The sequence below is a fragment of the Sinohyriopsis cumingii genome, chromosome 13 (assembly GCF_028554795.1).
Source record: "Sinohyriopsis cumingii isolate HCF-2022 chromosome 13, ASM2855479v2, whole genome shotgun sequence".
Taxonomy (NCBI): Eukaryota; Metazoa; Mollusca; class Bivalvia; order Unionida; family Unionidae; genus Sinohyriopsis; species Sinohyriopsis cumingii.
In genome coordinates, this window is record NC_142973.1 from 48147308 (window position 1) to 48219396 (window position 72089).

General features: G+C 36.3%; 1 protein-coding gene and 1 non-coding gene across 2 annotated transcripts; one reads left to right on the forward strand and one right to left on the reverse strand.

Annotated features, from left to right (window-relative positions):
* Window positions 1-2304: 2304 nt before the first annotated feature.
* On the reverse strand, window positions 2305-30342 carry LOC149785504 (transmembrane protein 53-like). Its single transcript, XM_089931200.1, has 3 exons — window positions 30229-30342; window positions 16676-16906; window positions 2305-5930 (listed from the first exon to the last, which is right to left on the reverse strand). Exons 1-3 carry the CDS (start codon window positions 30268-30270, stop codon window positions 5280-5282), a joined length of 924 nt encoding a protein of 307 aa, XP_089787326.1. The 5' UTR covers window positions 30271-30342; the 3' UTR covers window positions 2305-5279.
* Window positions 30343-31299: 957 nt separating this feature from the next.
* Trnap-cgg (transfer RNA proline (anticodon CGG)) lies at window positions 31300-31372 on the forward strand. The gene has a single exon. It is a non-coding gene; the product is annotated as a tRNA-Pro (tRNA).
* Window positions 31373-72089: the final 40717 nt, after the last annotated feature.

The window sequence follows — 72089 nt, forward strand, 5'->3', positions numbered from 1 at the left end:
TGGACCTAAATTGATCATGTTGTCCCTTCAAGTTTTCATTCACAACCCTTGTTCTTCTACAATGTTAAGCATCTTTTTGTTTCACAAACACTCATATGTTGACAGAGAGACACACACATTTGCGCTTCCAGATTTTGATCTAGATTTAAACCCATAATTATATCGGTTCTTCTGTAAGACGCCCACCCAACCCTCTCTCTCCGTTTTTCAAATGCACACTCACTGAGATACAAACTTACGTAAGGTGGTAATCAAAGACGGGAGCAAAATTATCATCAGCACATTAACTTTTGTGTCTAGATTTCTTTAATTAAAAAATCCATTTGTCCCAAATATATTGACCTGGGGGCGGGGGGGGGGTAAAATGTCATCAGTGTGTTCATCATAATAAGATTGTTTCCTTACATTTTTATCAAAAGAGATGAATGAAACTGGACCTAACGTACAGAACTGTAATATATTTAAAATCTAGCACACGCCAGACAATTCTGCCTAACATGGATTAGACAAAAACAAGGCGGGGTGGGGGAGATTTATTTGACTTCATACACCGGTCAAAAAAGGCATAGGTGGCACAAGATCCACCGAACCCGTTTTCTTAGTCTTTCCACAGTCTTTTCAAAGACAGAATTGCTTGTCAACTTGAAGTCTTATTCAAACTCTGATTTCGTCTTGGATGGTAGGTCTGTATTTAGCTGTTTGTATGGCACCATCCACGTGCTTTGGTCAAATACTGTTAACCGGTGGAACTTGATGACGCGCATACTAATATGATTTAGAGCTGGAGGTTTCCGTATTGGACCACATAGTGGTTGTTTTGTTGGCGGTGGGGGGTGGGGGTGGGGGTAGAATTTGTCTGCTTAGGCTGGGAACTAGCTTCATGCTTCCAGTGAACATATCGTCCTGTTGATTAACCAGATCACGTCCATGGTCGCTAAGCAAATCCTTTGAAACGCTTATGGTTTCAGGAGCCAGCTGTGTGCGCCATGAAGCTTCTCGGAATACTTGATCTTGACTTCAAGTATGTAACCCTTTGGTGCATCCGCCACAAATGATTCAATTGCGGAAAATGTGACCCACTTAAACCATCAATTGGTAGACTGCTTCACGACCCTGTTGTAGTGGTCCTTTGTACCGATATAGGTTATCCATCTGTTTTACGCTTGCTGGCACAGTCGGATGTGCACTTGTAAATGTATGTGTGCATGTACATATACATAAGCATGCCTACGTGTATGCATGGGTAAGTATACGTACATTTGTATGTGTGTGTAATAAGTTGCAAAAATTGTTTTTTTCACAATGTACAGTTTATGTGGTTTACATCATACGATATTAATGTACACCCCATTTATTTTGTAATATATCCATATGCACACTAAAACCTAGAATGACTACTCTTTACACATACTATCACCTAACATACGTAAGCATCTCAAACAGCACATCAGTCTTGAGGTATAGATAAGTTAAATGTCTTTTGCAAACTCTGTACTTTGCAATGGTCTTTTACGTTTATTCCGGCATGCTGAGTTGACTATAGAAACCACAAATAAGAGAAAGTTGTGTTTCTTCGAATCGCTCCCTGCTGCTCATTATTCGTATGGGTAGACGCCATTGCGAAGCAGAATATCACTGTAGTACGTATATTACTGGCTTCATTAAAATATCTTCTGTGGTTCAAAAGTTAAATTCAACGATACAAGTCATTTATATTTCCCACTGCTGCGACATTAAAATATTTGAAGTGATTAAAATGATATTCTCTGGAGAAGAATGTAAATCGCATAATTACATTTCTCTAGCCACGTCCTTGAACTTGGGGCTAGGAGCGTAAATATGGTATATGACACCGTCTATTCATAATAAATATGGAAAAAACATACAAAGATACAAATTATTTAATAAGTTTCTCTTACCGTAACATTAATGTTGTGTCAGGAAGCTAAACGCCGTCTATAAATGATATATCATTGGCTGATATTTCATTATAATATCTGTATTGGTTCAAACGTTTTACTACACACTATTCAAATTTCCCTTGCCGTCGCCTTGAGGTTGAGGCAAATGTTAGCTATCGTTACATATTATAGAAAAGTTTAATGAAATTATATTAAGCCGTTACAGAGTTATGGGTCAGACAAAGAACTTTTAAATGTTTGATTATGAATTTATGAGTTAAAACTTTGTGGACACAACAGGGCAGACACGGTCAACTGTACTGATTTTTATTTGGAAAAGTGCATGATATAGTTACATCTATCGTTCCATTTTAAAAACAAAACGTCATAATATTGCATTGAATGCACATCTAAGACATAAGATGCATTAGGAGTAAATATATGAAGAGCCCCTAAACCAAACTTATATACATGAGAATACCAAGAACAAACACGGTTTTTATTATAATTTTAGAAAATATGATTTTTATTATAATTTTAGACAAATATGATTTTTATTATAATTTTAAACCAATATGATTCCTTTACCCAAACCTTGCATATTACAACACTGTTCATTAATCAGTGCAACATTGTCCTGATTGATAACGCAGCTCTGTTCTTACCATCTTTATTCAAGATATTTAAAATCAACTTCTCTGAGAATGCACTAAATCTAGGAAAAACAAATATTTAATTGTATTTCCAAACATTATTGGTCGGGAACGCTGCCACCTAATCTCATTTTAAAATATTGTACAATAATTTTCAAATCAAAGCAATAAGAATGGGGAGTAATAAATCAATTGTTCCAACACAATGTTCGATACAAACTGATGTATACGGAATCACAGTCTTAGCAATGTCATGGCTCCCGATTAAGGAACATGTCATAAGTTTAGAATTGAGAGTTGGGATTTTTCTATATACATTTTTGCATAACTGTATTAACCAGATAGAGTATTCCGTCTTGTACTATGAGGTATTTGGCCAGGCATATGCAAAGATCTCTAGTACTATGACGTATTTGGCCAGGCATATGTAAAGATCTCCAGTACTACGAGGTACTTGGCCAGGCATATGTAAAGATCTCTAGTACTATGACGTATTTGGCCAGGCATATGCAAAGATCTAAGCAAAACTATTTCTCAAAATGATAGTTATACGGTTGAAACTTGAAACAGATAAGTAGGAACTAAAAGGCAAAAAATAAAATCAAAACATGGAAACAACCCCACCCCATGCCCGAAAAAATAAAATAGAACCAAATCCTGCATGAGGGGTTTGTGGGCTTTATATCGGTGAGTAATTAACCAATGTGGTACTGCGTTTTGAACTGTGAGTGTGTATAATCTGGTGCGTCCACCAAAATCACTTAAAATATCAGCATTTTATAAACATGATGTTGCAGATAACATTCGTTTTGTTAGTGGATAGCTCTTTAAAGTGGACATAATGGTGAAATGTTTAGAATTCGAACATTTTGTTCTTCTCCCCCATGAACTTCAAAACTTCAAGACTATTTATTTCCAAGAGAGGAAGTTTTGATTCACGAGGTCTGAAGCAGCCACTACTGCAATGTGTGTCCAACCTACACATTTTGTTTAATAAATCTTTTTCTTCTATTTTTAGTTGCGGTGAAGATATTGGATGGCAGATTGTCAACAATTGTATGAAATTGTATAAATCAGAAAGGCCTTGAATGCAAGACGTTTTATGTCAAATTAGGTAAAATTCTTCTTTGAAGAGCGTATTAAAGGGTTTTATATGTTTTTGTAATAGCAGCCAAAGCTAGTGGTAGACTACATTTTGAGCTAATTAAAAAGCCCTTCTTTCCAGAATGCTTCTCTCGAATTGGTTAAAATTCAGCTAAGTAGTTCATGGAAATTCGTTTGTTTTCTTAATAAAAAAATTCTATATTTAGTAATAGTACTCACATTTTAGTACGGATTGACATCATTTGTCAACTATAAAAGGCCTCGTGTTAAGGTGCTTTTAAATTTGGTTCAATTCTTTTGAGCGGTTTTTAATAAGTTATTTAAAGTTGCTGTTTTTTTTTTCTTCTTCTTATTGCTTTATTTACTGTTAGTGACGATAGCCATATTCGATGGGAGATCAGCATCATCTATCCAGACTTAAAGGCTTTCTTGCCATAATGGTTTCTGTCAAATTCTCTTAAAACAGTACTTGAGATTCTTCTATTATATGTAATGTCAGTCATATTGGATGGCGGATTAGTATCAATTGTAACAATTTAGAAGTCCCTTAAATCACGTTGACTTCTGTTGAATTTTGTAAAATTCAGTTTATATATTATTGGGAAGAAGTTGTTGCAAGGTTTATTTTCTCTATTTTTATTTACACTGTCTTTATCCGAAGGCGGATAAACAGCATTGTTACAAAATTAATAGACCTGTATGACTTTATGCTTTCATTCAGAATTTCTCTAATTCTGCAAAGCAGTTTCTTAAATTCATTTAAAGATTTTTCTACTTTAATTGGCATTTATATGTTAATGCAGATGATATCATTTGAAAAATGTTGAAAGCCGTCGATGCTCTGATGCTTTGTGTCAAATTTGGTCAAATTTTGTTCAGCGGACTTTGAGAAGTTGTTTAAATGTTTTTCAGTTTTAGCATTTTTGGCAATAACTAATGGGAGAACGGCAGCGTTTGTATAAAACCTGAGAGGCCTTTATGAACTGGTTTGTTGTCTGGGAGAATAAACTGAAAATAAAAATTGTTAACTGATGCATAACGGCCGATAAATGACGCACGAAAAGAAGTACAGCCAAGCTACTCGTAAGCTCACTTGGACTTACGGACAGGGATCTAAAAACTCGCATCGTCAGCTACATTGAAATTTACCTTCCAATTCATGGTCTCAGGATTAATACTAAACTGACCCTCCCCATCTGTAGTATGGATATGAAGCTTAATGAAAATTAGTCCCAGGAATTTCAATTTATCAATTTTCAGTTCCGATGCCCTTCACCTTGACCTAGCATCCCCAAAATCAATCTGCCTCCGCCTTCACGCTTTAAATTACACACGAGATTTTAAGAAAATTGCGGAAATCACTACGAATACTGATGACAAACAGGCAGGTGGATATGTCAATTGTTATATCCCTTACACCTTTTTGGGGGGTGGGGGCAAGGAGTAAAAGCTGTACAAAGATCTGGTCGATCTTGTGTCAATTAATCAACGTAATGTTTACTTTCGTTTCATATAAATCAGTCTCCAAACTTTGCTTGTAAAACTCGGCAGGAGAACAACCATGGTGGAGGATATCCTTATCTGAATTCGACGTACTCTGAAAATGCTGGCTTAGCTCTGTCTATATGTTCATGGTCCTTTCAACCTTGTCACGATCGTCTTCTCTTGTATATTCTTCAAGTCCAATATCCTCTACGAATTTTAGAATCGTTTCAACGTAGCCTTCGGGATGTTTATGGAATATACCAACGTGTTTGGAATCCTCAAAGTGCTTAGTTACACTATGAATATTGCGCATGCGCCATTGCTTACCAGTGGTCTCAAGAACTTCTGGGTCACATACTGGGTCACTGAGGGAATACACCATCAGAGATGGAAGTTTCAGTTCATTGTCTTTAAATGCGTCCGAGGATCGTTTGTAATGACAAGATATTGATTTTTCAAAGACTCGAAAATATCCTTCAAGAAAGTTTCTCACAGAAGCTCGAATCATGCGATTTGTTGTCAACGCTGATGAAAATCCTTTTGGAATACCATCAAAATCAATGACGCTGTCAAATATTTGACCTCGAAGACCCTTTCGTATTGCATCATAACGATCCGGCGCGTTCTTCAGCTTGACCAGCATCTCTCCGTACACGTAACCCCCAACTGAAAGCCCGTGAACCATGATTGGTCTGCGAGGAGTTTTCGGGTCCTGTTCCAAATGGTCAAGGATATTCTGCACCACCTTCTGAATCTGGGTCGGTATCAGGATCTGATAAGGTTTTACCTGCAATTAGATGCAAATCTTTATAATTACATGTAATTTAGACAAATATTATCTCATTATTTTTCAACACACGTGCATATATGCCAACCTTCAGTCAGCTTGTGTGTGTGTGTGTGTGTGTGTGTGTTGGTGAGGGGATGGGGGAGGGACTCAAAAAGTGTGTTTGGTGGCCCCTAGAGATAGGTGTTGTAATGAGATGGAGCATATGATAGAAATCATCTTGTATATTGGAAAGAATTAAAGATATGAAAAGAAGCTCTATTCCTTGTTACGCATGTTATACTGGATGTGTTACTACTCTGGCCAGTCTGGATCAGCATCAATAAAGTACATGTAGCTATGCAGCTATTCCACATTGACGAGCACACCTGAAGATTTTGTAAATCATTAGTAGCTATATAGTTGCCGTTTCTAACACACTTAACCTGTGCTATCCATTTTCTTTTGAAACACATGGACATTGACTTTCACTATAACATTTGACCTCAACACCTAACTTTTGACCGTCATTCTAGACCCGTGATCCTCAAATATCTATTAAAAATTCTGGACCTTCCTATTGTTACATAAATACATGGGCCATTGGCCTTCCCAATTTTACAACTTCTGAACTACTTAACCTCCAACAGATTCTGGACCACTTAACCCCTGATTCTATGACAACGGTATGTACACTTTTAATGAAACAAAACAGTGCAATTTATGCCACGGCCTTAAAAAATAGTTGGCTTAACAAGAAAACGTACAAACAATTTTAGTTAACCTCTGGACCACTGGCATGTGTATTTTTTTATAACAAACAAAAAATCGGGTTACCAGCGTTCAATTTGTTTTATGAGAAACTGGGTCACTGATCGTCAAATTAATTATTATAAGAAAATATTGTATAACAGGGCCAACTGGGTCGCTCATCTTTCTAACCTCCTCAAATCTATCCGCAAGCAGAAGGGGAAAGCCAAACGGGGGTGCTTATGACCGCTGCAAGTTTTGAATTTAGAGAAGAAGTGTGTTGGAGTGCACCGCGTCTAAGTGAATGTTGCAGAAGGCTGCCAGGACGTTAGCCATGGCGTGAGGAGAAGTCCTATCCACGACCTTAACGATATGGCACACCATATCCCAGGCGTGATCGCTTTCGGTTTCCTCAGTCACGTGAAATATTGTCAAGGACGCTGATTAGTAAGGGAGTTGATTTAATGTTCCTCGCTACCTTGATGGTGACATTTAAGACTTGTCAATCCACCTAATAACAAAGTGGGACAGTCGTGCCAAAATCGGAAGTATCTTTGTTGTCACGTTTGTTCAACCACAGTTCGTAAGTCGTGTATAAACTAAGTAGGGTTTCTGGTAACTGTTTAACAGTAACAGTAAAATAGCTGTTTTTCGTCCAAAATCAAAAAACAGTAAACAGCTGTTTTTTTTTCTAACTGTTTTACTGTTTCTAACGGACATTGAGACATTGGATTTTGACGCTCTCAAAACTCTTCTGAAGGCAATGGAACCTGTGAAACTTGCTGTTGAGAATCTAAGTCGAGAAGACGCGACGTTGATGAGTGCTGATACAATTTTAGAATTCATGTTCAACATGCTCTCTAACCTGAATAATGACATTAGTACCAAGCTCATGGAAAATTTGAAGTGTCGCGTTGAAGAGCGATTGAACAATGATGTCATGAACCTCCTGCGCAGTCTCAAAGATCCATCTGTCGCCCCGTCAAAAACTACGCTAAATTTCGCAGGAAATCTAGCGTCTCGTCTATTTGAAGTCAACGATGTAGAAGATGTCGTCGAACAGTCGTCAAATGATGCTGAAAGTGTGAACTTGTCTCTTCAAGATGAATTGAATTTGTTGCTTCAAAAAGATGGATCATCAATTGCAGTCGGCGGGCAAGACAGTTTCAAATGGCTCAAGTCCGAATTCACGTTCTTCAGGAACTCTGGCCAGCGTACTGAAAATCTCCAGAAAATGTACAACGCAATTCTATCCATTAAACCGACATCAACGGACGTTGAAAATGTTTTTTCGGTCTGTACGAATTTCTGTACAAAATCAAGATCGCGTCTCTCAGACAAGTCGCCTAATGCACTTGTATTCTTGAAATATTATTATAAGAAGTAAAAATGTATTGATTTAGAACTTATCACGAAAGATATATAATAAAACGGTGTTCATCACAAAAATAAGCTATTGACTGTAAAATTAGTGAAAATATGAAAAAAAACAGTAAAAACAGCTGTTAACAGCTGTTTTTTGAAAATTGAAAACAGTAAACAGCTGTTTTTCAAAAATGACTGTTTTTCAGAAAACCTAAAACTAAGGTATTATTATTACAAGCCATGTCTGATGTCTGAACATGCCGCAAGCTAGAGTTAGTCTCTTTCGCAAGGTTACCGTGACCAGAGAGACGATACGACACTTGGATCTGCACAGGCTTTAGATCGAGTGACTTCCCACCTATGTGTTACAAAGATCAGAGGAACCAGCGTGGACCGGATGTGTTCTAAATCCGTCCCCACATGGACAGACAGCGAGAAGGACATTGTCCCTTAAGTTTGATTAGATCGAATCAAAGATACATCCAATCGGAATTGACATGGAGGGTGTGGTAACAATTTTGATCCGAATTATAACTTCTAACTAGAAAGCGAAAATTTAATTCTCCTGGGAAGATTGCTGAGCAAATAGGATTACTCCGAGAAAGCCACTCGTAATTTGGCGGGAAAACTTAGAGTGGAGGCTCGAAGGAAAGACAAAGCTTCGTAAAGGTCAGCAAGTTATTTGCTCGATTTTTCCAGAATATTACGGCATTGTAATTTTAATTATGTATAGTATGTATACTTAATTAATAGGATCGTTTAGTACGCAGAATTACCTTTGTAGTGTTTAATTTACATATGTATTTGAGAAATGAGATTGAATATTATGTGGAGAATTATGTAGATTGTTAGCTTGTGGTCAGAATTAATTTTGTCATTCGCTAATAGGTTACTTCGTAGTAAACTAGTAAACCTTCCGAGGCGGACGCTCTAACAACTAGACCATAGTACGAAAGACGCTGGATGGTAACATTTTGAAAGATATTAAAACAAGAAAAGAGACTGATACGAATTAAGATTTAAAGATGAAGTTTGTTAATCTTACATCGAACAGACAGCAGAAACGGAGCACGAACCACTCCTTAACATATAGGAAGACGAATTAATCTCTACATAATGGAGAAATGAATATATGGTCAGACTGTCAAAGAAAGGAAACTTGGCTCTATGTAACATTGGCGAGGATTTATGCTGCTCAAAGTCCTCACGAAAATCATTTGGAAAGACTGAAGAATTCCCTCGAAGCCAAACTAAGAAAAGAATAAGCAGGCTTCTGCAGAGACAACTCCTACCACATCGCTACACTGCGCATTATATTTGAACAATTTCTGGAATGGCAAACACTCATCTATGTGTAATTTGTGAACGTTGAGAGGCCCAAGATAGTTTGGACAGAGCAGTAATCAGGAAGCGGATGCATCATAATGGAATCCCAGGGAAGTTTATATCTCTAATTCAGCAGTTATACCACAGTTCTACCTACCAAGTGAGCCAAAATGGGAAGCTCTCAGAATCCTTCCAAGTCCAAAATGAAGTCAGAGAGGGATGCCTCGTCCGGGCAATGATCTTTTTGATGGTATAGACTGGAAAATTAAGGCGACCACCTAGAAGATGTGAAATGGAATACAGTGGAATTTCACTTAACAGCTACAAGACCAAGACTTTGGGATGAAATGTGCCTCCTATCCTACTAAAACAAGAACATGCAGGCCAATACCAGCTGCCTGACAAAAGAAGCAGAAAAGAATGGATTTCACATCTACGCAGGGAAAAAATGACAACAATAAATACCACAGCAAAATACAACACGATGGGCTAAACGTAGAGGAAATTTAAGAATGTATCCACCTAGGGAGTAATGTCTCGACCGATAAAGGAAACGATCAACACATTAAGAACAGAACTGGCAAGGTCAGACACACATTTAAGACCCTGAAAGAAGTACGGCCATCATAATCCCTCTCTAAAAAACCACGTATGTCTTGCTCGACGGCTTGGAGACCTGGAGAGTAACAAGGACATCCTCAATCAAACAGCAGTCCTTTGTGAACATCTGCCTCCTACGCCTCCACATCATCCAATGAACAGAGAGGATCCATAACAATGACCTGTGGATAACAACCGGCCAACTACGTATTCACCAAGAAATCTCCAAAAGGAAATGGGGTGGATCTGACATACACCTCCAAAGTAGATCACTAGACAGGCCCTAAAACAAAACACCTAGAGGCAAGAGAAAGATAGAGCAAGTTAGACCTGGCATAAGTAGGTCGAGGAAGTTTGGTAGGATTGCTACCAAACCTCCAAGGCCGATCTGAAAAGGTCATCTCTGGACTGGGTGCGCTGGCGAGGCATACCCAATGCCCTATGCTCCCACGGGGGCGTGGAGGCACAAGAACAAAAGGAATATGAAAATAAATCAGGTGACAGATTAGAAACTAAATTAAACAGAGGAATAGGTGGTATCTTCTTATGAATTCAAAAGTACAAGTGGTGATATTACTCAAAGTTTAGATGACAACAATTATAAAATCAAAAAAAAAAAAAAACGTTATCCGATCAAGAACAAAGAAAAATCATGTTTGTGAATTAGATTCACCAGTAACTAACTTAAACACTTAAATGGAAGTACAGACTAATACAAACTGTTGATACTAAAATAAAAGATTATAAAAATTTGAGGATGAACTGCCTGGAAGTATATTTTTTGATTTTCGTTATATACTGCTAAATATATTGTTATACTTCATATAACAAAACAATCATTTCCTTGTTTTAAATATGTAGAAGGTAAAATATAATTAAACAGTTAATCACATAATCTTTGGTTTCACAAAATTACAAACAGTAGCTAGTACACATGGCTTTGTCTAGCCTCCATCACATTTTGCTGAATAACACGTTATAGAAATCTTAGAACAATATTATGCTACTAAAATCAAACAAGTCAGGTTTATAGTCCATTTTTGAAAACTTAAACATGGAACCAAAGATGATTCGTATGTAGCAAATGTAAACGAAGATCTACGAAAATCGTATGTTCGATCAGCAATTGACAGTGGCGTACAGCTTTTTCTGTGATGAGCGACAAAAAAAATTACTCGTATTAATATTAGTTATTTTTTACTGATCATCTCTGTTTCGGTCGACTTAAGAAGCACACATCATAATAGCTTGCATGGAAGAAGACGTCGAGAGGGAAAAGTTTAACACGGAATACACCTACATATAAGTAGAGAAGGAAATGTAGATGCACACAATGTGTATATTTATTTGTTTCCGATGCACGTGTGATATTCATAATAGCAGAGTCCAAGCTGATACATAAAGGTACCTGAAATAATGTCCTATGATATCATGTGGTGTTACTAATTGTGAAAAGGAAACGTTTGCACTAGTTTCAAATAAAACAGAACAAGAAAATGTCATTATATACCAAACCGTTATGTACAATAATACTTACAACAGAAAATAACTTTCTAGAGAAAAATATCTTATTTTAATAAATATATTGCTAGAATGAGTGTTTAGTGCATACCAATGACTCTTGTTAGCTAACGGTGTGATGTCACTATCACTTTTGCTATCGATTGAATCGCAAAACTCTGTAGTTTGTTCAATATCACTGTGTTCCTGTTTCCTGTTATAGTTAGAAAGGTTATAACGTGTGGCCTATACTGATTATCCATAGGCAGGTTTATAGTTGACTCTAATTGGTACAAATAGCTATCGTCTTTATTTTGTATATTAAGGCAGCTTTTTCTTAGTATATCGTATCTAGTTTGGTAAATGTACGAATTTCATCTGAAAAAGTGTAAATCTGTCTAAATGTAAAGTTTCAAGTTTGTATCTACATTTATTTCCTTTCCAAATTTCGTTTGTCGTTGATCAACAGTTTCTTGAACCTTACTTCAAATCATAATTTGTATTTTTTTCTGTAATACCGATTTACAAAGAGTACACTAATCTGTTGCTATTACATGTTTCATAAATTAACCTGGACTATTAATGAGCGTAAATCTATTTTCTGCATATATTATTTTCCATAAGTTTGGTTTAACAACTTTAAGAAGTAGTCATATTAATCAAATACTATTGACGACTTTCTACTCTTTCTCGTGCAAATCTATATTCATGTAAACGTTTATTAATTGAGTCCTTATCTTATGTGATAATTTGTTTTATTTATTTTCATTCACAATTCGTTTTATTTATCTTCGAGACTGAAGACGAATTAAAGGAGGCTGTAATTCACTTCCGACCGATTTTAGCACATTTCATGGAGAATGCTTTTTGTACCTTTCATATAGTATTATTTAAGTATTATTTTATTTTTTAAAAGAATTCTTAAATATTTTGGATTAAAAGTATTGGACTAGTAATTACCTTGTATAAAATTAGCGAGAAATCAAATTGTATAAAATTAGCGAGAAATCAAATTGTATAAAATTAGCGAGAAATCAAATTGTATAAAATTAGCGAGAAATCAAATTGTATAAAATTAGCGAGAAATCAAATTGTATAAAATTAGCGAGAAATCAAATTGTATCATTCAACATCGATATGTTTTGTTAAAGTTTTTCCACATTCACATGTAGTTTTTGTCAAGTACATTTCTCTGATTTTTGTCACTGGCTCCTCTTTAAATTATATTTTGTTTCCACCATCTTTACATTGTTGTGATACAAACTTTTCTACATGTTTAAGTTTCTCAGCTTGATGGCGTCATTCTGATTTTTGTATAGAGGTAAGACCTTTCAATTTCTGTACTACATGGTCTCCCAAACTTACCTGTCTGATATGTAAAATATTCAACGCGAGATTAAGAATATGGCCTTTATTTTAAAAAATGGTATTTATATTTTCTTTTCCCATATTTTTTCCACCAGCTATATATTTTGGAGTTCAAAATAGTTTTAATATAACCAAACAAATTTATCCATACCTTAGTTGTTGTTGTGGGGTTTAACGCCATTTTTCAGCACACGATAGGCTATACATGGCGGCCAGTATTAATGGTGGAGGAAGAACCCGGGGAAAACCCCGGAAAGAACCACCGACCCACGAGAAGCTACTGGCAAGCTTTCTCACATACCCACATAAGCCGAATCCTAGACTCGAACCCACGCAGACAGAGGTGAGATGGCAGTGATCCGTAACGGAGAGCGCTTTAGACCACTCGGCCACTCGGGGCCCCTATCCATACCTTAGAGCTGAGCTATATTGTTCCTTGTTTATGCCAATTGGTGACATGTTTTGTGATCTATGCTATGAATTGTCATATTCGTGATGTAAGGCGCTGCGCTATATCAACCAGATTTCTGGTTTCATTTGCAGTAAATACTTTCACATTCTTTCGTAAGAATTCGAATCAACTTTTCCACTACCGATGTGTTTTGGTCTGAGTATGTGTAAAGAATTTGTCTCCAATAATTCATAATCGGTAAATCTTTAAGTATACATATAATGACAGGAAAGAATATTTGTTAAATTTCAAAAAGTAAGTAGATGAAACAAATGAAACATCAAGCAAAACAAAATACTTGACTCATCAATATATATATATATATATGTATGTCCTTCACCCACGAAAACTCGTCCAAAAAATAAAAATAAAATCCCGAAAACACTAATTTATTTATAAACGAATACAACTTCCACTACTTTATACACCACATTATTTATTTTTTCTGCCAAAAATCACAAAACAAAATATTTTTCGATTCTTGATCAAAAATAAATGACGGCGCAAAGCTATACCGTCATAAATTAAATAGATTGCAGAGAAATGCAAACTAAACAGTGTGCTGTGAGATGCTGTAAATATTTCTTTAATTTAACATAAAAGCAATAAGCTGTGTTATCTTGAGATAATATAATTGTAAAGGCAAGTTTGAGTGGAATAAACATATGGTCGGAGCAAATTGTTGATCAATCATAGATAAGAAAGATATGCTTTAACGTCTCAGAAAGGATTCCGATTTACAGATTTCGCATTCAATGTCACTTGCATCGAGATAAAAGCCACTGACCTCGATAGCAAAATAATTCAAAATATGCTGAAGATGTACCCTTAAATAATGTATTTGATATAGGCAATACACAACTCTGTATTCAGCGAAATTTACAGTTCAACTCGAAGACCACGTAATCTTTACAAGGTCAGTTTAGAGCAATTAAAGAAAAAAATAAGAACACAATTTATGAAAAGCAAGTTACATTTACACCAGCACATGATGAATTAGTGTATCATATAACTGTTACTTAGTCAGGAATGGAAACATTAGGTATCAATCTTAAATAATTTTCACAGTTTGAATTTTTTCTACAATGAATTTCTCCAATGATGGTTTGTTTCTGTCGGCTTGTTGGCAATACAGAAAGACAACTTATTAAGCGTGTTCTCTGGAATACATCTTTACTATGATCATGAAAGTACAGTTGCTTACACGAATATTAATTGTGGAACAAATTAAACAATGAAAAGCAAAATAAAATACACTATTTGAAAACGATTAATTGAACGATCGATTGATACATTACAGCATTCGAGAAATTTTAATTTCATTCAGACATGTCTGTTACGCATGTGAATGAGAAGTGACCTCTAGAAATTCCTGATATTCAAGCAGACAAAGAATGCAGCAATAGATACAAATTGGTCTTGGCGTGATCGTGAAATAAGGAATAATAAGAATCGTTACACAGTTGGTAACTAGCAAAAAGCATTTTTTTTTCTTAATAACTGTCGGGAGCAAAATACATAGACAGCAGTATGAAGCAGCCTGAACATTGAGTTTTCAAAGATCAGATGATTTGGGAAGACTTTGCACACCATCTGGATGACATGAAGACCAGTATAACGCTCACAGTACGAGGACGTTTAGTTGATGTGTCCAAGCGCAGGAATAGCTAAATTTCATGCATTTTAAATAGCGCACCAGAATAGCAATTTGATGATCTGCCTATGTCGTCTACATGCATTTAACCTAGGTCACAATGTATCTGTGCAAACAGTATATCGTGACATTAGACAAAAAGATGGGTACAAAAAATATAAAATATTTATTGTAATAATTCTTGGGGATTTTTGTGCTCACTTTTTTAAAACTGCACTTTGAACCTTTTTTGGTTGTGATTCCGATTTGTATATATGATAGCGAAGACCAATGAGTAACGAAAAGTTTGAAATATTCAATGTCCCAAATAATAATTTTCCGGTTCTCTTGATCTGATTTTAACTTGTTTTTCAGGTCCTCCTATGTTTAAGGTCCTCATTAATTTGTCCTAACTCATCGTGTTCGATCCGTAATAAAATAAAAAGAACATGTTCTATATTGACTATGTCCAGTAGTTTTTGCAGCAAAGTGCTCAACGTGTCTCTCTGCAATTTTAATTGTTTTTATTTTGCTCTTGGACTTTCGCCAGGCTTTTTCCTACAACATATTTGATCTCCAGCTGTTGTATTTTTTTCCTGTTATAGAAGCAAAGGCTTTACAGACCTCAGTCATTGAACGTGTTTAACTTCTCGGGATGCTTGTTCTTCATAAGCATTAACAACGCCAATATGTTTTAAGATGTGTGTTGGTAATACTTCCATAGTTTGATCATTTACTGTTCTGTCAATATTTTATTTTTAAATTATGCACATTAAAAAAGTAATAGTCTGGTCAAAGAAGTCGGGATATTTGCTTTTTGCAATATATTTCAGGAGTGGATGGTATTTTTTAAATTAAACTTTTCTGGAGTAGAGAACATTTTATATATTTATCTCTTAGAAAATAATTTTTGATGGTGGAAAGTAGTTTATATATTTTTATTTTTTAACGAGTTATCTAGTGATTTCTTAAAGAGATCATATTTGCTTTAAACGAGCAAATAACGAATGGCTGTCATCGAGTGAGTGAAACACTTGAAATTTTACTCGTTTTTCACTCCAAGCTAGCAGATTTTTATTTTTAATTTTGTGCCCAAATGTACTGGCTAGCATGTTATGTAACCGATTTATAGCAGATTTATTACTCTATCCTTTGTGATAATGTCAGCGGTTTGCCTCTTATGCCCTTCGGTGTTTCGTGTATATTCGCACAGAAAATCAGTAGTAACAATTCTTATTAATTCAAGGCAAAACAGCACAATCAAAACATCTTTTAAGAAAAATACGTATATCATTGGATTTGAACTTAATTCTTCTGTTTTACTCGGCGGTCATACTTACCAAATGACTAATACGTATTGCTTACAACGATATCGCCGTGGCAGAGAAAATATTTATCGTTTTCACTCGAATGATTCGTCACAAGTATTTCACTTGCAAATTCCAGTAATTCAAGGCCTGGCATAAAATAAAATTACATACTAACATATAATTATTTCAGTAGTAAGGTTTCAACATCATTATCAGTTGGTGTCATTATATTTCAGACTATATACATAATGTTAGTGTGAGCATTTGGAATTATTCATTTTTGTTTTCTTTGTTGACGTAGGCAACAAGTGGCGGCAAATGTCCTCATCACTGCATTAAATATAATTTTCACACTGTCAATACGATTCACCCCCCCCCCCCTCCATGTCTTCTTTGGTACGTCGCTAAATGGATAAATAAATACATACACGCAAAGAACATCCAAAATCACAATTCAACTCACCTGAATGGTAATTACATCAAAGCCCTTGCTGATGTACATGCTGCCATATTTGTTCAGATGTCGTTTTTTGGCTAACATCCATCCGAAAAGAAGTAACAATGGCCTCTCTTTTGTTGCTACGCTTGTGTGTGCTCCATCCTTTTGCAACAACTGAAGGTTAGTGTTTATTTGTTGGACCTTGAACCCAGGACCAGTGGAGATGCATCGTATGAAACTGCCGACTCTCCAGCCCTGAAAAGAATATTTTATAGCATGACTACTGTCTTTGTGTGACCGAGATTTCTCAAAATTGTCGACATTCGAATACAATTCATAAATATTTATCAATTCTTATGACGGACCGACATTCAACAACAAGCCAGAGCATTTTTAAATACAAACCATCATGGATGATAACCAAAAGTCAATATGTCCCGTTCCTGTTTAGTAGCTCAGAGTAATGTGATATCGTAAATGTTTGTATATTAAAGCGGATATGGTCTACTGCATCGTAGATAAAAAAAAACTGGGGCCTAATTGTAGTACAAGTTTCTTGGTAATATAGGTGATAGGCCCATATAATGGGGACTGCAAATTAAAGTGATTTTCATCTTCTATTTGATCTTTGATCACATAACATACATATACGTTGAATCGGGGTCAAGCGTAGGGGGTGGTGCCATTATGAACAGAACAACAGAACAAACCTTTTATTAATCAAAGTAAATCTCAGGCTACACATAGGTGGTATATGAAAAAAACCACAAGCGCTATAAAATAAGGCAACTCCACTAGGATATAGATATACAGATCACATAGGTAAAAATTTACAATCATATCAATACTAAACATTCGGACGTAATGTGAGATCAGCTGGGTACATAAACTAAACATTGTTTTAGTAGAGTACAATGACTCTCCTGAGTCTATAAAGATTGTAAGAGGGACAAAATATTATATCGTTGTGAAGTAGGGAAAAATTTACGCTTCCGCAAATAGTACAAAGTTTATGATATTGTTTTCATTATTACAGTAACAAATTTGACAAGATCGTGGAGAAGTTTGCCACTATTGGTGGCAAATAGCGTGTGTAACTTTCCAAAAGAAGGTTTGCGGTAATATAATGTATTTAGAACCTACCATTTTCTTTGTGAAATTTAGTTTGATCAGCGTTGTATTTAATAGACAACAAAACCTTCAATTTTTAGAACAAGTAACAACTTAAGTCTTTAAATTCAGCACACATGCCTATTAGATTATCGCCAATTGCAAATCTATATTGTATCACTTTTTCATGAACCAAAAGTCAAGATCTTTGTCTTGGTGGCTGTTATACTAAATTTTCATAGCGCTGAGTATTCGTAAAACACATTTAAATTATGTTGGAAAGAGTTTTCGTCAGTATCAAAATTTAACAGTGTCATCGGCGTACAGCAGTATAAAACTTCTAACGAAGAAAAGCATATAGTAATCAGAAAAATTTAAATGCACACTAGTACACTCATTTTCTAACACATTTTTCTAAGCCGTTTAGATACATTATACCATTTTTGTTCAATCTGGATGTTAAGAATGGTGATACATTAATTAATATATAGATTTGTACACAGGATAAGGTAATAAATCAACATACTACTAGTACAATGAAGATTGAACACAATACTTACGGATAAAAGAATCAAAGGGGATCGAATTGGAAGAAAATGTTTTAATTTTGAGGACGATAATAAGGATCCTGTGGGACATTCTAAAATTTTAAAACTAAAACCTGTCGGCACTGTCAATTCTTTCACACGCAGATTGTAAAATGTTTTGCAGAATAGATTGATAAAGTTAATGATCACAGCAGACATTGTGGTTAGAGAAGCAATAGCCTATGGTCTAGCACTTGCAGGAAGCACCTTTTTGTTTTCTTTTATTGGATCTGGATGGATCCAAATAAGAGAGTTCAGCAGGATAAAGAAGAACTTAAGAAAAACTGCAGTTCAATTTGCACAGAGCTTAAACACTTGACTACGTATCTGCAACTCTTTACTTCAGCTATTTTAACAGGATTGATATAGTTTCCTTACGTTGCGTTTCGTTGCACATGGCCGTTTATATCGGCGTCTATCGTTGCCAGTATTTCAAAGACATTTACGGACATTTCAGATTCAATTCAGTTTGATTGGATTTGATTTCCTCAATATCCCCCAAAATGTCACATTGAGTAAGACATATATGCAGCTTATTTTAATCGTATATGTACGTGATTACTTGATGTACTTAACATAGAGTTCAGAGCGTAGAAGTAACGCCTGCAAATTGTATTTTTCACATGGATAGAAACTCTTTAAATTTTAATCCATTCAGGCAAATCTGCTTGTAAGCTTCCGCTGATCGCTTAATACCCATATGTGCAAATATTAAACATCCGTCTTGATGTTTGGCTTTCTGTCCGTTGAAATCTTGCATGTATAGTATCTGTATGGAATTTAAAAAAATGCTAAGTGATGGTATCCATTTCGTCTCTGTTAAATATATTTTAAGGCTTTGTATTTTTTATAAATTGGTATATACAACTTCCTCTCGCTACTGAATGGGTATATGGACGAGTGTAAGTTTCAAATATAAGTGTACTTTCCCTGAGCAATATCGTCCAATTTTTCTACTAACGATCTTTTGAACGTATTATTAGGTATAAGAAAAAAAATGATACAAGTCTTGATTAATACCAGCTAATTAATATATATATATATATATATATATATATATATATATATATATATATATATATATATATATATATATATATATATATATATATATATATATATATAGACACACACACACACACACACATAAATGTGTCTCCTCCAGTATCAAGTATTTCTGTATCATTTCGTCTTTATACAAATTATTAACTACATCCAGCTTTGGTACATGATCTACTGAATCGGTAATACGATTATTAATACGGTTTTAAGTCATTCTTAACTATTCCCCGTAACGTTCAAACATTTTTGTTCCAGTTTGTATCAACATTTAAAAGTAAGAACTCACCGTGATCTCGTAAAGATATCGCAAGTGTGATCCTTACGAACTTCGACATTTCTTTCAATGATCTGATTATTAATTACCTGTCAAACTTCCTATTTAACGCTGATATTCAATCAGAGAATAGTACCATTAAGTAATTTCATGTAATGGCCATAAATATTGTATGAAAAAGTCACGTTAAAATACATTTTTAAAATGCAAAATCTTTAGAACGTAGAACTGTTAGTCTTGATCTTGTTGATTTGGTACAGGTTTAAAAAGTCACAATGTATCAGATTCAGTAATTATATGTATAGATCTGACTACTGAATCCAAACATCTGACAGCTCTAGCTTGTGATTTGCTCCGGATAAATTGCCATTCGGTGCGATTCTAACTTGCGTTTAGTTTCGAACATTCAAGGACAATACTTTCTGACACGCAACTTTATGGTAGCATTTCCTGTTTGACTTTATTCATGTGGATGTCAAAGATCTCAAAACTGTTAGATATAAAAACAGTTGTTTCATTCCTGCCCGTACGTAATAGAAGACATCATTTTGTTTCGTTCATCAGAAAAGTTGTGAATCAAGAGTAGAATCTATTCGCAATACTGACATGAGTATATCACAATTCCTGTTGTCAAATGGATTGTTGAAACAGATTTTCTTTCAAGAGATTTGTGTTGTAATATAACATTACATTTATTAGTCTCTAAAGAGTACCAATTGTGTCCGGTAAAATACTATGCATATGCTGTCAGATAGTATATTGTAAAGTGGCTAAAAGAAACTTGAGTGATTAGATTTACAACTTTTACAACAAACATGGTTGATAATGGAACAATTGCCTTTCAAACGTATGTTTCCGGTAAAAGCAACAAAATAATCTAATATTGAGTGGTAAATGGTGCAGACGTTTTGAATTTCAACCAAAATCACATTATTGGTCCAGCTAAAACCGTTAAAATAGCTCTTGTGATTAATAATATGTTCATAACGTATTATGGTGTTCTTAAGTTATTATCATTTTTATGGTATCTAATGAATTGCTTTATTCAGGTCTTATTTTCTCATCTGATTAAAGAAAGAAACAACTTATTTTTTTGGATTATTTAAACAAGGTACTATTACGGATATCTGTATTATATATTAAGTTATAATATAGTTTCTTTTAAGTTTTTTGGGTTTATCACGCTTATATTTTAATCCATTCATGTCGAAGTGTCCAGTATCATTTGTTAGTGATTTAGATTAGGCTACTCCTATTAAGATTCTAAGAGACACAGGAGCGTCTCAGTCTTTTGTTAGTAAGTATTTCGTCCTGTTATGAGAAATCTTCTAGCGAAAGTGTTCTAATAAAGGGAGTAGAATTTCGATATGTTAATATCCCTTTCTATGCTGTTAATTTGTCATTATAATTAGTTTCGGGACCAAAGACAGTAGGAGCTGTGATTTCTTTGCCTATTCTGGGCGTTCATTTGTTACTAGCTAATGACCTAACTTGTAATAAATTAGCGGTTAATCCACTTGTAACTGACAAGTCTTATTCCGATCGAAGAGTTGTTCCTATTTGTAGAAATCTCTATTTGTTTTTTATCTAGCTTGATCAGTTACAGCTCTGGCAAAGAATGCTCTTGAGAAAAATGTTGTTGAACATGATGCTATTCCTTCAGAGGACACCATTTTGGGCCAGGGTTTTAATGAGATTACTTTTGCTCCTAGTTTGGATCAATCAAGAAGTATTGGCCACAGTGATACTCTTTAGACTACGCATTTTCTTAAATCTAATCAGGGTGATAAAAGACAGTCACTAGTTTTCTTAAAGGAAGAAGACCCAGAGATGTCCTGCTTGCGTCTGAGGGCTATTTGTGAAACTGATGCCACACAAGAAGGAACTTGTTACATCTTAAAGAATGGGGTCCTTATGAGGAAATGGATGCCCCTGAGATACCCGCTGGTGACGAGTGGTCAGTAAGGTATCAAATTGTTGTTCCTATATCGTATCGACAGGACATTCTTAGTCTAGCCCACGAAACTCCGTTGTCTGTTAATTTAGGAGTCAATAAGACTTATCACAGATCTTAAAGCATTTTTATTAGCCGAAAATTAAAAGTGGTGTTTTTAAATTTTGTAGATCTTGTCATACTTGTCAAATGGCAAGAAAACCCATTCAGAACATACCTACAACTCGTGTCACATATTTCAGCGTTTGACGAACCATTAAGTGTAATAATGGTAGATTGTAACGGCCCTTTGCCTTAGACCTAGTTAGGCAGCCAATACTAGTGGATCGTTGTGTGTGCGCTCACAGGTTGTCTAGAAGCTATTCCTTTGAGGAATATTAAAACCGGGACCTTAGGAGAAGCTTTCGCAAAGTTTTTATTTAAACAGTCTGTCCCTCAGAGAGATACGGGATAAGAAACTGACAAATTAGTCCATTTGTGTTTGTTTCCTTTCAGGGAATCTGTTCGAGATTCTCTTCAGAGTATGTATTTTGGTCCCTACAAAGTAAGGTAGAAAGTGAATGACTTAAAATACAGTATCCTGGTGGGTGGGAAGACAAGAATAGTTTTGTCATTGTAATGTATTAGAAGCATATTGATACGACTCTCAGGTCATAAACTAAGTAATAGAGAGAAGCAAAACCAACAAGGTTTGTAAAATGGTATTGTCCAGAACTTTGAATAATTCAAAATAGTTCCAAATTGTTATTATAATCCAATGAGCACTTTCCATTTCCAATGAATGGTCCAAACAAAGGTTTTTCCTCTCAAATAATATCTAAGTACAACATAAAATACGTTGGCAGACATAATGTTACAACAGGAACACAAGATATAAGCATGATTCCAAAATAGGAATCCGATTACTCAGTTCTCTCCTTGTATAAAACTTCAATAATCTATCACGACTATTTCTCGCAATATAACCCAGAAACTTTACAACTTAATCTATTATTTCAAATACCTATTCACATGACCTAAGTCATCTAATTGGAATTAACTTAATTCTTATATGATAAAACCTGACCGATCTGTCCAATGGGGAAAAGGTCGAAGTTCGTAAACATGTTTATTAATAATTCTATTATTAGTAACTGCTGAGACGTAAGTAAACATACATTTATACATTCTATACATTTTTACGTTTTTAACTGTCTTTAAAAAAAAAACCTTATAGACGTCGGCCAAATCCAGCTATAGAGAATCACTACAGTTTACAGTCATGTATAAATATTACAAAAACTTAGACAACATCATGTACCAGGAGTTACAAAAAATATAGATATAAACAAAAATGTACATTATTCATTTAATTTAATAGTACATATCCCATACACACAGAAAGTAATGACTATCTTCACACATGTCTCTATATTTAAAAGCTAGTTAGGCCATTTGAATTCAACATAGGTATCAGATTGGAAAGCTTGTATTCTGTGGACAGCACATGCTGGCAACTGGACTCGGACTTATTTGTCCAAGAAACCCCAACACCATTGCGCGAATTACCAATATTCCACGTACCGACTCCTCCTGAAAATTGATAAAAAAGACTTGAAAAATTTAAACATCAAGAAAATACAATTATGCATATGTAATAAAATGAACTTTCTCGTAACTATCTTTCATGTGTTGATATCTGTATTGGTACGTACTGGTCTAGACATACTGTCGGGAACCAATGATGGCCAGTGATACATTGCAGTGCTTCATTAAAGCCTGTGATTTTATCATATAGTTTAGCAATGTCAAGGCAGCATTGAGATTCCTTTACTGTGTGCATTGCTTGACACTGAGCACCCAGGCACTTTTCTAAAAAAAAAATACCCATACAAGTTTTTTGAAGCATGTCTTGCAAATGTAGAAAGTGTTTATTAGGAATTAGTTACTTAGTACTCCCTAAAATATTGTGAACTGGAAGTCTGAGTTTCATCAGGTGTGAGATATTCAAACAGTTATTATGGGGTGATAATATTTAACAATTATGCATATTTGTATACGGAAATTTGAAATCATGCAAGAATTTTATCTAAGCACGTTTCTGTTCTATATTATAAATGTGAAAATGAAATGATATGACGGTAAAAAAAAATCATAAATGTAACTATGAGAGAAATAAGTATCCGTATTTCAGAAACAAACCAGGTCCAACTTACAATTTGGTATTGTTCAGTCTGTTGCCAGTATCTCGCACAGTTTCTTCCATCTCTTCTTCTAATGCCGACTCTTGACTTGTGTATAGATCATGGCGGTAAGGTTCAACTACTTTTTCACTCTCTCTTCTTGTCCTTCATCAAAAGAGGAAGAATAATCCAATTCTTGTTCATGTTCCCTCTGCCACAACGAGAAGCCTTGTTGCAAGCCAACCTGGGGTTCCTCTTGTGACGTCACAAGCTCACGCGTACTTATCGGGTTGTTTATAAAAGTCGCTCGTTCTTTCAGCCGAGGTAGCATTTTGGTGGTATTTAAATGGCCATATCTCCTAATCCAGTGAATGAATTTGCGTCCTTTCTTCACAATATACGTGAACTGACTCACTCATAAATTACAGAAAGTAGTATGTAGGTGGGAAGGTGTTATGAATATCTCTATTATATTTTGATTTATAATATAGTTTCATTTAAGTCACTTGGGGTTATGAAGTTTATATTCTTTAAATTCAGTGGCTGACTTGTGTTATAGTAAAAATACATGTACAATACGTGTAAAATTTTGGTTATAAATCAAGGCTAATTGCCAAGGTTAGGTCAGCAACTATTTTGTTTAAGTACGCAACGCATTAATTTGAGTGGAGATCACGAAAACATCTCATGATACCAGGATTGCATTTGACCTATAGAGACATCATGCACACCCTAATTGTTGACTGGCTCAGTAATTTGACCTATATAGATATCATGCACGCCCTAAATGCTGATTGGCTCAATAATTTGACCTATACGAGATATCATGCACGCCATAATTGCTGATTGGCTCAATAATTTGACCTATACGAGATATGATGCACGCCCTAATTGTTGATTGGCTCAATACTTTGAGAAGGTCAAAACATGACTTAACTTATTTCACAATCTAATAAAATGTTCGAGAATCGTTTTAACGATTAAGATTTTGTTGATTTGGTAGTCATATAGAGACTATATAAGAGTTAAAGTACCACATTAGGATTCTTCAGTTATATGCAGTTTATCGTAAGGTAAGAGTTGTGCTGGAAATCGTGATTTATTTGTAATTGTTTTGTTGGACTAGCACAGTGGAAAACATTTATTCTAAAATAGACCAACAAAGTATATGCAAACTTTGTAAAAGTTAAAGCAATAAAACGGAGTAATAGAAAACGAACACATGGAATTAATACATAAAGTGGTAATGTGAAAACGAATTACAAATTAATAAATGCAGAAAACAAAGATACCAATACTAACAAAATTTCAAATTATTTACATTTCAAGAAACATAATTTTACCTGCGTCAAGTCAGATATGACTAAGAAAATTTCAGGTGTTTCATCAACTAATTTATTACAAACGTGGCTAAATTGCATAAAACATAAAGTTGCAAGAGATAATAACTGTCACATTCATCAGTTCACTCCATTTTCATCATTTGACCTACACCATCCCGATCAAGAAAAATATTTTACATGTCATACTAGATACATGATAGCCAGTGGAAAAAATAGGTGGAAAAATGATATTAAGATTCTAAAGAAGAGGTAGAATAGCACTTATGTATATCTGTATATATCTTTTTTAAATCTTAGTACATGAATTTTCTAAGGTCTGTAATTTTTATTCATTGCCATAAATTGTAGCGATTATCTGTCTACATATGGATCTGGCGAACGTGCATAGGGTCTATTTTAAGATTTTAAAGAATGTAATATTGCATAGGATCTATAAATAGATGCTTACGTACGTCTTGACGGGGGGGGGGGGGGGGGGCTCCGAGTGGCCGAGTGGTCTAAAGCGCTCTCCGTCACGGATCACTGCCATCCATCTCACCTCTGTCTGCGTGGGTTCGAGTCTCGGGCTCGGCCAATGTTGATGTGTGAGAAAGCTTGCCGGTAGCTTTTCGTGGGTCGGTGGTTCTTTCCGGGGTTTTCCCGGGTTCTTCCTCCACCATTAATACTGGCCGCCATGTATAGCCTATCTTGTGCTGAAAAAATGGCGTTAAACCCTATAACAACAACAACATCGTACATCTTGACAGTTACTAATAATATAATTATTTGTAAATATGTTTACTAGTTTCGGGTTATTTCCCTATTAGAAAGGTCGTTCAGGTGGTATCTTAGAAGAATTATGTTAACTCCCATTGAGTGGGTTAAATCATGCGAATCCTTCTACGCTGTTGGAATTTTGCGGTTTGTCACATAGTAGTGGGGAAAATGTGGTCACTCTTATTTTATTTTTTGTGTGTGTTTTTATTGTAACAACAAAACATCAGACTATTTTATGTTGTATTTAGATATTATTTGATAGAAAAGGCATGTATTATGATTATTCAGTGGAAATAGAAATTGTACATTTAACTATAATTTCATTCTGGAACTATAGAGATTTATTCAGACAACGCCATTTTGGCGGACCGATACATTTCCGGTTCTGAAATTTATATGGAACTTTTTATTCTTTAAGACATATAAGAACTTGGGCAGGATTACTTTTGGATTCAATTCATAATTTGGTTAAGTTCCTCTTAATTTTCATTTTATAACATTGAATCATTCAAGGTTATAAACTTATTTAATATGGAGATTTTTAAAATCATTCATTAGTTTGTTTATCAATTTTCGTATAATATATTTTTTTCCTGCAAATTTTTTTTACACGATAGTCAGCTACTCTTTTAATTGCAGCCTTTGTAACAATTGCAGCAAGAGCACACATGTATCAGCAACAAACCAACCAGGCCACGTTGTATTTATTATGCAGTTTCCGATAATTTCAGACTCATTATTTTTCGATGGCTTGGTAAAATTTTAATATATGTTTCAACAGAAAAAGATGACAACCCAATTTACACAACAACGGAACAACACTGAAGTATAAGATATCATATCGTTATCTTTGAGTTCATTTTGTAAATTCTAACTTTTCAATAGGAAGAACTCTGCTGAAACTAACCTTAAGTGTAAATTACAACAATTATTTGGAAATTTGGGCAGCTCTAGCATTCATTTCAGGTCTTTGTCCTTATATATTTCTCGTTGATTTTTAGTTTTCCAACTCTGTTTCAATTTAATATATATCAGTTATCCTCTTGGCATGTTCCATCTGTAATTGATATCTTCAGTTACTGTTTGCCCTCTTAAGTTTTGGAGTTTTTCTTTTACTTCGATAAATCTCAGTTCTTTTCCTAACTGCTTTATATTCATTTCTTGGTTATTTAAATAACCTATAAACCCTATTATTGTTATACAACTCATCATATAAAGTGGTGATGCTGAAAGGAACTTTTTGATTAAAAAAAGTACTTCAAATGCTTTGTATGAAGATGATGCGACAGATCCACAAGATGAAATACAAGTTGACGATAATGCAAGTCTTGTGTTGGATTCAACGCAATTTTCAGCACCCATGATAGGCTGGCTATACATTGCGGCCAGTATATCTGGTCGAGGAAGAGTCAGGGAAGAACCCGGTAAGAATCACTACACGTGAGAAGATACTGGCATGCTTACATACTAACCTTGGACGAACTGGGACTCTAACCAATGAGGACAGAGGTGGAATGCGACTGATCTGATGAGGCGGGAACCTTCGACAACTCGGCCATTTTCAACCCCTAAAGCTAAGTATAGGACGTAATGCAGATCTTGTTCTCAGTATAGATGTGTGATGTGATATGGATGTTTAACCTAGCTTTAACAATTTTTCAGTCATATCGCTACGATGTATGCAACGTGGCAGTTTATAATGTCTAGCACTGGGGCATTATGCCGCAGATATGTAGCGTGATGTCCCACCCAATCACATTATCCTGACATCAGGCCAAACAATCCTAACACTAACCTCTTAATGCTGAGCGTCAAGCGAGGCAGTTGTTAGTACCATTTTTGTAAGACTTTGGTGTGACTCGGCCGGGGATCGAACCCACGACCTTCCGCATCAGAGGCGTACGCTCTAACCACCAGGCCACCTGAGCGGTCTCTCAGTAGAGGTGGTATTTTGTTCAAGCGTAGCTTCCTCGTACCGTACATTTGAAGCATAAATCCCCAAAACTACATTTCACCTCTTGATACCAACAGTTTTGCCCCTATCCCTATCACGTCTCTGAAATATATGCAATTCATTAAAATGTAGTTTTGTGTCGTTGTTTATATATACACAAATATTTAGTCCTCTCACGTCAGTGTAAAGACAACACAAATGTATATCATATGATCGAGGGACTACTATATATTTTGTTTCAAGAATGTGAGTGATTCTGCAAGTCAATATCAAACACAACACCAATCTATATTATGGTCAAATGACTTCAAGATTTTAAAAATACCAATGCTACAGAAATGTTTTCGCATCGTGGGGATATGATACTTTAAATGGTAAGACAGACAGAGAGTTTTATGGGTTAACAGATCATATCTAGAGTTATGAAGGAAGGTCGTTGCCTTCTATACATTTCAAAAGAATTGACCTAAGTACTAAGAAGTTGTGGCATTGATAAAAAAACAACATAAAACAACATAACTCTAAATGGCTTTCTGCTAGTATAAGTAGAAATTATACATGAATAACACGGAATAAAGCCTTGCATATCATTTCCTTTTGATGATCATATCGGAAGACATTCTCCCTTTCGAAGTACGTACAAATTTTTTACAATCAGTGAAAGATTGTTCAGAAACAAGAGAAAAATTTTATTATTTAGATTTAAGTATTAGCTGTAGCATTTATATTCTAAGGCTAATAACATTTGATTGATATGATTCGAAGGGACTCTTTGTAAATTTGAATATTAACCATCATCAATTTCAGCAAATAAATTGCTTTGAACGGTATCATGCTGCTATGGAAAAAGGGCGGTTTAAACGACGTTCACTCTTCAAGTGTTAGAATATGTGTCATTCAAAATGAAAACATGGTTCACAGGTTCTCCAAAATGACCCCATATTATCTATAGGTATCAAGGATATCAATGCTGAGAGAATCAACCAACACCTGTGTGAGTCTGGCTTGAGGACCATTGTGGCTTGAGGACCATTGTTTCCCTATTTCCAGAAACGTAAAGACAGCAGTTGTTATCGACTTAAGGGTTCTTAAACGTGCAAATGTAAAGTAATTTTTTTCTAATCACCTAATGATCACACGTGATGAATCTATTTTCACACCGGCATTTTTTGTTCTTGTTTCACAAATGTATGACTCATCAGCAAATTGTCCAACGCCGAAGATTAGTACATAGAGCCAAACACCACAAAACACGACCTAAACACATAATCCTCCATATTTGATCCATATTTGAAATTACTACGAAATTTTCTAAAACTCCATTGTGCAGGATATAAATATACACCACTGATTTTAACTTTGCCCCTCTCCCGGAAAAATTCATACGGGTGTCCATAGGTACACATACCATTTTCCACTGAGGCCTTCTCTTCATCTGAATCAATTTCCAAATCAAGGCAATTTACCGTGAAGTGTTAACTTATCGTCCTTGTGACGTAGTGATGAATTACTTTTCTCCTCTTAATTAATGTACATAAGGTTGAGACGTTTTTCTTTAAAAAAAATAAATTCAACCCTTCCATCTCCAAGAGCCCAGAAAACATATCAACATGAACATTAAGTCACATGTAGAATATTTAGCACGTGGCCTAACAGCGCCTCCTATCTTCAGTTGACACTATGATAAATTATTCGAAATGGCAAAGTGAAGCACGAGGTCGATTGCCCAACTTTGTCTTTATTATACACATTATGATTCGCCCAAAACTAAAGGGATGATGCCGATATCTAACATCAAGCGCCTGTTGGATTGATAATCTTTCTTCGATAAACTAAAAAGGGATGGTAACTCGTACCGTATCATGTTTTTTAGGGATCAACTATTTCATTTTCGGGGATGGTTGATTGTTGGGTTTTTGCTTCTATTTTCCTGTTCCCAAACAGCTCAAAAATGTTCTTTTTCTTTTTTTGTGGAAACAATAACTGTTTAGATCCATAACTATTTAGTTGAACAGAGTTATGTATCGTGAGGAAAATAAAATAATAATTATTATCTTGGTGCAACAAAAAAATCCGCCCTCCTTCCAGCAAGAAAATGAAATTGTCGGTCCCTTGTAGATCTTGATCGTACACAGTATCCTGATCCCTCCATCGTAAAACTGTACTCAGCATTTCAAATTCAGAACCAAAATGTTAATAAAGACTTTGAAACTGACAGAAACGTCGTTTTAATTCGTCTTTTAAATTCGTCAAAGCATTTTCGAGTAGGATTTTGAGTCAAGTTTAATAATGGAGAGACGAGGTGACAACGCATTGGGGTGCATTTGGAACATGTACACAGTAATAACAAATCAGATTTCAATAGCTTCTCTTACCTTGAGAATGAGATTTGTAGATGTATTCATATACAGCGACATGTTTCCATCAATTCAGCTTGATCTTCTTACTTTCACGGTTTTATCGGTTACACCCAGACCAGATGCATCAATATTTTCACGTGGCCACCTAATGCACGACTAACCGCATAGTGGGGTGATATTTCACGTGAGTTCACTCCATGGTAATTAACTCACGGGGTACCAATCTGATCCGGTTACATAACCACATCTTGGGAGAAAACAACAGAAAAGAATAGAACAGAACTTTATTTAACTCGGATAACAAAGCGATACACAGGGATAAAGGTTCATGACCGAATGAGACGAATAAACTAAAATATTTACATCGGCGCTGACAAAATGTAGGCAGAAACTCTTGAAATTGTCAAACATTGCTGAAACGTTTTAATTTGTAGAATGAAATAGCAAATCAAATTTGCATACATTAGGATACTTGCAATAATATGGGGGAGGGTTGCGACATAGCAATACCAGTAGACTATTTACTTCTAAGGATTGGACCTTTTCAAATTATAATGGAGCTGTTGATACGATTTTTGGGGTACGTTTACGCTCAACGTCAACGTCATATTGGATTCGTTTTAAAACAAGTCTTATGTGAAAATAACGTTTAGAGACCCAGATTTTATTGAAAAGGAAAGAGGACGAAGAACATAAACCTCGGACAAATTAATTTAGTACTGTTCCGCGATAAAGAAAAGTTGCCACAGTAATTAACAGATGAAGATATTTCTGGCGTGGCGTTCAAAAGACGTGACCCTAAATCAATAAATTGTGACGAATTGCAGTTTTGGTTTAAATGAATGGGTTATATTTACCATCAGCAGTTTACACAATCAACAATTAGTTGATCTTATAAGTGTAACTGTCAAAACTAAAATCCTACTCTGTGTCATTTGACTGACATACAAATTAGAGAATTGATGGGGAAATAAATGAGTATATCCCCTCAGCGACACGCACTGGATGTGAAAGAATTCAGTGTGCACGATATCTTTGTATGCACTTGTTATTCAGTCATCAAACTGTATACTAACTATCACGGCCGCTCCGGTGGCCTAGTGGTTAGAGCGTCCGTCTCGGAAACGGGAGGTTGTGGGTTCGATCCCCGGCCGAGGCATACCAAAGATTACAAAAATGGTACTAACAGCTGCCTCGCTTGGCGCTCAGCATTAAGAGGTTAGTGTTAGGACTGGTGGGTCTGGTGTCAGGATAATGGGACTGGGTGGGACATCATGCTACATGTTTGCGGCATGACGCTATAGTGCTGGACATCACTATAAACTGCCACACTGCAGACATCGTAGCAATATGACTGAAAAATTGTTAAAGATACGTTAAAAATCCTAATCACACACACACACACACACACTAATTATTACGAGACGATGGCCGACCGATAAACAAAGGGTTTTCACTCCTACGCATTCAAACATAGAATACAGCTGTTCACGGCAAACCATGTCAAGACTACAATAAACTAGCCATAAAAGTTGTGAAAAAGTATTTTTAGAAATAAACAAAGTGATGGTACTTTAAAAAAAAGAAAAAGAAGAAATACATCAGTGCAAGATACGACCACACCGTTAGCAGGTAAAGAACATATTTGCCTGGGTGAACTGAACAGACTCATCCTCCCCCACCTCGACACACACACACACACACACACACACACACACATGTGATATGTACCGTATTTTCGCGTATATTAGACGCACCCAATTATAAGACGCACCCATATATAAGACGCGGGTTTTGACGATTTGTGTAAAAAAGTATTTTAAATAAGATGCCTACGAATATAAGACGCACTCGGCCACGTCATCTGCCGAACTGAGCAAACCCTATTTTGACTGCAGATGATATAGCGTTGATTTTTTTAAAAACTTATAAGTTACTTACGGTATTGATCTGTATCTAATATTATTTTGTTAAGTACTATTACATTATTGTTCCAATAAAGTTTAATAAAATCTTTTGAATAATTCTGTGTGTTGTTTTGTTCAAATATGTACCGGTAAACATCCGTTTTCAAACCACGTGCATCAAAGTGGCTGCTGGTACATGTACTTTCCATTGTCATAAACGCAAATATCTCTAATGTTTCGATCACTCACCTAGTGTAAAAAAGGCTCCATTGATCGTTTTGGCTGAAGCTCAAAGAATTGTTTGAGGCAGGGCCGCAACGGTTATCGTTTGATCTTATCTTCTTCTAGGCCGCTAGGCCTAGGCTTCAGCGGCTGGGGTTAGTAAACACCGGTATATACCGGTATATAGGGTATATGTGGGATCAATCTCTTGTTATAAATAAATGAGTGATCAATCTCTTGAGCATTTATAAAATTTTCACAATAACGAAGCGAAAATCATATATGGCCGATTTTAAATTAGACGTCATCAAGTTTGCCAAGGAGCATGGCAACAGAGCTGCTGGAAGAGAATTTAGTTGCACGTGAACTAATTTTTAGTTGCACGTGAATTTACGTGACTGGAAGTTGGAGGAAGAAGAGCTTAACAAGATGAATCCAAGGAAACGAGCTCGTAGAGGTAGAAAGGCAAGATGGCCGAACTTGGAAGAAAATCTTGCCAACTGGGTACGTTCGAAACGTGACAGTAACCGTGCGGTTTCAACGATATCGATCAAACTCAAAGCTCGAATTACACTGGACAACAAATTTTTACAAAAGTCATGTTACTGAAATAAAATTAGTCAATTCTTATCAATTTTTATGTGCTGAACACGAATATGACAGTCAAATTGCAAAATTGGCTCTAGTTTTTTTGTAATCTGCAAGAAATTAATGTTTACATAACGAAATGCATTCCAATAGTAAAAGGTCAACTGTAATAGCCTACCTATAAAAAATCAAGTCATTGACTACATCTTAGATTTCTTCGCCTGTCTCTTGTACAGCTGTTCGGGAGCATCTCTGAGGAGTGTCCAGCAGTAGTCAGCCAGCATTGTAGTGGACCATTTTCCCTGGTATCTTTGTTCCATTGTTGCGATATCTTGATGAAAACGTTCGCCGTGTTCATCACTAACAATACCACAGTTGCTAGGAAAGAAATCCAAATGAGAATGAAGGAAGTGAATCTTTAGAGACATATTGCAGCCAAGTTTCTTATACTTCATCAACATGTCTTCCACTAGTTCCTTATAGTTTTCTGCCCTAACATTTCCGAGGAAGTTTGTAGAAACTAGGCGAAAAGCATTCCATGCTTGTTTCGCGTCACCTTCCAGCAAGTTGTTGAACCGGTCATCTTTGAAAAGCTCTCGAATCTGAGGACCCACAAAAACTCCCTCTTTAATCTTTGCTTCGCTGAGTCGAGGGAATTTTTCATGCAGGTATCGGAATGCTGGCAAAGTCCGGTCAATGGCTTTCACGAAGTTCTTCATCAAACCTAGTTTGATGTGAAGGGGTGGTAGCAAGATTTTCTGAGCCTCAACCAGAGCTGGGTGTTGGATATTCTTCTCTCCAATGGCTACATTCTGCCTGTGAGTCCATTCCTTCCTCATGTAGTGCATTTCCCTTGCTCGGCTATCCCACTCGCATAAGAAACACATGTATTTTGTATATCCTTGCTGCAGTCCCATTAAAAGGGCAACTACCTTCAAATCACCACAGAGGTGCCAGCTGTACTTGTTATACTCAATGGAATTCAGTAGCTGCCTTAAGTTATCGTATGTCTCTTTCATGTGGACAGCATACGCTACTGGAATAGATGGAAGAATGTTTCCATTGTGCAAAAGCACAGCCTTGAGACTCAGTTTCGAAGAGTCCACAAATAGTCTCCATTCTTGTGGGTCATGAGTGATTTTTAAAGCATTCATGAGGCCCTCAATATCGGAACAGAATATCAGATTACTTTCCTTTCTGAAGAAAGGCTCCAATTGCTGGTGGCGCTTTCGATATGCAGTAATTGTGACATCTTCTTCTAGAAGATTCCATTGTTGGAGTCTTGATCCTAGCAATTCTGCCTTGTTCTTTGATAAGTCCAAATCACGAATCAGGTCATTTAGTTCTTCCTGTGTTATTCTGTGTGGGGTTGATGATGCACCACAGTGAAAATCTGGATCACTGCATGCTGATGGACCAGGAGAAGAACAGGTCGACTCACCTTTGTCTTCGTCAGATGAATCAAGAGAATATTCTGCTGGAGGTTCTGGAATAGGAAGTCCCTCACCATGTGGAACTGGTCTCAATGCAGACGGAATGTTTGGGTAGACTATTCTCGACTTCTTTCGCTTCGTTATTCCGCCGGAAAGAGGAGGAACCAAGCAGAAGTAACAGTCATTTAGGTGGTTGCTTGGCTCTCTCCACACCATTGGGACTGCAAACGGCATTGATGACCTTTTGCAATTCAACCACTGTGAAAGCTGTGTTGTACATGTAGCACAGCATATATGCGGAGCCCAAGGCTTGTCTTGGTCACCAACCTTGCATCCGAAGTAAAGATGATATGCCTTCTTCACTTGAGAATTGATACTTTTCTTCTGGTTGGCAAATGTCACTTCCCCACAAATATAGCAAAAATTGTCCGCGGTATTAACACACTTTCGAGGCATTACTGTTCTTTATTGTACGTAAATGGATAAAATAATAAGTTTTATGTAACAGTAGCTTGAACTGTCTCGCACAACGTCTAAAATATTTTAAATGCTGAACCTATCTGATTGGGCTTTATATAGTACACTGCTTACGTCAGCTTCAGCAGCCGCCTGGCATTAGTATAATAGGCCTACACGTATAGTACACTGCTGACGTCAACTTACTTCAGCAGCCGCATGGCATTAGTATTGCAATGCATCAGAAAATGATGCAATCAACTGTGGATGATGTGAGCATGATGGCATTATGCAATGTTACATCATTATTCCGGATGTTGCTGCAGTCCTACTGGAGAAATTTACACAGTGAAACATAGAAAATGAGGTATATGAATATCTTCAAAACGAGAGCCAATACAAATTTTTCACGGTTATATTCGTGTTCGGCACACCAAAATACTACAGATTAGGGCCTTTTCAAGTCAGTAATGATTTCACTGTTGACCAGTGTTATTGCTACAGAAATGAAGATCATGGACTTTCGTGGCAGTGGGAACTGGGTGTACAAGTTCATGAAACGGAACAACCTTGCAGTCCGGGCACGTACAACTGTTGGACAGAAGCTTTCAGACATTTGGGAGAATAAATTGGATGTTTTCAACACCTTTGTTCAGAAGGAAATAACTGAACTGAAGTTGGCAGATGATGACATCATCAACATGGATGAGGTTCCAATGCCATTCGATATTCCAGCTAGCAGATCAGTGGCAGAGAAAGGAGTAAAGACAGTAGCGGTTGATACCACGGGACACGAACGAAAGAACTTAACTGTTGTGTTGGCCTGCACAGCTGCAGGAGGAAAACTGAAACCCATTGTTATCTTTAAAAGGATAACCATGCCCAGAGAAACTTTGCCAGCTGGAGTTGTTGTTGTCTGCAATAAAAAGGCTGGATGAATACAGAGGGGATGCAGACCTGGACGGATAAGTGCTTCAGAACAAGAAGAGGCGGTTTTTCAAGAAGCAATATCTTCTGATTTTCGATGCGATGGCTGCCCATAAGGAGACAACTGTGCAGAAACACATCCACAATGCTGGAGCCCACATAGCCATTATACCAGGTGGTCTGACTTGTAAGCTCCAGCCCTTGGATGTTGCCGTCAATCATCCATTTAGGTAGGTGTTTATCGTTTGTTTTCTGTACTGCCATACGATCATGAAGTTACCATGTGGACGACAGTGAAAGAAGTGGCTATAGGTAACTGGGTCATAAAGTGAATTGACGATGGTTGGGGTTGTTAACCAAACAAGTGTTAACACATACCACATGTATGCCGATAAATGCCATTTGGAACACCCCTGATATTTACCATGATTAATTGACACTGTATCGAACAATTCTTTTAATTCGCATCAATCCTACGATCGTAGAAATTAGCGATGGCTGTCCGAATGAGTAGCATGCAATCCTTCATTATATTCTTCGAAAAGGGACCATTCTAAAATGCTGACCAACGTTAAGATGTTGACGTGCAGACCGTCGTAAATAACTATTACTTGTGTGTGTGTGTGTGTGTGTGTGTGTGTGATTTGGATTTTTAACGTAGCTTTAACAATGTTTCAGTCATGTCGCTACTATGTCTGCAATGTTGCAGTTTATAGTGATGTCTAGCACTGGGGCATCATGCCGCAGACATGTAGCATGATGTCCCACCCAGTCACATTTTCCTGACACCAGGCCGACCAGTCCTAACACTAACCTCTTAATGCTGAGCGCATTAGTACCATTGTTGTAAGTCTTTAGTATGCCTCGGCCGGGGATCGAACCCACAACCTACCGCATCCGAGGCGGATGCTCTAACCACTAGGCCACCGGACAACTATTACTTACAGCTAAAGATATTTATGATTGGAAAATGTGGAACTTTTATTTCCCATCCTTTTGAATTAAAAGTATTTATTAATTATATACATTTTAACGGAGTTTGAGGCATATTTCAGATCGCTGCTCCGAACAAACGCGGATAAATTACTGAACGCATGAGAATCACGATGCTATTTAAAGCAATTCTAAAGCACCAACGTTATTTCTTTTGCTGTAAATTTTATTTCTCTCTGACAATTTATCTAATTTATCTAATGTTGTTACATTTCTTCTAAAATATACGATTGCTTTATCTTCACTATGTTTTGCTTGAAATTACTTTCAACATACGAACGAGACCCAGCTGTACTTATCATTAATACAATTAATTCACAAATCAATAATTAACCATGTATTTGTGTCGAACGTTTGTTTGATTTTGTTGTGGTTTTAATTTTTTTTTATTGCCTTAACAATCTGAAAAGAAGCCGTTATCATAGACATTTAACCTGGATCGACTTAAATGCTAAATTGGATGCTTAATTATTTTCAATCTGGAATAAAAGTATAAAAGGACATGTAAGCACTGCCATCAATTTGTAGAGGCCCTTAATGAGTTTTGTGTATAAATGCTTAGAAAACACACATAAACTGGCAGAAATAACAACTTTATGTTATCTTGGATCTTGGACTGCATGCGTGTGATTATTTCCTAGAGGAATACAAAATCGCAGTTTCACTCTGACTTTTCTCACAGAAAGAAATCATGTGCATTATTTATTTCTCTTCTTTTTTTAAAATGGTAAATGGGATGACTTCACATTTTAAAATTGAAGTTAAAACACAAATAACGTTGCTTTTCAGGGTCTTTTATAACAATCTGCACTTAGGGAAACGTTTAAGAAAGCAGTAGATTATGAAATGTCGATCAAGTTGCTCATTAAAATTGATAAATCATGCAATTCGTGAATTAGTCTTGCTCATAATGGAGAGAAAACAAATAACAGCAACTTGGCATTTTGGATCAATGCAACGAAAGAATTTGTAAAGGGAAACAAATCTGGATGAAATAATTTAGGTCTGCAGATTATCTTCCTGGATCTGACAGACCGGCGTTTGGATATTTAAGGCATAGAGATAGGGTAGTGATTAATACGCTTGTCTTGTATCGTTGAAGTCTTGTGTTCAATCCCAGAGCTGACTTATGGATAACCAGCCTTCCAACGGTTGATAATGTCCTATATGTTCTTTGCATGTGTGGGAGCTGCACTGCAGTGGTTAGCATACAGTTCTCGTGCCAAGACCAGTCCAAGTAGGCCGTCACTGGTCAAGTCAACTTAATCCAGTCGCCTTGTTACATATGTCACTGTGCTGTTAAACACCATTAAACCAGTGTTTGGTGGATTACTTCTATTGCTTTCAATGTCACCTGATGGTCAATATGCGGACCTGGATAGCACATTGTTAACATATTTGTTTTATACCTCTGCGGTCAGTGGGTTCAATGCAAGAGCTAGCATCTGTACTCACTGAGTGGCCATCCTTGAAAGGTTGACCGGTTTACTCGGGATTCTACAGATGCACACGGATTCCCTATACAGCTGTCATTTGGGACGATTGGAGTATTTAAAATCACTTGTTATCAATTCACAGGCGAAGTTAGAAGTGATCTAGCGTTTTCACCGTTCTCTCACATGTTTATTCATACGTATATTTGTCCGTCTGTTCGTTTGTTGCGCACTCATTTTCTTGGACTCTATTTCAGCTGCACACGCATAAACGTATATGTGTAGATGTAAATTTCAGCTGATAGACTGGTACGCTTTTGATATTTTGGATCATATTTCATCGACTATAATAAAACGATGTGTAGGTGACTCTCCGCAAGAGTCACTCGGCCATATAAAAACTTGGATGACATGACCCTGTGTGTGTGTGTGTGTGTGTTTGGATTTTTAACGTCGTTTTAACTTTAACAATTTTTCAGTCATATCGCTACGATGTCTGCAGTGTGACATTTTATAGTGATGTCTAGCACTTGGGCACCTTTACGGACACATTTTGCATCATGTCCATCCCAGTCAAATTGTCCTCACACCAGACTCGGTATATATATATATATATATATATATATATATATATATATATATATATATATATATATATATATAATTACATTGTTATAAGTTTTCCATTTCCTTTTCGTTACTATTTCAAAGCTAATGTTAAGCACATAACAATATAGACGTATTAACTTTTCGAAATATTATCATCATCAAGCAATTATTAAAGATCAGTGTCATGCTTAGCCAAATTATTACAGATTTGCATAATTGCAGGTATTGAGATATTTCGTTTTGTCAATACGGTAGCTGACACAGTACTACAGTTGTATTTTTGTAACTTTTCTGTTTTATTTTATGATCTTGTATTATCCTGAATTTGATTAACCTGATGTAATCTCTGTTGAAGAGGAAATAAAGTCAGTCAGTCATACATACATACATACATATGATCTGTATCAGTTGTTTTCTGTATTGACATGCAATCATGGAGTTACCATGTGGATGACAGTGAAAGAAGTCGCTATAGGTAATTGGGTCATAAAGGGAATTACCATTACACCATAGATTTACTTGGAGAAGTCACTCGGAGGTCAAGTGTGAAATCCTTGATTACAAGAGTCCATAGGGTTAAGAATGGGGTGTTACTAAAGGGTCAAATATGACATATAGCATACACCTGCAATCAAGCAGTCGCTATTTGATTACAATCCAATACACACACCCTACTATCCAGCAATCGCTTTTGGATTAAAATACAACACACACACCCACTATCTAATTGTGATTTGGATTTTAACGTAGCTTTAACAATTTTTCAGTCATATCGTTACGATGTCTGCAGTGACACTGTCTAATGAAAAGAGTCTTAGTATTTATACACACTCTATATTTACATACACGAAAATATATTACACAAAAGGGGTATGGAAAACAAACAAGCAAAGGTAGGGTTGTTAATATACACACTTTACCTATATATAAACCTAAAAGAGAGGGGTAAGGGGTTTCAAATTTAAATATAGACAAATACACAGACATATAAACACAAATAATGTTGAGTAGTATCTCCCGATTCTAGTGTCCTGGGTGACCCTGAAAACGATGGTTGCTGTTGTTAACCGAACAAGAGTGTTAACACATATCACATGTATGCCGATAAATGCCATTTGGAACACCCCTGATATTTACCATAGTTAATTGACACTGTATCGAACAATTCTTTTAATTCGCATCAATCCTACGATCGTGGAAATAGCAATGGCTGTCTGAATGAGTAGCATGCAATCCTTCATGATACTCTTCGAAAACGGGTCATTCTAAAATGCTGACCAGCTACTCACCTGCTAACCGACGTTAAGATGTTGACGTGCAGACTGTCGTAAATAACTATTACGTGTGTGTGTGTGTGTGAGAGAGAGAGAGAGAGAGAGAGAGAGAGAGAGAGAGAGAGATTTGGATTTTTAATGTAGCTTTAACAATGTGTCAGTCATGTCGCTACGATGTCTGCAGTGTTGCAGTTTATAGTGATGTCTAGCACTGGGGTATCATGCCGCAGACATGTAGCATGATATCCCACCCAATCACATTATCCTGACACCAGGCCGACCAGTCCTAACACTAAGCTCTTAATGCTGAGCGCCAAGCGAGGCAACTGTTAGTTCCATTTTTGTAAGTCTTTGGTATGACTCGGTCGAGGATCGAACCCACGACCTCCCGCATCCGAGGCGGATGCTCTAACCACTAGGCCACCGGACAACTATTACTTGCAGCAATGGATATTTATGATTGGAAAATGTGGAACTTTTATTTCCCATCCTTTTGAATTAAAAGTATTTGTTAATTATATACATTTTAACGGAGTTTTAGGTATATTTCAGACCTCTGCTCCGAAAAAACGCGGATAAATTACTGAACGCGTGAGAATCACGATGCTATTTAAAGCAATTCTAAAATTATGTATACCAGCAACGTTATTTTTTTCTTTTTTTGCTGTAAATTTTTTTCTCTTTGACCATTTATCTAATGTTGTTACATTTCTTCTAAAATATACGATTGCTTTATCTTCACTATGTTTTGCTCGAAACTACTTTCAACATACGACCGAGACCCAGCTGTACTTACCATTGATACAATTAATTCACAAATCAATAATTAACCATGTATTAGTGTGTAACGTTTGTTTGATTTTGTTAGGCGGGGTTTTGTTGTGGTTTAAAAAAAAAAATTAATCGCCTTAAAAATCTGAAAAGAAGCCATTATCATAGATATTTAACCTGAACTGATTTAAATGCTAAATTGGATGCTTAATTATTTTCAATCTGGAATAAAAGTATCGCTTGATGGACATGTAAGCACTGCCATCAATTTGTAGAGACCTTTAATGAGTTTTGTGTACAAATCCTTAGAAAACACACATAAACTGGCAGAAATAACAACTTTATGTTTTCTTGGATCTTGGACTGCATACGTGTGATTATTTCCTAGGGGAATACAAAATTGCAGTTTCACTCTGACCTTTTCTCAATGGAAAGAAATCCTGTGCATTATTTATTTCTCTTCTTTTTTAAAATGGTAAATGGGATGACTTCACATTTTAAAATTGAAGTTAAAACACAAATAACGTTGCTTTTCAGGGTCTTTTATAACAATCTGCACTTAGGGAAACGTTTTAGAAAGCAGTCGATTATGAAATGTCAATCAAATTGCTCATTAAAATGGACAAATCATGCAATTCGTGAATTAGTCTTGCTCATAATGGAGAGATAACAAATAACAGCAACTTGGCATTTTGGATCAATGCAACGAAAGAACTTGTAAAGGGAAACAAATCTGGATGAAATAATTTAGGTCTTACAGATTATCTTCATGAATCTGACACCGGTGTTTGGATATTTAAGGCATAGAGATAGGGTGGCGATTAATACGTCTGTCTTGTATGGTTGTAGTCTTGTGTTCAGTCCCAGAGCTGACTTATGGATAACCAGCCTTCCAACGGTTGATAATGTCCTATATGTTCTTTGCATGTGTGGGAGCTGCACTGCAGTGGTTAGCATACAGTTCTCGTTACAAGAATTATGAGGGTTCAGATCGTGCCAAGACCAGTCCAAGTAGGCCGTCACTGGTCAAGTCAACTTAATCCAGTCGCCTTGTTACATATGTCAATGTGCTGTTAAACACCATTAAACCAGTGTTTGATGGATTACTTCTATTGCTTTCAATGTCACCTGATGGTCAATATGCGGACCTGGATAGCACATTGTTAACATATTTGTTTTATACCTCTGCGGTCAGTGGGTTCAATGCAAGAGCTAACATCTGTACTCACTGAGTGGCCATCCTTGAAAGGCTGACCGGTTTACTCGGGATTCTACAAATGCACACGGATTCCCTATACAGCTGTCATTTGGGACGATTGGAGTATTTAAAATCACTTGTTATCAATTCACAAGCGAAGTTAGAGGTGATCTAGCGTTTTCACCGTTCTCTCACATGTTTATTCATACGTATATTTTGTCTGTCTGTTCGTTTGTTGCGCACTCATTTTCTTGGACTCTATTTCAGCTGCACACGCATAAACATATATTTGTAGATACATTTCATGCACACCAAATTATGGCCGCATTGGCCTTATTTTTTTCGTTAAAATGACTTTTTTTTAAATAAAAAATTTCAACTTAAAAACTGGTACGCTTTCTATATTTTGGATCATATTTCATCGACTCAAATAAAACTGGATGTGATAAGTATTTGGTATGACTCAGCTGGGGTTTGATCCTGCGACCTCCCGCATCCGAGGCGTACGCGCTAACCGCAAGGTCACCGGAATGGTCTGGCATGACCGTATTTCCATGTTTGATATTGTTTTACCCATGAATCTTGAAGAGCTAGATTATTTAGAAAGTTGTCACAAATTTGTCTATAAGGAGTATTTGAATATAGTAACAGTGACAAAATTTAGAAACTCCATTTAAAAAATAAGGATGTCTGCCCATATTTTACATGTTGAATCAAGGAGATTGATGTGACCACATAACACCCCACTAGATCAAATAATTTGTAATTACTGCAACGTGCTGGAAGAGGAGTATCACTTGATTTTAGAATGCCAATGTTACTTACAGCTAAGAAAACAGTATACAAAGTCTTACTGTTTTAGAGGTCCGAGAATGTTGAAATTTATCAAATTATTCAATTCCACTAAAACTACTGAGGTTAGATCTCTTGGAAATTATATCTATAGGGCACTAGTTTATCGCAATATGACGAATACTACCCTAAGCTAATTCTATTTTTAATTGTTTCATACATGCATTACAATGTCATAATTCAAGTATAATGTGCTTAGGATACTATTAAGTAAAGTATGTTAAATACTGTTTATATATTGATGCAATTTTTGTGTCCTCTCCCAAATGAATTGGCATTGAAGCTTTCATAGATGATTCAACAAGCATATTCTGGTGTATTTTACAGGTCACAAATTAACATGTCGTATTCTTACTTCGTATCACACACCATGTACATGTATATGTGAATGCAGGTATGGATGTTTAGCGTTGTGTGCCTATCACACTATCTCATATATATATATATATATATATATATATATATATATATATATATATATATATATATATATATATATATATATATATATATATATATATATATATATATATATATATATATATGTATGTATGTATGTATGTATGTATGTATGTATGTATGTATGTATGTATGTATATATATATATATATATATATATATATATATATATATATATATATATATATATATATATATATATATATATATATATATATATATATAATGTACACGTGTATACATGCATGAATGAGTGTGCTTGGGAATGTAGGTATGTATTCGTAAGTATGTTTAAATAGGTAGATATCTTTCGTATTTATTGAATGTTTGTAAATTCGATATGTTTGTTTTTCATTATGTGCTAAAGGGGTCAACGTCAATGTTTGTAACATATGTATATGCATATACTTGCTGATGGACTATCGGCTAAATGAAAATAAAGTTCTTTCTTTCTTATTGATTTATTACCCTCAGTATATTGTAATCTAGTTTACCTACGCTCGTGAAGATTTAGTCATGGATACACTTTAGCGAGAGTAAGTCAACCGCTGCAAATTATGTTCACTTGAGCGCAGTTTTCACGCTTGAGTGATTTTTGTATATTCAGTTATTGATTGGCTATGTCTTATTGTATTTGACCCAATTTCAACTACACAAAGAAACCTGGTACGTATAAGCATCTCAAAACTTTACATTCGTCATGTCGAAAGTGGGTCACTGTGATATAATTTAAATGCTTGAGTGACGTTTAGTTGTTGGCAACTGGCTCAGTATAATATACCCTTTTCACCCACCCTTTAAAAATTGATATATAAATTGCATATCTAGTAGAGTGACTCAACCATGCCAAAAGCTTGTCACTATGACTTAGTTTTCTTGCTTGAGTAACATTCGTGTTTTCAGGTATTCTTTCCTTACACCCTCAGAATCTTGAACCAATTTTTATCTATACACAATACGAATTGATTTGAAAATCAATCTCAACAAGGGTAAGTAAATTATATCAAAATTAGGTCAGTGTCGCCTGATTTGCACACCTGAATACTTTGTTTATTTTCATCAATTCGTTCCTTACACACTCAGCATCTTCAGTTGCATTTCACCTACACTCACCAAATTGGTATGTGGGTGCATCTCAAAGAGATATTCTATTCAACCGTACCAAATGTAGGTTGTTTTGACCTAATTTTCATACTGAAGTTATATATCTTCATAATCTCAATATATTGAATTCTGTTTTACCTACACTGATCGAAATGTATTTTTGGATGTAACTCAAGAAGAGTGCCTTAGCTTTACCAAAATGATTCAATATGACATAATTTTTACAGCTCTAAAGGTGACTTTTTTTTTGTCGGCTATTAATTTGTACATCCCCTATATCTTTAACCCTATTATTAATTAGTATCTATTACAGCAATATTTGAATCCCATGATCATCGCAACATCCTACATAAATCTGGGATCGTTTATCATAAAAGCTTGAACATTCATGATAAATCTGTCATTTTATTGGCATGTACGTCTTCCTAACTTGTTTCTGTCGAATGTCATATTGTTGTTTGTTTTAATGTGCAAATGCTTTTAAACTAAAATTGCTTCCATTAACAGGTAACGAATACACGTAAGTTTTTGCTGGAGTAACATTGATCTATTATAGCTAAAACATTTCAATATTGAAACACTTTACAGAGAGTACAATCCTTATTAATTGTGGTCTGTGTAATTGCCTGAAGATGTGATGGCACGTACTAAACTCGCTTCTATTACTCTAAATTGTTTTTGCAAGAAATGTTAAGGTTACGACAAAGTAATAAGTATAATAATAGTTCTGTATAGTTCATTATCATTCCGTGATCGTTTCAGTCCGAGATTTACAAATTGACCTTTTAAATGTAGTCAACATATATAGGGGACATCCTAAGGAGCTGTGCGTGTGTGTGACAGTTTCATAGATTGCCGCCTGTAAATTTTCTGAACTGAAGGTTATGATGTGACTCTTTCCAAGTATTATAGTTTAATAATTAAAGATATGGATATATTTGTGATTTTTGTGTTTCGGGCTTGTACTGTTCTTGAAACTGATTTAAGGCTTTTACACCTCCCATCGTTGCCACACAGTAGGTAGACAACGAAACTAGAAAGCAGAGCTAGCCACTTACAGCAGTAGACAAGTGGTTTCAAGGCAATTATAATATCTCAAAATCTACATCAGATGGGAACTGTTTTGAACTGCATCAACCTGTTTAGTACGCAATGACTTTTGAGGGGGGATTTGCTCTCAAAATTAATACAAAAGGAAAGGGCTCACGCTTGAACTGTGGGCATCACTTGGTGTCAAACGTGACCTTAGAACATGAAAAATGAGGGATGTGGTGCATAGAGTTGTTTTTTTTTTTTCTGCGAACACTAATTGACTTTTTCTTTTAGGTCAAATGAATGATGTTCTTATCTATATCTATCCACAAATATAGACCTTTTCGACCTTGTTTATTTTATTTTTCATGATTTGTTTTATACTAGAGAGGTTAAGACAACATCAAATTTGTCCATATATCTGTCCATTGCACCCTAAACAAGAAGTTAAATAGCTACTGTTATATGTCAAGAGAACCGCAGCTTATAACATGAATGCAGTTTATGAATTAGGTAATGACTACATGAGATGTTAAATTACGGAATCATCTTCGAATAAATCAATCTAGTAACTAAAGTCAGCATCCCATTGAAGTGTTCTTGGACTAAATCGGATTTACAGTTTAAAACTTGTCATATACTTAGACACGAAATAAATACAATTTAGAAATTGTCATACACTTAGGCATGAAATAAATACTGTTTTCAGCGTATCATGTACTTAGACATAAAATCAATACAGATTAGAACGTGTTATACACTTAAACATGAAATTACTACAGTTTAATTACAAGTTCAGTTTAATAAAGACCCACTTGGTGTTACCAGTTTAGGAATCAGAGATAAGAAATGTCACAATGTGAGCTACAGCTGCTATGTTGAGGATTAGAAAATAATACTAATTTAGACTGAGTTCCCTTTCTTTGTCACGCAGTGTTGCTGTCGACTGAATAAAACTGGGATTTTACTGCAAAAAAAATCTGCAATCCAATATCTTTGGAAGAAATGTTATCGTTTATGTTTTCTTTGCATGACATTGTGACATCAATATAGTTAATTGGGAAATTCATCGTTTTGTTTTAAACGGCAGCTATATCATTAAAATGAGTAATCTTCTTTCATTTTATCTCTTTTCACTTTAATTGCTTCTTTCTTTCTTTCTTTTCACACGTAAAGCGTTGACTTTAGGATTTGATCGGTAAAAGCTATCTCCAGTTTCTCTAACTGAGACAGTCACACCAGTTTCTTCAAGCCAGTTCCCCATTATCTTAATTTTACTTTAATATTGTAATATGGGCGAGTACGTTAAAAAGGATTCCTAGTAAAACCAAATCCAGTAACTAAGACGTAACACTTGCAACATGTCACCTTTTCGATATATATATATATATGTAAGTTATGAATAAATATACATAAACAGTTTTATTAATATTTTTATTATGTATAACGGACATTTAAAAAATATATTAAAAATATGACAATTTAAAAAAATCAAAATCAAACATAATAATATATTATATCTTGATATATTATTGACGAATATTCAATATTCGTCAGAACTGAATAAAATAAAAAAATATGGTGTCCATAATACTTATAATCAAGTATTTTATAAATCATTAATCATAATCTATTGAGAAATTATTTAAAAATGCACTTTCATTTTTAAAGAATTAGTAAACTTATTTTTATGATATTAGTTTATACTTTCACTAGTTAAATTATTCTGTAAAATAGAATAATATAAAATATTCTTAACTAATTTTAATCAGGGGACATAATTATATAAAAAAGATTAATGAATGTCGTATGGTGTTTTGGGATTTAGACCTTTTGGATATACCGTATTAAGACGGTGAATCCAATAGGTTTCCTTTAGCAGATGTTCCATCTCAGAATCAGCTATAACAATAGGCTGAAAGGAGAAATCTTGCAAAGTATGGGAACTCTTGTTAAAATGTGCGGCAACATGAGATGAAAATGATTGATTGATATAATTTTTATGTCTTTTTTTTGGTTCATACGTTTAGATATTTGTTGACTGGTTTGTCCAGTATATTGGATGCCACATTTCTTTTGCATGTGATCAAATAAATAACAATTGATGTTGCACAATTAGTATTATTACTACTGAAAGAAGTATTTTCATTAATAAAATAACAGTGCGAACATCTATGTCTATTACATTTAGTTGATGATCCTTTTTTATATATTATGTTTCTTTTTAATTTAGAATTAGGAAATCTTTCAGATTTCACCCCCCCCCACCCCCACCCCTTTTATAAGCAAATGTGGGTTTGCTTTCGTGTAGCGATTAAACACTTGCTTTACATGATAGTTTTAATAAATTCCAATATTTGTTGATGATCTTACCTATATTAGGCAAACTTGGATTATATTCAATAGCAAAAGGAATATCTTCATTTCTGTTTTTGATTTTACATTGTAAAGATTCAAGTTGTGTAAGAGAAGATACTTTTTGGAAAGCAGTATTAATGATGTCAATAGGGTAATTTCTATTTAAAAATGGCTGACCTAACTCTGTCAAAGATGATTTAAAAATAACGTCATCCGAAATAATTATTCCATATCTTTTTGCTTCACTATATGATTTAGGATGGCACGAAGAATATTCAACATGTTGATGAATATTCGTGTTTTTAACATGAACCATGGTAGTAATGTCATTATTTTCATTTTTCACGAACTCTACATCCAACAATGATACTTTAGTTTTAGACACATTGAATGTAAATTTTATTGTTGGATGTAATTTGTTTAAACTGTCAATAAAATAATAAAGGTCTTCTAATGAATAACTCCAAATCATAAAGATATCATCTAAAACTCTTAACCAAACATCTGATTTTAGAGGCTTTTATTTAGAAAATCATTTTCTAATTTCCTAATAAATAAAGATGCATAAAGAAGGTGAATAGACAGTATTGGAAATTATTGCAAACGGGACTTTCTGCTAGTCAACATTTATTTGACAACCATTTTATTGATATGATCAGATTAATGAAAGAAGCCTGTACTTAAACACACACACAATGATTAGTCGACACAATGAGTTATCAGATTAATGGGAATAGACATTACTTACGCACAGACAATGATTAGTCAAGACAATGAATTATCAGGTTAATGGGAGTATACGGTACTTATATCCACACACAAAAAATGATTAGTCAACACAATGGATTATCAGATTAGTATGAATAGACTTACTTAAATACAAACACCGACCATGATATATTAACAAATTTCATATGTTTAGTATCCAATTAATTATTTACTTTTCCGTCTTGTTTAAGCGATTCTGGAAACTGTTCCTTTAGTCTGGTGCATTTGCACGGTACATCTCAATCAGATATAAGCTACACACTTTTTGCTTATTTACAACACACACTTCCAACTGCAAACATCTCACCTAAATACCGGTGGTCACATACTTTACTAGAAGATCAGTGTCTACTCTGTCAGTTCTATATCATAATTTCATGTGAGTAGGATAGACCTTCGTCTGACGACGCTTTTGTGGCTGCAGATCGGAATCTATCCTTGTTTTTTGCAGTTGGATACGCATTAAGGTATTTTATAGACTGTTGTTGTATGTCAGTGTCAATAAGAAACATTTTTGGCCTCACATATGCATTTCCTGTCAAGTAAATTAACGCATCTGTCTTCATTCTGGAAATTCTAGTTGAATTTGCACTTCACGTAAAGCGTCTGAAACACTACGATTTCAAAATTTAATCTTGATTGATTTGATCTGAGTTAAGTACTGTTAACCTAAATAAACTGGTTAACTTGTACTGAACTAATGCACAAGATTAATAAACTTTGATGTCTTAATATCACCCATTAGATACTTCAATCATGATGACCTTGTTGTTCACTTGCTCGATGGATTAGTCTGGTTCCACGTACACTCAATTACAATTAGTCCAATTTATTATATTGGTTGGGCACCAGAATGCCGTGTGCCACAGTTAATTGAACGAAAAAGGAATTATGGAAGTAATCTAAAACTAGTGTAAACAGATAAAGAACTTTAATTTGAAGGAAATAACTCGGGCTCACGTCAAATACCGGCACACAATGCTTCATCTTTGCTGCCAACATTTTCCGGTTTTCTAAATTGGTTTTTTAAAGGTAAACAATATATATCCGAATGTATATACCTTTCTACTATATGTTGCAGGAAAGACCTCACCCGATTTTGCAACAAGAATCGTAAGTTAAATCTGCCAATGAAAACACGCATGACTCTCCTGCTTACGTCCATATAAAAACAACGAATTCCTTGCTTGAACACTGCAACTTAATGTAGCGTATGTTGTCCCAAGGCAGATTTGAGTATCTTTCTGTGTGCAAATAAGATGTCAGACCTCAAAGCTTAGACTATCGATCAAGGTATTATTTCGCATCTGATCGTATTTCAAGACATCGATAATGGTGATTGATGCAATATGGTTCCCTCACGAACAATTCAAGATTAGATTCTGTAATTTCTTTTGTCACGAGGCATGTTGTCAAATTACAGTCGAACCGTCCTTAAAGGTCACTTAGATTAAGCAATCCATAACATATATAAAACACGGCGTTATAAACTGACGCATGTTCATCAACGTATATAACCTCTTACTCTATAACATATATAAGACACGGCGTTATAAACTGACGCCTGTTCATCAACGTATATAACCTTTTACGGTACAGAAGTCATCATTTTATTATTAGACTTTCCACCATATCTGTGATCTTTGACCTTTAGACCCCCAAATCTATATGTTTTTTATTACACTGAGAAATAAGTCATCCACAAAGTTTGGTCAAGGAACTTACTTTAGAACAAAAGCCATTGTGCAAAACCCATTTTCTTTGAGACACAATGATAAAGAACATGACAACTTTAACCACAAAAGTAATATCCCTCTTCCATATTTTAAGTGCATGCCCTCCACAAGCTATGGTCAATCCACATTGTCAAGAACTAAGGTTATTACCGTCAATACTCGTTTATAAAACGAGTCCATTTAAAAGCTGCACAGACGGTCAATCCACATTGTCAAGAACTAAGGTTATTACCGTCAATACTCGTTTATAAAACGAGTCCATTTAAAAGCTGCACAGACCTAGATCTGCCGGCGCATTATACTTCGGCAGATCAGGATCTTTGTTCTTTGCAGTTTGTCTCGACTTGTAAGCAAGGATAATTGCAGTTGCATCAGTTGATAAGTGTAGGGAAGATTTCCCATGGTCAGAAGATAAGCATGTGATCAGACCGAGTTGCATTGATTTCTGTATAAACTGTACGGATAACTACTTCATACTTCTCTAAATAGAGTCATGTGCAAAGTTAACTAATGTAAACACTGAATTGGAAGGCATACAATCCGCATACCTCTAAAACGAAATAAAAACTCTGGGTTTGTATTTTATTCAGAAAATTTAATAAATTAATTTCACAGAATCAAACAAAATCTTTTTATTTCTTCTGGAGATAAATAGTTTTTTTCATTGATTAGATTTGAAAATAGCTGGGAAACAAAATCTGCAAAGAAAACTATTTGGGCAATATTGTACAGCACTTTCACTGCGGCTCATTAAAAATGAATTTAAAACCATCGGTAACTGGATATAGGTATTGGAAAGAGAGGAGACTAGCATTATAATAATTAGATTCACAATCCTACAATGTAAGACGCTGACCTTGAGAGTTATGACGTGGGGGTGGGTTGATAAAAAGCTCGCTGCTCCCCCATCGTTCTGTCATGGTCGATGTCTTGCACTGTTTGACTATTGGACCCCATCGCTATATCTATTTATCGATAGTCTTACTCAAATTTGTAAGTAGCCCCCTGTAGGCAGCCTAAAATGTTAAAGAATACGAAAATATATTTAGAGAAACGAAAACTGGTTACTCACGTGTCTGGACAATAACGATTCGGCCAAGTCACAATGAGCTCATATGAGCATAAGATCCAAGAGTTATTCGAATGTCAAACAAAGCAACATATCCATTGCTTTGAATATTGAACTTCTACTCAGATCATATACACCAACTTAGATAAAAGATTAAGCTCATACTGTGGAAAGTTCAAAGCCTTCGATCGCCTACCGTTGGTAGAATTATTTGTTTGATGTTGACGTAGCTCTTAGGTGGGCAACTTATTTTTCTCATTCGCCACACCATGAAAAAATTCAGCCAAACTTTCATGGCCAGTTCGCCACTTGTGGCGATTGAAGACAGGGTTGCACAGGTGATAATCTCTTATCTTTAAATAGTTATGTATCAGACGCCCTCAATAAGAAGTCATGCACTTAAATAAGGATCGAAAACTTATAGGAAATATCTTTAAAAAAACCAAGCAAAATAAAAATTAAAAAATAAAAGAAAATTCAAAATAATTGCGATTATAAGAGTTCAATGTTGTTTTTCTGAGTTTATCGTGGTACAACCTGTCAGCTGTTGACTCACACAACTTACAAAACGCCCTTTGGAGTAAAAACAATAACATTAAACTCTTAAATATACTGTTCGGAAATGAAATGTTTTGACTTTCACACACAGTGAACGTGATAGGTCACTTCTTTTCCTCAAAAATAAGTAGGTTTCTTTCTTGCTCAAAGCATAAGCCATGCACAAACTTTGGCGAGGAGCAAGGTCAGCAATTTAAACTTTTTGTGCAGACATCAAATTTCAGTCACGCTGACGTTGATCTTTGACTCTTTTACCCCAAATTAAACGTCTTCTGTCTTACTCCAAGTGCAAGACATCCGCAAAGTTTAGTCTGTGATATACAACCAACGTTACTGTGCGGAAACCATTTTCTTCTTTTAGTAAAATTGGCCTTAATCTTTGACCTTTGAGCCCAAACCAATTGGATTCTTCCTTATCCCAGACGTAGTCTATTTGTTGAGTTTGGCAACGGTGTATGACGGAGAATTTGAATTATTATCTTCAGAATAGATAGGGAAGTAGATGACGGACGGACAAACAATATCATAAAATGAGGACCGATCCGGTGGCCTAGTGGTTAGAGCATCCGCACCGGATGCTGGTGGTCGTGGGTTCGAAACCCAGCCGAGTCATACCAAAGACTTACAAAAATGGTACTAACATCTGCATTGCTAGGTGTTCAGCATTAAGAGATTAGTGTTAGGACTGGTCGACCTGGTGTCAGGATAATGTGACTGGGTGGGACATCATGCTACATAATTGTGGCATGATGCCCCAGTGCTAGACATCACATTAAACTGCCACACTGCAGACATCGTAACGATATGACTGGAAAATTGTTAAAGCTACGTTATAAATATAAATCAAACACACACACATAAAATGATACGCTCCACCTTATGGTAGGCATATAAGAATTAAATAAGCTTCTCGATTTGATTTTTAAATAGGGTTAGATTTATATACAACTTGCTGCGATTAGTTACATGTTTAATTTGACCAACAGTTTTAATTATTTTTACTCATTTCAAAACAAAATTTCAGCCATGCATTACGAAGGCGGTAAATAAAGTAAATATATTTATATTTATCAATAATATTTACAAACTATATGGAATTTAACTTTCATCGCCTTTTGGAAATGTCAATTTTTTCAGTCTTGTATGTAGGGAAAGCCCAGGGGAGGTTCACCAGCATTGAGAACATTCTTTATAATTACAAAGACACAATATAATTTGACAATTTCCCTCGATAGTTCAACCGTAATTCAACACTGTATTTTGCTTCAAGACTTGTCTCGAAAACTGATAATTACTGTTGACATTGATTCAGTAGAAAGAATGTTGCAATATTGCACACCGACAGCCCTAAATGAAGACATATTGGCTTCTGTTTCTTCTTGCAAGTTGGTTAGGGCTGTTCCAATAAAACATATACCCCCGGGAGGAAGGCACTTTCAAATTCAACCAACCCACAACAGAAGTAATTAATATTTTTTATGATCCACCGTCAGATATGTTTTAATCGAAAAACACTGCCCCCTACAGAAGCATATTTTTAACATAATTTCTGGCTATGGTTTAGTGGGCAGTATAAGAGATTTTAATATTGGGTTGGGGACAGAACGATTTAAATGACAGCTGGCTGGAGGTAATCTACTGAATTCTTATATATCATATAATCTACTGCACATTTTTTATTAATTCATTATAATCATTATTTTGTCCTTTTGTTTGTTTGTCTGTCAGCCATGTATGTCTCTGATACTGTGAGATCACACATTTTCATGGTGGCTTATTATCTGTATATGTCATTGATCAGTCCCTTAATACCTACTAATTTAACATCCAGGAATACAGATTTTATAAAAGGGATTTCTATTCTAATACAGACATCATGAATTTGTATCCTTACTAGACTGTGTGTTTTCTAAAGTGATCACTATGTTTTGCTATTTTTCTTTGCTTTCATGCATGCTGCTTTTGATTAGAATAATAGTTAAATCTGGTATTGCTTTAAATGTGTAATCAGATGCTATGATTTCTTGTTATTATTTTTTCAATAAATGTTTTGGAAAACTGATAATACATGATTTGTCAGGAATAAACCCATTAATGCCTGTGGAAGTGATGTTGCATTATTTCTGCCTACTTTTACACTATATCATTTCTTGTGAGAACATATATTTCTGTTACCGATGTCTTATTTTTATGCTTGTTGCAAGACTAATATAAAGTTTTTAAAAAAGAAAGGAAATACAGCAAGTCAAACATTTTTATATAATAAATTAGATTTTTAAAAATGGATGTAAGTCAAGGAATCAGTTTTCCCAGAGTACTCGTAAAATCAATGTCATTAAAGTTAACTGTATTGTCAACAGCATCATCACCCATCACTGATGACCTAGCAGTAACATTCTGCACTTTCAATCCTATCACCTGAGGGGCTTCCATGGCTGAGTGGTACAAAATGCTTGTCATGTGATTACTTGCCTCCAATGTGTAAATGAGAATGTTGTCAGTTACTTGTGGAAGGTCAGTGGTTCTACATAAGTGGTGTTTGGTGTCTCAAAAGTACTTGTATTTTCTTCAGCAGTAAAACTGGCTGCCATATATAGTCTTCATCTGAAAATGGTGTAAAGGCCATAATGATCTAACGAAACCCGAGATCTCATGTCTAAATGACTTTGTCTGTTGGAGATAAACATCAAATCAACAGAGGCTCTATGTGCCCAAGTGTACTAAGGTGCTTGCTTTTACATCACTTGCACATCACAAAGAGTTTTTGTCAGAAATCAACCAATTTGGGTTGGTGGTCTTTCGGGGTTCTTCCTCCACCTAACATGTTGTTAACAAAAACAACAAAAAAATAAAAAATAAAAAAAAAAAAAAATAAAAAAAAAAAAGCAGACCAAACTAAATCAAACAACTAATCCACTGTGGCAACAGCAGCAAAGGTACTAGTCCATCATTTTTTGCAACAGTTGTATGAGTTTATAAATTGTGACTCTAGTAATTTTTTTAGACCTTTGAATATCGTCAATTATGCTTTTCTGACAGTTACCAAAAAGTCATCATCAGTTGGTACAAATGGATTTTTCATGGTGAGCATATGAGATGGAGAAGTCTTAAGCAATCCTGCATCACACACTGCCGAAAAGTTTACATTTTAGCTCACTTAAAGCTTCTCTAACAATGTCCATTGCTTCAACTAGAACTGTTATAACTTATTCAAGCTATATTTACCGATATCTGGAGATATGCATCTGTAATAAATATTTGTAACAAAGTATGAGAATGCATCAATATTTTTCAATGATACATTTGAACTGAGCAACAACCAGAACCAACAAACCAATAAATAAAATTATTCACATCTCTCAGGCAGAAGTACAGTGTATACCGGTAATCATAATCTGCCATTTTTCCCCCCAACTATACTGATTCAGTGGACATAATCACCAGAATGGAAAGAAACAGACCAGAACAGATATAACCAGAAGGTTAAAATCGATTTGATACATATTTTAAGCAGTAAATTCACATTGGTTTAGTTAACTGTACACCCTTTATTGTCTTCCCTTTGATGTAATTTCTTACTGGAGCTTAGAAAATAATGTTGCACACATAAAAAGAGACATACTTCTGTTCATTATTGTTTTTATTATATTTCTCCATTCCAGCCTGTTCTTATGATCTTGTCCCCCACATTCTGTTTGTCTTGTTTATGATATGTATCTTAATTTGTCACTTACTTTTCGTATTACTATACTAATTGTCTGTGAATATGCATATCAATGTGAAATGCAATGGGGAGACTAAATGCAAGATTGAAAACCTCTACATTTCTGGATGTATTATGCTTGGATTCCATGTTTCTGCATAAAACTCAAGAATTCTGGGCTCACTGTACTAATTCATTTTCCACTGTAAACCTCTGCAAACACCACGATATTAAAATTCAATAACTTAAAATTTTGAGTGCTTATGATCAAATGTGATCAGTACAGACACATCTATGATGACAGCTTTTGTGAAAAGAAAACCGTAACAGCTGAACCATTTTCTGGACCTACACAAATTTGAGATGTGTGCTTTCAATATTGTACCAAAGAGTCAGCTGCTGATTTCAGTAACGAGTCTTCCAAACTCGGGTCTGTAAGGGGATGGAAACTAATGTTAATAAAACAATGTCCCTCACTTTTTTCAGTTACAAGTAGGACAAGCTCTCAAAAGATTCTTTTTACTAAAATCTTACTTTCATTATCAACCAATCAGAGGCAGTCAAACCCATAGATACTCTATTTTATCTTCACTGATTTATAGTATGGTTCTCGTTTTTTCATATCTCGAGTGAGTCCTTCAACATCTCTCTATGGCTGTAAGCCTTTTTCGACCATGCTGACTGGAAACACTGTAAGATAATCTTCACGTAACAGAAAAACCATGGGATAACCAGAGACCAATACAATCAAATAAAATAGTCAAGTTATCTCCACTGCAGGGATGCTGCCAGGATTTCAGGATTTACTCTAAGTTTTGTGTGTGTGTGATCTCCAATGAGGGAGTGGTGGCGGGATGAATAGCCATTGTTAAATATCTCCCTAACACTTAAATATCTGTCACTCTTTCTTACTGTTCCACTCTATTAAAGCTCTACTGAAATCAAAATACTCAGAGATGTCATCTCTAGTTGTATAGCGAATATTACTGTGATGTCACTGGGCATGGTCACGTGGTTGTGGTGGGGTCTTGGTTGGGATGGCAGAAAGATCATAGGCTTACTCCATATTTGACAGCTAATTACGATGTTGTCAAAAGAATTAAATTTTTTCTAACAATTCAGCTGGACTCGGATGATATTATTGATTCATATTGAATGAACAGGTTCTAAAATTGATGTGCTTATTTTGGAGCCATGTTCCTCTATCAATTCAAGATTTGAATATACCAAAGATGACATTAGTACAGATGCATCCTAAATTACTATCATTGATACTTCAAATGTTATTTAATGTGAGACTTTAATGCCAGAATTCATAGCTTCAGTGATTTTTGGGTTAAAAATATGAATTTCTTTTCAAACAACTCAATTTGTGCAGATTACATTGGGTTTTTTAATGATACTGTGAGAATTCTTGATGAGTAAAAATTGTACAAGAAACGAACAACATCAGATCAGAAAATTAATACCACTGGGAAAATACTAATAGGAATATGCAGAAATAATGATATTATTATTTAAATGGAAAATGTGGTGATAATAGGAGTGTTGGTTCTACAATTTTCCAAAATACATCTTGTACAAATATTCTGTTGTTTCTAACAACACTGTAATATAGCAACAATGTCTGTACACATGAAGTTGACCCACTTTTTACTGTAGTCCCTTAGTAATTAAAAGTTTTAGATTTTGCAACAAAACTAAGTACATTTTAGCTTTTGACAATAATACATGATTACAAATATTAAGATTGCAAGAAAATAGAAGTTACAGTTTCATTAAAAGTACTGGTACCAGTAAAACTAAAGGAGATGGTAAAAAAACAATCAGGATGAACAGATTAGTAGTGTAGTAAAGAATTCATACATCAGAATGACATCAAGTATTTTGTTCATCGGTTTCATCATTAGTTAATGACACTGCTTCAAAATGTTGTGTGCTAGATAATAGTAATCCAATTTTAATACAAATACCAAATTATGGCTTAAGTGCCAAAAGGTCTGCAGAAAATATCACCATGATCAAAATATAAATAGGAAGAATCGAACACAAACAGAATTTTTTTTTATCCCTCTTGCTTTGAGTTTACGCAGATCAGTCAATTTCTTATGTTTAATGTCATTTAATGTTTGCACATAGAGAACATGTACTTCATTTGGTAATACAACTGCATGATATGGAAGTTTGTCTCATTACTATTTGTTGCCATGGTGGTTCTGCCAACTAGAGATCAACACACATGTAATTATGTTTTATGGGGATTCTCTTGATGTTCCCTATAAGCATTAATCTGTTGATTGTTTCTGAATTGAATATGATCCTCCTCCTCCTCCTTTGTGTACGAATATTATTCTGTGCTGAGAACTCCTTTCACTGCCTGCTGTCTGAAATGCATATGCATAACTAGCTTGAACAAGTTACTGTTCTTTATGGTTGTGCAATTTTCAATATCTCATAGGTATGGCCCCATGGGTATTCTCTCTTGGATATCTCTGTTCCAAAAAGAAAAGTCTTCCAGAGGTCTCGCTAGGATTTTAAAACTAGGAGTCCAGGACTCCCAGTTTGGTAAAAATAGGAGTCCCACAGAAAACGTTGCAGTCCCTTTCCAGAAAACTATGCAAATTGTAAGACCTATTGGTTGCCATTGAGTTTAATTTCTACATTCTTTATAACACTGACATAGCTCTTGTTTGTCCATCAGAGTGAGCCTGAATTTTGTCTATCCAAGAAAGGTTTTATTCAAAGAACTAAGCTAGGCATCACACACTTTCTTACACTTGGAAACTATCCCATCCAAACTATCAGTTCTAGCAACCTAAGCACTCTCCTAAATGTCGTTACAATCTTTGTCAGTTTGCCGTTGAACTCCCAACTACTCATTCAAGTCTCAACATGTCATGATACCGAGGTCACGTGCACTGCTTATTTCGCTACACTTGGAAATGAACAGAATAATTAAAGCTCAAGTTGTTTGTTTGATTAATGACCACATGTACATCTATGGGTCTTTCTGCTTCTGAATTCAAGCACTGTAAATATCAGTAGACTTTCCCACCCAACTGCCAGTCAAAACCTTTGATCTTGCCGCCCAGCTATTGCAGCCTGTTCTTTTGATGTACTCTTATAATGGTGACATGTACGCGGGGGGGGGGATTTCAGTCACTAAATTCTGTCATTGTATATATCAGCACAGCTAACTGATAAGCACATTTTCCCACATTGCAGGTGGCTGAAGCAGGACTGGCAAGTCTTTGAATTTCTGCCCACCTATTACATGCGTACGGAGGACTCTCGCCTAAATGATTTTCTGCATCCCCAATAAAACATTGACATCCAAATACGCGTGATTAAGCATTTCCGAGACCTCTGAGTTTTCACTGATATGAATTCTGCCAAAGATTCACTTCCTTGAATCAGTGCTTTGCTGCCTCTTATGCCAGATTATTTCTCTTCCATAATGCTGTATTAGGGTTTTAAGTCCAACATTCCCATAGTATGCTTGTTCAGACGACAGGGGGTCTCTCCTTGCTCGCAGGACCATTAAATGCTTATTCCAGGGCCAATGAACCAATCAAATTTAGTTTAACAGCCATTCATGTCGAACCAAAGTATCCAGCTATCTGGATGTCGCATCAAGCGCTGCGAGACCGCAACTGGCAGCACGAATTACGTTGCAAAATACACTTTTAAAGTTAAAAGTTTAATAAAAATTGCATACTGCGCAAAGCACGTTTTATAGCCGCAACGCGGAACGCGTATCACTGCTTTAAAAGTACGCATGTTCGTACAAATTACGTGCACTCACGTGTACTGGCATCATTTTCTGACCTAATGTTTTATTCACGTTAGACCACTAGGAGAGGGTTAGATGCGATTTTAAATATATATTCGGTTTAATTTTTTTCTGACAGCCCCACCAACGATTTCTCATTTTGTTAACACAATCCACAACAAAAGTGATTTTCCACTATCAGAATCAAAATAGTTTGAAGCACAACCTCATACAGAACTTTTTTGAAGTGCCGTCACCGGGGGATATATGTTTTACTGGAATAGCCCTTACCGGAACCACGGGAATCTGACGTTTTATCAACAAAGTACGGCGAAATCTCTGACAACATGAAATTACCTTATCGGTAATATAAATAAACACAAAGAGTGCAAGCGTGACCACAACTCTCCGCTCGATTCGACTTTTTTCACGCGTCTTTTATCGTTTCAGAATCGCAAGAAGACTGAAAAACTACACATAAACATTCAAAAGACAGTGACGTACCAACGCATAACTCTCGGGCGACCATCGCATGAATCCAGTCCGGTGAATGAACCTTTATTTTCACCATTACGGTCACAAACCCTTTCTATTTGATTCCACCAGACAGAAGTAGCCCATACTAATTTCTACCAGTTTCTACCCTGCAGTAAATACGCATTAGGGTCTAATAATCGTACCGAACACGGCGCAGAATCTGTGTTATCTTTTAATACTAGGGAAATTAATAATGCGGTATCAATAGATTAGTTGAATTTGCTCAGAATAATGAATGCATCATGAAAATGTTATTTACAGTATTATATTGCTACTGTTTTCTAAGGTTGTAAATAAAATGATCTCTCTCTGTACATACATACATACATACATACATATAGTTGATGATAATGATAGGGTTCAGACTGTCCTCGCATTGTATACACATTAATCCTGATAATGTTAGTATTTTGTGTTATTTAATGTGCACACACCTCTTTAATCCAATAATATATAGATATATAGATAGCATTATGATGCTATAATACTACAACACTTAAACCAAAAACAGTGAAGTATAACTCGTTTTGTAGCTTTCAATAACTCGTTTTGTAGCTTTCAATTTGCTTATAAAGTGCCGAGCTTGATAAGAAAAATGGATTGAATTTATATAGGCGCGGACGTGATTGAAAACATCCTAATATTGGAAGTTTCAATATTGAGGTACCTTAGCACCTCCTATACATGATGGAAAACATGTATATTCAGTCACATCCCTTTTTCTTGTTTGTATTATTAAGAAGTTTTGAGAAAAAGTTTTCTTTTATTGCGTTTCAGATTTTGTGTTGTATTTGTTGGATCCTTCAAATAAGTTCTAAAATACAGTTACAATGCTCTTCCTGTGATCTCTTTTTAAAGTGCACATCTTATCAATGGCTTAATCACCTAACGAGCCCTGCTTTTTCTGTTTCTTCTTTGTGATCATTTCCATTTTGGATAAATTAAATTTTGAATAGAGTACTTTAGCAAAGTTCCTTTTGTAGTTTCTCTTCTGAGGGCCACTTTCATGTGGTTTAACTACTCTAGGACCCCTGCCTCTGCGTTCCATGGGTTGATTCTAATACAGTAGAGTGTTATTTAAAGTTAAGGTGGCAAAGGTGTTTACTCATAGTTTTTTTTTTACATAGCCTGAGCTTTCCCATGAGTATGGCTATGAAAATTCAGCTATTGGTTCCATATTCCAGTTATGGGTTCGTTTTAGATAACTCATCTTTCAATGGCTTTCCCATGTTGTTGTTTTTGCATTATTTATTATTCAATTTCAGTAAACCATGTTTTACTTTTCCTGGTTTCAATCGCTAATATTATAAAGTCTATCACTACATTATATAATTCTTTATCATTAATTATATTTGTATATAGTATGATGGAGTCTTCAAGATGACCTATTTTATTTTTTTTTTGTTTTATATTGTCTTTTTGTACTTCTAGCATTTTACAAAAGAATATAATATGTCTTTTATTATCAAATTGTGTTTTGCATATTGGACATATAGGGTTGTTACTGATTTTTTTCTTCTTAGAAAGACCTTTTCTCCAGTCCACCATGCATCATGTATGTATTCGAGTATTTTAGTTTTGTTCCTTGGCCCTTTAATGTTTTCAAAGTTTTTCTACACATTTTCCCACATTACATGGGGTTTCTGTGTTTCTATCTTGTTTGGTAGTAATTCTATATCTCTTATAAAATTTTGAATTTCTTCCTTATTCTTTTTTGCCCATATTTCCTTATTATTTCTGTATTCTTTCAATGTATTTTCTTGTCTGTATGCATTAATTGGTGGGTTGATAATTTTGATAAGTTTATTATTTTGATATATATCTTGTCTGTGAGATATTAAGAACCCAAACCAATATAAATAAATGGCTTGACAGTAATATTTTGGTTCATTAGTCAAATTTTTAAATCTCTCTATATAGTTTGTTGTTTGTTTTATTTTTAGATTAGATACATTTAGATCTCCTTTGTGTTTTCCCTTTTGAAGTTTATTTTTAGATAATTTTTGTATTCCATTGTTCCATTTAAAGTTGTATATTAACTTTTCTATTTTTCTAATAAAGTATATTTCAAAGTCAATTATGTCAAGCTCATGCCATATAGAGTGATATAAATATGTTTTAGCAATATGTGTACTATATTGAAGAAAATGTTTTTACAGGTGTATTTGTGATTTATAATCCTATTTTTATTTGTTCTAAATTTAGACTTGTATTGTTTTGCTCTAAATATACTCCTAAAATCTTTATATGTTGTCTAACTTTTTCTGATGGAATTCCTGAATGAATAATTTTCCATTTTCCTATGAGTAAAATTTCTGTGTTTTCATGATTTATTTTAGATCCTGAGTCAAAAGAGGTCATATTGTTGTATTAAATATTGATAGGACTGATGTGTTGTAATAAAATTAGTGCAATCATCTGCATGCTGAAAAGTTTTGCATTCTTTTGTTATATTAGGTATGTTTATTCCTTTTATATTTTTATATTACTATATCTTTTTAAACCACACTGAAACGGCAATGTCAAGCCAAAGATGACGATCGCTTGAGACTTTCCATTCATCACGATAGTTTGAAGTCCCCCGTTTGGACCCCTTCCAAATTCATCGATTAGATTCAATACGTGCAACAATCCAACGACAAGTTTCACATCACCGATGCAAAAGCGACACTGTTCATGACCCACGTGTCTCTTCCCAAGGGAAGGACGCAAACAGGTGTTAGTGGTGGAAGACCTTCGCAGAACCAAAAAAAAGTCTCGTCCGAATTAACAACCCTCAAGACCAGATGTGTTTAGCCCGTGCTATCGTTGTGAGACGAACGTATGCCGACAAGAACGACATGGTAGAATGGAAAAGAGCTTGGCAACTATTTAAATAACAAACAGAGCGAAACAACGGAAAGAAGAAGAACTCCTGTTGCAGCAAGCGGGGCTGTCCAATGATACACCCTGTGGCATTCCTGAAATGCAAAGATAGCAAGATGTCTTGCCTCCAGGTTACATCTTGAAAGTGCACCCTCAAGAAGTGGACAGACCTTTGTTATTTCGAGGCAAAGATTTTAAGGATGGAAAATACATTCAAGTCTATCATCACGATGAACATTTTGATACCATCACCAGTATCCCCCCATTCCTGCGATATATCTATTACTGTGAGAACTGTGACTATGGCTATAACAATCGAGAGCAACACAAGTGTTCTGGATCGAAATGCTCAGGATGTTTGGCGTCTAAACCCTCTCTGGACGAAGAACAAAAACGAGTGCATTGCCCTGCTTGTCATCGCACTTTTGTCAGTCCATCCTGTTACCAACAACATCTAAAGATGCAAGGATCAAATCAAACAATTGCTTGCCAACTGCTGAGATTGGGCCCTACTTGTGGACAAGGAATACGTACTAATAGTGCCAAGTTACACGTATGTTCAGGAAAGAAACGATGTCACATTTGTCACCAAATCGTGGACTTGGAACACGAATGCTAGATTCAAAAATACCATTCCAAACAGAAGAAAAAGGAAGATGACCAGAAGAAAGGAAATTTCATATTTATCGATTTCGAATGCATGCAATGGACCGGCATTCACATTCCTAACTTCTGTGTGGCTCAATGAGCGTGCGAGAAGTGCATCCAAGAGCCTTTCTTTAGTCACTGTCCTCACTAGCAAGATTCCTGGAGGACGTGAAAAAATCTTTCGAGGACCGAACACGTTAGCTGATTTGGCCCAATGGCTCTTAGACCTCATCGACGAGACGTGGATCCAAGAGGACATCGAACGTTACGGAGATTGTAATTGCCATGACATGGTAATGGCTCACTATTTCTCGGGATACGATGGACAGTTTCTTTTTAGATACTATACTGAACAAAGTACCGAACATCCTAAAGTAACTTTGAACGGAGCCAAAATCATTTCCATGCAAGTGGGTAAAGTACAGTTTAAAGATTCAATGAGCAGTTTGCTATGTCTTTGAGCCGAATGTCTAAAACGTTTGGAATGACAGAAATGGTCTAAGGCTATTTCCGCACTTTTTCAGTACCAAAGCCAATCAACATGCCGTTCTACCCCATTTGCCTGAGGCTCACGACTACGACCTCGACAACATGCTCACCAAACAACGAGAATCTTTCTACGCTTGGTACCAGACTCACGCATCAGACCCCTTCGACTTTCAGGAAGAAATGCTAATGTATTGTCGTTCCGACGTTGACATTTTAATGCGTTGCTGTAGACAATTTCAAAAACTGTTCATGAAACACGGAGGGATTGATCCTTTGAAAGAAGCCTGCACCATTGCCAATGCGTTATATATAGTTTACCGTTAACGATTCATGCCCGAAAACACTGTGGCTGTCATCAACCCTCAAACGACGAACTTTGTCAAACGTCAACACTAGGTCAAAGTTCTACGCTTGCTACATTACTTGTGCGACAAGGAAAACTAATGAATCCAGCATGCCCGCAACGGGGGAAGGCGAAAATTCTATCGGAACGTATTCAGAATATGGTTAGGACATAGAAAATCCAAGATCGTGTACTAGTTTAACGGTTGCTTATTTCACGGATGTCACCTCTGCTACCCTGAACGTGACACTAAAAATCAGGTTTTACAACGGACAGTGGAAAACTTGTACCAGGCCACTTGTCAGCGGTGATTGAAGTTAGAACAGCAAGGATACCGAGTGGTGGAAATGTGGGAACACCAGTACGATCACCGTTTGAAAACCTATTCTGAGGTTAAACGAATCGTGGAATGTTACAAGTTGGTGGACCCACTGAACCCGCGTAATAGTTTGTACGGAGGACCGACAAATGCCACTTGTTTGCTGTACCAAACTGACGAGGAGAAAGGAGAGGAAATCAAATACTTGGACGTGTGTTCACTGTATCCTTACGTGTGCAAATATTGTCGCATTTCCGCAGTGCACTCGAATTGCTGATGGAACACGTCGACCTGGAAAACAGTCGACAATACAAAGGATTGATTAAGTGCAAAGTCTTGTCTCCAACTGACTTGTACCATCCCGTCTTACCTCTCCATTGTCAAGGAAAACTGATGTTCCTTTGGGCCTTACTTGTGCCGAAACGTGTAACCAAGACCGACTTTGTCTGCACACCCAGCGTGGAATTCTTTAACGCTCTGGACCTGGGATACCAACTGTTAGAATTGTACGAAATTTACCACTTTCTCAAGACACAAAAATACCTCACGGGCGACGAGACTCAGAAAGGCATTTTCGCAGACTACGTTGATGTCTTTTTGAAACTGAAACAAGAAGTCAGTGGCTATCCTTCTTGGTGCCACACTCCAGAAAGACCAAAAGAAATTCAACGAGAAATACTGGGAGCAGGAAGGCATCACTTTAGAACACCTGGAGAAAAAAGAAAGAAGGCGACCGTTTGCCAGAGTGATGTTAAATTGCTTGTTGTGCGAAATGGCACAACGTCCGTGTTAGCCCACGTATTTGACAGAACCTTCCCTTACTTTCAGATGATTCACGACAAAACTAAATACGTGAGGATTTGATCCTGGTCTATTCCGAAGAAGAGTTGGCCTTTGTAGAAGCCGACAAATTTGGAAATGTCATCATTGCAGCCTAATTGACAGTACATGTTCGCTTAAAATTGTACGAAGCTTTATAACTTTTAGGTGACCTGTACTTTAACACGGACAGTTGCATCTACATCGATCGCCTTTGTCAACGTCACCCTGACATCGAATGAGACCGTTTATGAGCCTGAACAGACGAACACCCCGACGACAAGATTCTAAGTTTTGCTAGTGGCGATTCTTAAAATTTAGGCCTTCGAATACCAAGACAATCAAGAAGAAGTGCACACGGAGTGCATATTGAAAGTCGAATGGTGAACTTTGGCGTGTTGAAAGAAGCCTTGCTGTCTGGAAAGGACGGAAACTTTAAAGTGACCACCTACGAACCGCACAAGATTGTGCGTTTACCTACTCACCAAATCGTCAGTCGACCCTTGGAAAAACTGTATCAAATTGTGTACCAGAAGCGAGTACGGCTTCCCAACGACTTCACTTTGCAGTACGGTCACGTCGTAATTGGTCAGCGTATAAAAAGGGACAACGTTCAAGACCGATAGCTCATTGTAACTATAAAGCGGGAAAGATGAATCTTTTTAAACAGACATCATTCAAGTGTGGGTATTCTCAAGTGGAGTGCGATGCTGTGCCTTGCGATGAGAGAGATGCCGTACGTTGTGATCGCAGCGAAGCAGTACCACATGATGAGAAATTTACTTTAGCTACTACTGCTATCAATACACAAAGCATGAAAATTGATGCTGTACGTGTCAAACCTGACAATTGCGAAAGCGATGCCACTCGTTATCGTGGACTCTTTACTGGTGTTCATGGTGGATGTCAACCTCCACGCGAGACCATGCGTCTACCACCTTACGGATGTCATCCAAAACTGAGCAAACTGCTGCGGATTTCCCCGTACACTCATTGAAATGAGCCTAAAATGACGAATATTCGTTCCCTGTGCGTTTGCCTGAATAATGCGACTTTGAAAGTCGATTCCAAACCTTCCAAGGAAAATGGCCTAAATATCTGGCAGGATCTACCCCCGAAGAATTAGCCAGAGCCGGATTTTACTACTTGGGCAGAGGGGACAAAGACAAGTGCTTCAGTTGCGGCGTGTCACTACACCAGTGGGAACAGAAACATTCGGTTTACCTGGAACATGCTCGATGGTTTCCGGATTGTCACTACCTACCTTTAGTAGGACGACCTCAGCAATCTCTGGATGAATCCTTTACAAGAGAACATTCGTGATTTGCCTGTGGAGAACAAATTTACCGAATGCAGGTCAAAATACAAGTTCAACGCAAAGATCAATTGCGTCCGTCACGTCACCTATTTTGAGACCACTGGTACCTGAAGGATATAAGAGCACTGATTCATTTAAAAGCGTTCCATTGGTCAGACATTGATGAATCGCGTGAGATTCATAAAGTTTTGGATACCACTCATTGTGCTTACAAGGTGATCCTAATACACAGAAATCCAACGGACGAGTTAGAGGATTACCAAAATCGTTTACACCAAGAAATCTTTTCTCAAGAAGAAACGCCTGTACGACGTGTGGTGTGTGAGTTAGTGCCTAAATAATTTTGGTAAGGAACTAAAATAAAAAAGTAAATGTATTACCTTACAACAAAAGGGTATAAAAACTTGCTGCCATGCCACGACCTCTATCACTCGTGATACAACAGACCCCGTGGAAGGAGATCAATGACACTATTCAGACAGATTACCAACACTTATTACGCGAACTATGTCCATTTAATTGGGGTCGACGTGTGGTGTGTGTCTTAGTTAATTCCTTTCTGGGATTTTGTTTACCAGCCGATTCCTTGTGGACTCTTTACGAACAGTATTTAACACAAAATAAAACATGAAAGTGGTCCCTTTAAATCTCCACGACAGACTTATTTTGTTAAAAGCCTTGCGTTTTCATATTGATACTTCTCGACCTCTACGGGAAAAAAAAGATTCGTCAACTCAAACTCCGCATGCCTAATTAGTCGTTGATTTACCACCCACCCACCCCGAATATTTGCAAATTCGTACCCATCTGTTTCACCACTGGTGCCAAAACGGAGGGCCTGTCGTGAACACGTCCCGGTCGTCGACTTAACAAAAAGTCTATAAAAACCTCGGACACTTTGGGTCTGTCTCATACAGCGTCAACATGACATACCTTCAGTCTCATCTTCCCGTCAAATTGATTCGTGCCTTGTATGTCATCAGTCGCGAAAAGATCCACAAATATCTGCTCGTGTCTTAGAAACCAGTCTCAGAGAAGTATTACGATGGTGACAGCACGTCAATTACTACAATTCATCATTCACATTCCTCATCAAACCAGACGCGTTTTTGACAGAAACAAAGTAACCTTGACGCAACTAACCGATCACCGCATCGATACTCAAACCAAAAACAAATCATTTTGAAACCTGGATGTAGTTTTTCTTTAGTGTCATAATTCGTTCATTCTTAAAATGGGGTACTAATGCCCCCCAAAGTCCTCCACAAGAAAAAAGCCACTCCCCAAAAAGCCAAACGAGCCCCTAAGAAGAAAAAGAGCAGCGTTGTCAAGACCAGGTCACATCTCCAGAAAAAGAAAAGCACACAGAAAAAGACCACAGAAACAGCTACTACAAACAAGAAAGATACTTCGACCAGGATGCAACCTTACATTCGCAAACCATGACCTTCAGCGACGGTGACGGTGTCACCAGTATCCTCAGGTTCTTCCACTGCTCCTTTGTTTGTGATACCAAACCCAATTTACACCCGTTCTTCCTCATTTGATGAAACATCGGAAATCCGCGTATCCAAGAACTTCTCATCCAGAAGTGACATCGTTCTCCTTTTTAGCTGCAGTAGCAGCTGCTCACATGCTCACAAAGTACCAGTCCTCAAAAATCAAAGTCCAAAAGAGATCGGGCTTGTTACAGATTTTACTGGATTTGTCCAAGCAAGAAGTGTCCCGATTTAGTCGGTGGCGAACCCCTCCATGATGTGTGATGTCTATCATCAAGTTGATACGACGTAAAGACAATCAGTGGAGACCCATTCCAGTATCAGAAAGACCTTAGGCAAAGGATGGGAATCAGTGTTTTTGTGCTCCTGAACACCCAAAGATGTCACCCCCTGAAGACACTCCTTTTCTAACCACAAAGGAAAGAAAAGGAAAGGATTTTCTCCTCGTTTAGTCAAAAATTGGAACATGTTGTCCGTCTTGTACAAAGATTGTCCACCCATGCGAAGAAAAAAAATCATTCAAACAGCTTCCAAAGACATCATCGATACCGTGTGCAAATGTTGTTTGAATGCCTTGAAAGGTAAGATAACTTTGTCTAAATGCCAGGGAAAAAATGCTTAGCCAAACATCGTGACGTTCTTTGGCAAATGGTTCCAAAAAAACATCCATTCGCCAAAAGAAATGGATGTTGGTACAACGCGGAGGAACTTTACCCATGTTGTAAGGACCCTTGCTGAAAGAAGTATTAGGAACAATGCTGGAAAGACTCATGGGAGCAAGATAAAAAGGACCAAGAAATAAAAGTGACCTTTTGGGTCCAAAAATCTCAGATCTGACCATTGAAATCCGATGGAAGGACGAAAACTGGCTATAGTGCCTTACAAACGATGGATGGAATACCATCTATGACAGGAACAACAGACTCCGCATTTGCCTCCCAATCCTCATCTGACCGAGATGTCCCATTTACAACACGAATTGCAGTCATTGATGGATCACAACGATTTGTCTGAAATAGAAAAATCGCAAACGTAGGGTCAACTATTGAAACGACTGCAACTCTTTCACCAGAAAGCTTAAGACGAAACAACTCTGCCAACTCTGAAAGATTTTAAGACCCTGACGAAAGGTCCATCGCCACCCCACCCCTAGCGGTCAAAACAAACCGCGCCAAGAATACATGAGGAAGAAGAGGTTTGAGACGTCTTTCAAACGCCGTCAGCACCCATTCCTAGTAAGATTTCAGCGTCCTTGTTGACCCCTTCCCCCTCACCCCAACGAGAAGAACTTAAAGCTTGGATTCAAAAGATGATGTCAACCTCTCCTTCGACAGAAGTGAAAAGGATAGAATTGAAACCAGAAGTGAGACAAGAAAATAAGACCAAAGCCATCACATTACCACTGGCACTACACTCGACTTCTACTCCCGTGGCAGAACAGACACGTAAAGCCGTTTCCAAACCACCATTTCACCCCATCCAAAGTAGCAGTAGTAGTAGTAGTAAAAAAAACGGAGAAGGTGTTAGCCAGCATTTACTACGATCCATCCCACATTGCAGGTTATGGAGGAGTTCTGAAATTCTATCGTGCTGACAAAAACCCATCTGAAAAGTCTCCGTTTATATCAATTGCAACGATGGTTACTAGAACAAACCACGTACAATTTACGCAAACCCATTCGAAGAAACTTTGCCAGAAGTTGCACTCGAGTGGAGGGTATCGATCATCAATGTCAAGCCGATTTAGCCGATGTCTCTCATTTGACCACCTACAATGGTGGCTACAAATATTTGTTTTGTGTCAGGGACATTTTTTCCAAATTTGTCTGGGTCGTGCCATTGACTTCTAAATCGAGCAGTGAATTAGTGCGAGCCCTCAAACTGGTGTTGAAACAAAGCGTTCCTCACCATCTTCGATGCCAAACCGACAACGGCACCGAATTTCTGAAATAGGTTTTCTAAAATAAATTAAAGAAACATTACATTATTTTTGTCACCAATAAAAATCCCGAAACCAAAGCCAGCATCGTGGAACGTTTTCAACGCACTTTGAAAGAACGCATGACGAAGTATTTTACGCATTACCACACTTGGTTCAAGCGTACAGCCAATTATACCATCGAAGCATCGGACGTGCCCCCCCCCCCCCCCCAAGTGACTCCCGACAACGAAGAGACCGTTTTTGAGCGCATGTTTGGTACGTCTCCGACGGTGGCTGTCCCCAAGAAAAATGAAGTGTTAGCAGTAGGAGATTGAGTGCGCATTGGCAAAACCAAACGCACTTTCGACCAAGGTTACTTGCCCAACAGGACCACTGAATGGTTTCGTGTCACTGGACGAGTGTCGTCTATACATTGGAAGACATGAACGGAGAAGTGTTGAAAGGAACGTTTTACTTGACCGAGTTACAACGCTTGACCAAAAAGGAGGATGAAGTGTACGACATCGAAAGCATTCTCGAACGAAGAACCCGAAAAGTGGGAAAACGACGTGTCAGAGAAGTCAAAGTGCTTTGGAAAGGATATCCTCCCAGTTTTGATTCTTGGATCTACGCTTCAGAAGTCATCGACTATAACAAGAAGTGACCATCATGCTCTTCAACACAGCCTCAACCGCAGTGACAACTCCTTCACCCAGTTCTTCTCTGCAAGATCTACAAAAGCAACCCTTGTGGGTGTGGTGTGGAGAACGAGTACCTAAAACGCAAAAACGTCTTTTTGTACCAAATCTTTGTTGTGTATTATATCATCGGTGCGGCCATTGCCAACTTGAGTTTTCAACAAGGAGACAAACAATTGTGGATCATTTTACTGAGCAGTTGCATCCGAGTCCTTCTTCACAATCCTTTACTGAACTACACCTCGAACGGGAACAACGTGAGCCTTGCGTCCCAAGTCAGTAATCATTCCAACAATAATCACCAAAATAATCATCTTTTAAATACTTCTCTGACTTCATGTGACCCCTCGGACAGCAGAACCCTACAACCGATTTTACTTACCCTTACCCAGTTACACGGCCAAATTACCTCAGGCCATCCAGTTAGGTCACGAAGCCCATTGGAAAGTGTCTTTGGTGGAAATGATTTACCCTACACAAATCAAAAACATCACTGAAAAGAAAAAGACTTTTCAGGTCGACATCCTGAACGTTCAGTTGCAAGAAGAGATGAATAAAATCGGGTTTTAAGGTGACACAAAGTCAGCAAGCAATCCATCGTTCAGCATATACTGGATGGCAGTCAGTCGCGATTGCAAGACCTTGTGTACCAGACCCTTCGAACCTGACTTTAGTGTCAAGATGAATTTCTTGAGGTCGTACTTATCCCTGTACGAAACTACTGGACAGTTAGAGACCAACACACCAACACCAGTTATAATATTACGTACGAGGATTATTCAGGAGGCTACGCTTCGTCGGCTTTTGATTTCACTACAGACATTTCCACCATATAAAATCAGAATAGATTCGTGTGGATCTTCAGTTTGCTAAAGTTCTACCTGAGACGGTGAACTCCATCCTGTGCGTCGAATTTGATAATAAAGTAGAAATCAACAATTTGAGAGATGTCATTCTTGACTATTAGAAACTATGGAAGACTGTAATCCCTCTTTGAATAGTAGAGAATCTATAGAAATGAAATGGGAGGATACCGTGGAAGTAGAACCCAGCACAAAAACGAAAAAGACATAGTCATGAAATCCAGATGGCCAGAACAAAAACAACAATTAGTTTCCTGTTTTGTCAAACACCTGGCAGACAAATTTACGGAATTGATCAAGAAAGATTGATATGGATGTCAAAACGACCATCCCAG

Bases quoted from the DNA above. Each gene is read 5' to 3' on its own strand.
- LOC149785504 (XM_089931200.1), bottom strand. From the start codon at position 30,270: ATGTCGCTGTATATGAATACATCTACAAATCTCATTCTCAAG. The intron at 16,907-30,228 runs GTAAGAGAAGCT...TATTCTTTTCAG, and splicing joins CTACAAATCTCATTCTCAAG to GGCTGGAGAGTCGGCAGTTT. The intron at 5,931-16,675 runs GTGAGTTGAATT...ATCTAATTGCAG, and splicing joins TTGATGTAATTACCATTCAG to GTAAAACCTTATCAGATCCT.